This window comes from Ranitomeya imitator, chromosome 1 (genome assembly GCF_032444005.1).
Source record: "Ranitomeya imitator isolate aRanImi1 chromosome 1, aRanImi1.pri, whole genome shotgun sequence".
NCBI classification, from domain to species: domain Eukaryota; kingdom Metazoa; phylum Chordata; class Amphibia; order Anura; family Dendrobatidae; genus Ranitomeya; species Ranitomeya imitator.
In genome coordinates, this window is record NC_091282.1 from 1,193,820,541 (window position 1) to 1,193,892,629 (window position 72,089).

A 72,089-nucleotide genomic window follows, 5' to 3' on the forward strand; every position below is an offset into this window, starting at 1 on the left:
GCTGTAGGCACTTTTAAATTGGTTCCAGGGGTACACGGGCAGCAGTGGTCTGGTCAGTGGAAGTCTAGTGGAAGGAGTGACCGCAGACAGGCATCGAAGGCCTAAAATAATAACACATGGCTGTAGGCAATTTTAAATTGGTTCCAGGGGTACACGGACAGCAGTGGTGTGGTCAGTGGAGGCCTAGTGGAAGGAGTGACCGCAGACAGGCTTCCAAGGCCTAACATAACAAACTTGGGCTGGCTGTAGGCACTTTTAAATTGGTTCCAGGGGTACACGGGCAGCAGTGGTCTGGTCAGTGGAAGTCTAGTGGAAGGAGTGACCGCAGACAGGCTTCCAAGGCCTAACATAACAAAATTGGGCTGGCTGTAGGCACTTTAAATTGGTTCCAGGGGTACATGGGCAGCAGTGTATGGTCAGTGGAAGTCTAGTGGAAGGAGTGACGGCAGACAGTCTTCTAAGGCCTAACATAACAAAATTGGGCTGACTGTAGGCACTTTTAAATTGGTTCCAGGGTAACACGGCCAGCAGTGGCCTGGTCAGTGTAGTAGTTGTAGAAAGAAGGGACCGCAGACAGGCTTCGAAGGCCTAACATAACAAAAATGTCAAAACAATGGTATTGTCAGTGCCAGGCATTGAAGGATGTCAGCGCCTAGACTACACATTGGTGAAGCTGTGAGAGATAATTTTGCTAGTGGTAGAGCACTGTTTGAGCTGGGGGGGGGAACTGTCTTGTGGCCGGCGTTACAGGCACAGGGCCCCTCATATTACAACGGTGTGTCTGACGTTGGGTGCGCACCACCACCGCCAGAGACACTTTATTGTACTATGAGGGACCCAGTGGCAGTGCCGTCGACCAAAAGCGGCCACACCCACCTCTTCAGACAAACAGCACTCTCAAGGGTCCAAGCGCAAAGTGGCGATAGCACGGCCCCGTGTGGGGAGTTTGGCCATTTCGTGAGGTGGAAACATGTCGTATGCTGGACAATCAGGTGAAGAAAATTACGAGATTGGAAAAGTCATTCAGAATAGTCCACAGGCAAGACCTTTTCATAGGAAAGCTAGGTGTCAGCCGGGCAGGGTGGGGCAAAAGATTTTGAAATCCAGTTGTGGTTCATTTTAATGAAGGTTAGATCATCTACATTTTGGGTAGCCAGACGAGTCCTTTTTTCTGTTAGTATTGAACCTGCAGCACTGAATACTCTTTCTGATAGGACACTAGCTGCCGGGCAAGCAAGCTCCTGCAATGCATATTCTGCCAATTCTGGCCAGGTGTCTAATTTGGATGCCCAGTAATCAAATGGGAATGACGGTTGAGGGAGAACGTCGATAAGGGATGAAAAATAGTTTGTAACCATACTGGACAAATGTTGTCTCCTGTCACTTTGAATTGATGCTGCAGTACCTGTCCTGTCTGCGGTCATAGCAAAATCACTCCACAACCTGGTCAGAAAACCCCTCTGGCCAACGCCACTTCTGATTTCTGCCCCTCTAACACCTCTGGTCTGCTGGCCCCTGGAGCTCGTGTGAGAACGATCACGGGCGCTGTGTGCAGGGAATGCCAGAAGCAAACGGTCAACAAGAGTTGATTGTTTTGTTGCTAATATTAGTTCCAAGTTCTCATGTGGCATAATATTTTGCAATTTGCCTTTATAGCGAGGATCAAGGAGGCAGGCCAACCAGTAATCGTCATCGTTCATCATTTTTGTAATGCGTGTGTCCCTTTTGAGGATACGCAAGGCATAATCCGCCATGTGGGCCAAAGTTCCCGTTGTCAAATCTGCGGTTGTGCTTGGTTGAGGGGCAGTTGCAGGCAAATCTACGTCACTTGTGTCCCTCAAAAAACCAGAACCCGGCCTTGCCACGCCACCAATTTCCCGTGCCCCCGGGAAAGCTTCCTCATTAAAAATATACTCATCCCCATCATCCTCCTCATCCTCCACCTCCTCTTCGCCCGGTACCTCGTCATGTACACTGCCCTGACCAGACAATCGCTGACTGTCATCAAGGCTTTCCTCTTCCTCTGGTGCAGACGCCTGATCCTTTATGTGCGTCAAACTTTGCATCAGCAGACGCATTAGGGGGATGCTCATGCTTATTATGGCGTTGTCTGCACTAACCAGCCGTGTGCATTCCTCAAAACACTGAAGGACTTGACACATGTCTTGAATCTTCGACCACTGCACACCTGACAACTCCATGTCTGCCATCCTACTGCCTGCCCGTGTATGTGTATCCTCCCACAAAAACATAACAGCCCGCCTCTGTTCGCACAGTCTCTGAAGCATGTGCAGTGTTGAGTTCCACCTTGTTGCAACGTCTATGATTAGGCGATGCTGGGGAAGGTTCAAAGAACGCCGATAGGTCTGCATACGGCTGGAGTGTACAGGCGAACGGCGGATATGTGCGCAAAGTCCACGCACTTTGAGGAGCAGGTCGGATAACCCCGGATAACTTTTCAGGAAGCACTGCACCACCAGGTTTAAGGTGTGAGCCAGGCAAGGAATGTGTTTCAGTTGGGAAAGGGAGATGGCAGCCATGAAATTCCTTCCGTTATCACTCACTACCTTGCCTGCCTCAAGATCTACAGTGCCCAGCCACGACTGCGTTTCTTGCTGCAAGAACTCGGACAGAACTTCCGCGGTGTGTCTATTGTCGCCCAAACACTTCATAGCCAATACAGCCTGCTGACGTATGCCAGTAGCTGCCCCATAATGGGAGACCTGGTGTGCAACAGTGGCAGGTGCGGATGGAGTGTTTGTGCGACTGCGGTCTGTGGACGAGCTCTTGCTTCTGCAGGAGGACGAGGAGGAGGAGGAGGAGGGGGTGCGAACGGCTACAGACAACTGTTTACTAGACCGTGGGCTAGGCAGAACTGTCCCAAACTTGCTGTCCCCTGTGGACCCTGAATCCACCACATTTACCCAGTGTGCCGTGATGGACACGTAACGTCCCTGGCCATGCCTACTGGTCCATGCATCTGTTGTCAGGTGCACCTTTGTGCTCACAGATTGCCTGAGTGCATGGACGATGCGCTCTTTAACATGCTGGTGGAGGGCTGGGATGGCTTTTCTGGAAAAAAAGTGTCGACTGGGTAGCTCGTAGCGTGGTACAGCGTAGTCCATCAGGTCTTTGAAAGCTTCGCTTTCAACTAACCGGTAGGGCATCATCTCTAACGAGATTAGTCTAGCTATGTGGGCGTTCAAACCCTGTGTACGCGGATGCGAGGCTAAGTATTTCCTTTTTCTAACCATAGTCTCATGTAGGGTGAGCTGGACTGGAGAGCTGGAGATCGTGGAACTAGCGGGGGTGCCGGTGGACATGGCAGACTGAGAGACGGTGGGAGATGGTATTGTTGCCGCCGGTGCCCTAGATGCAGTGTTTCCTACTACGAAACTGGTGATTCCCTGACCCTGACTGCTTTGGCCTGGCAAAGATACCTGCACAGATACAGCAGGTGGTGCGCTAAATGGTGGTCCTACACTGCCGGAAGGGATGTTGCGTTGATGACTAGCTTCATTGGCCGAGGGTGCAACAACCTTAAGGGACGTTTGGTAGTTAGTCCAAGCTTTCAAATGCATGGTGGTTAAATGTCTATGCATGCAACTAGTATTGAGACTTTTCAGATTCTGACCTCTGCTTAAGGAAGTAGAACATTTTTGACAGATGACTTTGCGCTGATCAATTGGATGTTGTTTAAAAAAATGCCAGACTGCACTCTTTCTAGCATCGGATACCTTTTCAGGCATTGCAGACTGAGCTTTAACCGGATGGCCACGCTGTCTTCCACCAGGTTTTGGCTTTGCCACGCGTTTTGGGCAAGATACGGGCCCGGCAGATGGAACCTGTGGCGATGTTGATGCCTGCTGCGGCCCCTCCTCCTCCTCTGCTTCAGAACTGCTGCCGCCTGCACCCTGTTCCCCCAATGGCTGCCAATCGGGGTCAAGAACTGGGTCATCTAATAACTCTTCTTGTACCTCCTGCGCAACTTCGTCTGTGTCACCGTGTCGTTCGGTGGTATAGCGTTCGTGATGGGGCAACATAGTCTCATCAGGGTCTGATTCTTGATCAGCACCCTGCGAGGGCAATGTTGTGGTCTGAGTCAAAGGACCAGCATAGTAGTCTGGCTGTGGCTGTGCGTCAGTGCACTCCATGTCAGATTCAATTTGTAATGGGCATGGACTGTTAACTGCTTCACTTTCTAAGCCAGGGACGGTATGTGTAAAGAGCTCCATGGAGTAACCCGTTGTGTCGCCTGCTGCATTCTTCTCTGTTGTTGTTTTTGCTGAAGAGGACAAGGAAGTGACTTGTCCCTGACCGTGAACATCCACTAACGACGCGCTGCTTTTACTTTTACCAGTTTCACGAGATGAGGCAAAAGAGCTAGAGGCTGAGTCAGCAAGATAAGCCAAAACTTGCTCTTGCTGCTCCGGCTTTAAAAGCGGTTTTCCTAATCCCAGAAAAGGGAGCGTTCGAGGCCTTGTGTAGCCGGACGACGAACCTGGCTCCACAGCTCCAGACTTAGGTGCAATATTTTTTCCCCCACGACCACCTGATGCTCCACCACTACCACTACCCTCATTACCAGCTGACAATGAACGCCCCCGGCCACGACCTCTTCCACTAGACTTCCTCATTGTTTTAAAAACGTAACCAAACTAACGTTATTTGTTGCAGTCACACAACTTACACGGTGAGCTATAACTTCAGTATGATTTAGCTACCCCTTTACAGGTTGGTGAGACCACAGCGAAAATCAGGCCCAATGTTACACACTCTTTTTTTGGTGGCTGCAAATTAGAGAGATGCCCCACACGCAGGACTGTCACTGAAGCACAAATGTTAATATTAATGTCACACTATTATTTTTTTTTTATTTTTATTTTTTTCAGGAACACTTTAGAAACCCCCCCAAAAAAAAAAAAAAGATTTTTGCAGGGAGAATTTAGAAAACAAATGTAACAAACTATATGCTTTCTATGGGCCACTGAGTGAGAGATGACGCACACAGGAATCAGGAGTGGCACACAAGCCCAGAGGCCAATATTTTTCTACCAATGATTGATGGAGTTATTTTCTCTGGTAGATTTTGGAACCCAAATCAAGGAAAAAAAATGTAGGCTTTCTATGGACCACAATTGGAGAGAGAGAGAGAGAGAGAGAGAGAGAGAGAGAGAGAGAGAGAGATGGCACACCCAGGAGTCAAGACTGGCACACAAGCAGAAAGGCCAATATTAATCTCCCACTGTTTTTTTTGGTTGTTTTTTTTTTTTTTTTTTCAGGGAGACTTTAGAAAAAAAAATAATAAAAAAAATATGATTTTATCAGGAAGAATTTAGAAACCAAATAAAATAAAATGATTTTTTCAGGGAGAATTTAGAAAACAAATAAAACCAAAAATAGGCGTTCTATAGCCCACTGACTGAGAGATGACGCACCCAGGAGTCAAGACTGGCACACAAGCAGAAAGGCCAATATTAATCTCCCACTGTTTTTTTTTTTTTTTTTCAGGGAGACTTTAGAAAAAAAAATAATAAAAAAAATGTGATTTTATCAGGAAGAATTTAGAAACCAAATAAAATAAAATGATTTTTTCTGGGAGAATTTATAAAACAAATAAAACCAAAAATAGGCGTTCTATGGCCCACTGACTGAGAGATGACGCACCCAGGAGTCAAGACTGGCACACAAGCAGAAAGGCCAATATTAATCTCCCACTGTTTTTTTTTTTTTTTTTCAGGGAGACTTTAGAAAAAAAAATAATAAAAAAAATGTGATTTTATCAGGAAGAATTTAGAAACCAAATAAAATAAAATGATTTTTTCAGGGAGAATTTAGAAAACAAATAAAACCAAAAATAGGCGTTCTATGGCCCACTGACTGAGAGAGAGAGAGAGAGAGATGGAACGCTTAGTACTGGCACACAAGCCCAAAGGGCAATATTAATCTCCCTTTTTTTTTCCAGGGAGAATTTCTAAAACCCAAAAAAAAAAAAAAATAGGCTTTCTATGGCCCACTATTTGTGAGAGAGATGGGACGCTCAGGACTGGCACAGATGGCACGCTCAGGACTGGCACAGAAGCCCAGAGGCCAATATTAATCTCCCTTTTTTTCTGGTAGAATTTATAAAACCAAAAAAAAATTTAAATAGGCTTTCTATGGCCCACTATTTGTGAGAGAGATGGCACGCTCAGGACTGGCACAGATGGCACGCTCACAACTGGCACACAAGCCCAGAGGCCAATATTAATCTCCCTTTTTTCAGGGAAAATTTATAAAACAAAAAAAATAAATAAATAGGCTTTCTATGGCCCACTATTTGTGAGAGAGATGGCACGCTCAGGGCTGGCACAGATGGCACGCTCAGGACTGGCACACAAGCCCAGAGGCCAATATTAATCTCCCTTTTTTTCAGGGAGAATTTATAAAACCCCCAAAAAAAATAAAATAGGCTTTCTATGGCCCACTATTTGTGAGAGAGATGGGACGCTCAGGACTGGCACAGATGGCACGCTCAGGACTGGCACAGAAGCCCAGAGGCCAATATTAATCTCCCTTTTTTTCTGGGAGAATTTATAAAACCAAAAAAAAATTTAAATAGGCTTTCTATGGCCCACTATTTGTGAGAGAGATGGCACGCTCAGGACTGGCACAGATGGCACGCTCACAACTGGCACACAAGCCCAGAGGCCAATATTAATCTCCCTTTTTTCAGGGAAAATTTATAAAACAAAAAAAAAAAATAAATAGGCTTTCTATGGCCCACTATTTGTGAGAGAGATGGCACGCTCAGGGCTGGCACAGATGGCACGCTCAGGACTGGCACACAAGCCCAGAGGCCAATATTAATCTCCCTTTTTTTCAGGGAGAATTTATAAAACCCCCCAAAAAAATAAAATAGGCTTTCTATGGCCCACTATTTGTGAGAGAGATGGGACGCTCAGGACTGGCACAGATGGCACGCTCAGGACTGGCACAGAAGCCCAGAGGCCAATATTAATCTCCCTTTTTTTCTGGGAGAATTTATAAAACCAAAAAAAAATTTAAATAGGCTTTCTATGGCCCACTATTTGTGAGAGAGATGGCACGCTCAGGACTGGCACAGATGGCACGCTCACAACTGGCACACAAGCCCAGAGGCCAATATTAATCTCCCTTTTTTCAGGGAAAATTTATAAAACAAAAAAAAAAAATAAATAGGCTTTCTATGGCCCACTATTTGTGAGAGAGATGGCACGCTCAGGGCTGGCACAGATGGCACGCTCAGGACTGGCACACAAGCCCAGAGGCCAATATTAATCTCCCTTTTTTTCAGGGAGAATTTATAAAACCCCCAAAAAAAATAAAATAGGCTTTCTATGGCCCACTATTTGTGAGAGAGATGGGACGCTCAGGACTGGCACAGATGGCACGCTCAGGACTGGCACAGAAGCCCAGAGGCCAATATTAATCTCCCTTTTTTTCTGGGAGAATTTATAAAACCAAAAAAAAATTTAAATAGGCTTTCTATGGCCCACTATTTGTGAGAGAGATGGCACGCTCAGGACTGGCACAGATGGCACGCTCACAACTGGCACACAAGCCCAGAGGCCAATATTAATCTCCCTTTTTTCAGGGAAAATTTATAAAACAAAAAAAAAAAATAAATAGGCTTTCTATGGCCCACTATTTGTGAGAGAGATGGCACGCTCAGGACTGGCACAGATGGCACGCTCACAACTGGCACACAAGCCCAGAGGCCAATATTAATCTCCCTTTTTTCAGGGAAAATTTATAAAACAAAAAAAATAAATAAATAGGCTTTCTATGGCCCACTATTTGTGAGAGAGATGGCACGCTCAGGGCTGGCACAGATGGCACGCTCAGGACTGGCACACAAGCCCAGAGGCCAATATTAATCTCCCTTTTTTTCAGGGAGAATTTATAAAACCCCAAAAAAAATAAAATAGGCTTTCTATGGCCCACTATTTGTGAGAGAGATGGCACACTCAGGACTGGCACACAAGCCCAAAGGCCAATATTAATCTCCCACTGTATTTTTATCAGGGAGAATTTATACACCCCACAAAAAAAAATACAGAAAAATGAAAAGGCTTTCTATGGCCCACTATGTGAGAGAGATGGCACACACAGGGATGGCACTCTAGCAGAAATGCCAAATTGCCAATCTTAATCTCCCACCAAAAAAAAAACAAAAAAAAAAACAGGGAATGTCCTACAATTACTATCTCCCTGCCTGCAGTAATCTCAGCCAGGTATGGCAGGCAGCTACTATCTCCCTGCCTGCAGTAATCTCAGCCAGGTATGGCAGGCAGCTACTATCTCCCTGCCTGCAGTAATCTCAGCCAGGTATGGCAGGCAGCAATAAGGAGTGGACTGATGCACAAATGAAATAAAAAGTGTGGACAAACAAAAAAGATAGCTGTGCAGAAAGGAAGGAACAAGAGGATTTGTGCTTTGAAAAAAGCAGTTGGTTTGCACAGCGGCGTACACACAGCAATGCAGCTATCAGGGAGCCTTCTAGGGCAGCCCAATGAGCTACAGCGCTGAGGGGAAAAAAAAAAAAAAAAAAACTTCCACTGTCCCTGCACACCGAGGGTGGTGTTGGACAGTGCAAATCGCTGCAGCACAAGCGGTTTTGTGGTTAATGGACCCTGCCTAACGCTATCCCTGCTTCTGACAAAGCGGCAGCAACCTCTCCCTAAGCTCAGATCAGCAGCAGTAAGATGGCGGTCGGCGGGAACGCCTCTTTATAGCCCCTGTGACGTCGCAGACAGCAAGCCAATCACTGCAATGCCCTTCTCTAAGATGGTGGGGACCAGGACCTATGTCATCACGCTGCCCACACTCTGCGTTTACCTTCATTGGCTGAGAAATGGCGCTTTTCGCGTCATTGAAACGCGACTTTGGCGCGAAAGTCGCGTACCGCATGGCCGACCCCGCACAGGGGTCGGATCGGGTTTCATGAAACCCCGACTTAGCCAAAAGTCGGCGACTTTTGAAAATGTTCGACCCGTTTCGCTCAACCCTATTGATGACAGTCAGCCATTGTCTGGTCAGGGAATTCTACTGGACGAGGTGGCAGGTGAGGAGGAGGATGATGGGGATGCGTATTTTTTGGATGAGGAAGCTTCTCAGGGTGCAATAGAAACTGCTGGCATTGCAAGGCCAGGTTCAGGGTTTTTGAGGGAGACAAGTGACGTTGATTTGCCCGAAAGTGCACCTCAACCCAGCACAAGCAGTGATTTGACAACTGGATCATTGGCCCACATGGCGGATTATGCCTTGCGTATCCTCAAAAGGGACCCACGCATTATAAAAATGATGACCGATGACGATTACTGGTTGGCCTGCCTCCTGGATCCACGCTATAAAGGGAAATTGCAAAATATCATGCCACATGAGTGCAGCGCCCCAGAGACCTGGTCGTTGCAGTATGGCACTCTGCCGCTAAGGGGAGTAGCAGTAAGTCTGATGGCACTAAGGAGTTCTCCTGACCAGGTATCACCAGAACACATTACACTTCAGACTCCGGCCACTAGGGGTAGAATAAGGCTTTATTTATTGGGCCACTCCTCACACTGGTAAAACTAGGGGCTGGGGAGGAAGTTAGAAGCTGACTGGGTTGGAACCAGGCAACATCCTGTGGCAGGAAGTGTTGCGGGGAGAAGACACAGGGGGGCCCCTGTCAGGCGTGGGAACCTGGCAGGTGCCTAGCGAACAGAACAGAACGTAACGGAACCGTGCCTGCACACCCTGTGGTGGTATCCTAAGAAAGAGACACAAAGGGAAGGATATTGTGGTACTGTGCAAACGAGATCAAGCACAAAGGAGAGCCAGTAAGATTTGTGCCGAGAGAGAGAGAGGCAACATCTTACTGAGGCGCGTAGTCGGTGGCCGCAACACCGTAGGAGTAACTGACTTCAGGCCTTACTTCAAACTCCACTGGACAGTTAGTCATAGGTTGGCTGTCTACCTTACTACACCTACGAAGACATAGGGGGCAACATTGGGAGAGGGGCGTCTCTAGGGTCCCAGAAGACCTCCAAGCCTTCCCGTCATACGGGTGGCGTCCTAGCCATAACATACCTGGGGGACGTTAGAAACTAGTAACATCTGGAACCAAAGAACAAGAGAGAAAGCTGTAGAGAACGAACGAATGAGAACAGCAGTTGTGAGGACTATTCCGAATGCTCAGCAGGATAGGACTACAACACACAGGCGCTATTGGTAGGCAACGATTTCCATCTGTGAAGGAAACTCTGGATGTGCCCATCGGACCGGCCGGTCTCTGAGAGCCCTGTTAAACGTACTCTGGATTGAGGATCCTGAAGCCTTCAGTAATGAGGTAAAGAGACTGCAACCTTGTGTCCTCATTATGTACTGCACCTCACACCATCGCCACCTACACCTTACTGGGAAGCCCTGGGGACATACTTCACCTGTGGGAAGTTATACCATCCAGCTGCCATTCCATCACCCCCAGCGGACCCCACAGCAGTGTCGGTCACCCTAACCGAACACCACAGGTGGCGTCACGAACCCCTGACAGACTCTACCACCACCTTCATTGGACGCCCCTTAGCAGGGTCGCGGACCGGGTCTAGCCACCGTGACAGTCTCAGAACCGAACCAGAGAAGCCCGGTGCCGAGAACCCATGGCCCTGTGTTTCTGGGGGCGATCCAACTTGGCGTCACGAACAGGATCGTACTTAAGCCTGAAGAATTGGGTCATGTGTGCCTTGGAACTGTGATTGAAACGTGTTGGACTGTGATTTATTGTAAAGACTGTGTACTGCAATTGCCGCGAGATTCCCGCCAAAACCGCCGCCATTGTAGCGCCACGAGGAGCGCAGGAGAAGAAGAAGGGGGTGGAAGTTGGCGTGAGTAAGCTGGAGAGCGCGAAAGATAATGGCCGCCCAGTCTAAGTATTGCTGTATCCTGAGGGCGGGTCCGTCAGCGGCTGAGGTCCGCCTTCTCATCTTCTATGGCGGGTGGAGACCGAAGAAACGAAACTATGACTCAGACGGAGTGGAGCTGGAAATCCAGGGAGGCTTGCGGAGAAAGATGGCCCAGTCTAGATCCCCATCACCGGAGGATTATACCGGCATGCCGCCGCTGGAGAAAATCGAGGCCTGGGAGCTGTCCGCGGAGCCCCCGCTTCCTGCACCAGATCAGGTGACCGCCCCTGAGGAACGGCGTGAAGCTGCCAGAGCCCCCACCTACAAGCGAGCTCGGTACCCTGGCCGATCAGGGATCGGTGTTCCGCCGACGCATGACCCGACCACCGGCGCGGTTGGTGGAGTTCCGGAGTCCGCATCATTCAACCCGGACACACGTGAGTGGGACATGGGCTCCTTCCCCTGGGGGGATTATCGGAAGCACCTCATAGCCGAGCATGCCAGGGATGTGGAATGAGAGGCCCGCGGTGAGCTGCTGGATGGGTCGTTGCCGAAATGGGGAGTGGTGATCATCTACCAGCCCCAGGGAGGAAGAGGCTTTGTCCAGGAAATCAGATCGACCACAAGGGTTCATATCACCGGGAGGTGGTGGAGGCTGGCCTGCGGGGCGACAGTAAGGGTCCCGTCCTGCTACCGGGAGATGCGGTAAGCTACCGCAGATACCAGAATGGCCACGATTGGTGGGCTCGGGATATCCAGCGCTGTACCTCCGTCCTTGTTGCTGCCAAGTCCTTGGAGGAAGAACTGGCTGAAGCAGCAGCAGCCGCTGCTGCTGTTCCTCGGATCACCCACTGGACTCCTGCACTGCCAGAAATAGGCCGTGATTTGAGGCTTCCCAGACCCCCGAGGTCCGCCTGCCCGGTTAGGCCATGGCAGAAGCCACCGGAGAAGAAATAAACCTCGAAGAACCGAAATGTACATAGTTAACTATTTCCTGCTGTTGCTGCTACTTTAAACCCGTCCAGGGTTAACTCCTAGGGATCCCTTTGTTTACCCGGGATCCCTAATGTTTTCTATCTCTTTTCTCGTTTGCACAAGTTATCACTTTTTAAAAGACTGCCAGATCATGGACGGTGAATGATTCAAAACTGTTTTTGTATATAGTTTGCACCTTCTTAAAGGTGCTCCCTACTGGTTTTACAAGCGAGAGAAGACTTTGCGAAGATGATGCTTCCAGGGTTAGAGAGAGAGTCCTCCTAAGAGATGTAGAAAGATGGTCGGCACAATGGCAGTAGGTTCAGCCAAGGAGCTAGGCGGTCCTGCATTGGTGAAGTTGGAACGGAAGGAGAAGTTGAGTTATTTAGTATTTTATGGTAGGCCTTTAGTGGGTTCAGAGTATACGCCCTTAAAGGAAAAGTTAACTTATTGTTCAGAGTTTGCACTTAGTAGAATACCCGGCTGGGTACTGAGAGTTATTTATAGTCAAAATGTTATTTAAAAATATTTAACCTTGTTTTTGTTTGTAACGTTCAAGTGTCCTGATGAGAGCATTATACTGCCTCTGTACAAATCCCTAGTTAGACCGCACATGGAGTACTGTGTCCAGTTTTGGGCACCGGTGCTCAGGAAGGATATAATGGAACTAGAGAGAGTACAAAGGAGGGCAACAAAATTAATAAAGGGGATGGGAGAACTACAATACCCAGATAGATTAGCGAAATTAGGATTATTTAGTCTAGAAAAAAGACGACTGAGGGGCGATCTAATAACCATGTATAAGTATATAAGGGGACAATACAAATATCTCGCTGAGGATCTGTTTATACCAAGGAAGGTGACGGGCACAAGGGGGCATTCTTTGCGTCTGGAGGAGAGAAGGTTTTTCCACCAACATAGAAGAAGATTCTTTACTGTTAGGGCAGTGAGAATCTGGAATTGCTTGCCTGAGGAGGTGGTGATGGCGAACTCAGTCGAGAGGTTCAAGAGAGGCCTGGATGTCTTCCTGGAGCAGAACAATATTGTATCATACAATTATTAGGTTCTGTAGAAGGACGTAGATCTGGGTATTTATTATAATGGAATATAGGCTGAACTGGATGGACAAATGTCTTTTTTCGGCCTTACTAACTATGTTACTATTTTACTATGTTACTATGTTTCTGTAACTCCACCGCGTGCCTGGTCCGCACATGTTTTCACATATTTGTGGTATTGAGGTTGCTGACATTTTTCCCTCTTTTTACTTTCTGATGACACAGCTTGCATTTGACAAAACAAATGTCATCTGCAACTGTGTCAAAAAAGGACCAGGCACTGCAAGTCTTGGGAGCGCCCTTTTTGGCTTTGGAAAGAGACAGGCTCCTAACGGGTGCCAAAGTGGAGGCTACAGGCTCCGCAGTCTTCCCCCTTCCTCTCCCTCTTTGGCCCGTAAGGGGAATCTCTTCCTCAGAGCTGCTCCCACCACCATCCTGTTCCTCACGCCACGATGGGTCAACGACCTCATCATCTTTATGGCAGAGTGACCTGATGGAAGTTTCTCCTCAGTGTGAGACTTTTGAAAGCCTGCATAGAGTTTGCTAAAAAACACAAGAAGGACTCCCAGACTATGCGAAATAAGATTCTCTGGTCTGATAAGACAAAGATAGATCTTTTTGGTGATAATTCTATGCGGTATGTATGGAGAAAACAGGCACTGCTCAACACCTGCCCAATACAATCCCAACAGTGATACATGGTGGGGGCAGCATCATGCTATGGGGGTGCTTTTCAGCTGCAGAGACAGGATGACTGGTTGTCATTGAAGGAAACATGAATGCGGCCAAGTACAGAGATATCCTGGATGAAAACCTCTTCCAGAGTGCTCTGGTCCTCAGACTAGGCCAAAGGTTCACCTTCCAACAAGACAATGACCCTAAGCACACAGCTAAAATAACAAAGGAGTGGCTTCAAAACAACTTTGTGACCATTGTTGACTGACCCAGCCAGAGCCCTGACCTAAACCCAATCAAGTATCTCTGGAGAGACCTGAATATGGCTGTCCACCAATGTCCAACATCCAACCTGATGGAACTGGAGAGGAAGAAAGAATGGCAAAGGATCCCCTAATCCAGGTGTGAAAAACTTGTTGCATTATTTTGTTATTTTTACATAACTAAGGGGGTGATAAAGGGGGTTTGATTTACTATTTTATTTTTATTTTGATCACTTTGATAGGGTCTATCACAGTGATCCAAATTAACCAATAGGAGAAATCTCCTATTGTTGCCGTGTGTCAGGTTGTAGTTGTAAAAAGGAAAGTTTGATTTGTTAAGGATTTTCCCTCAATTTTAATTCAGTCTGTAGTTTATTATGGTCCTCCATCTTTTTTTTCTTTTATAACGCAGATATTTTCAGTAGAGTCCCTCTAAAAACCACTTTATGCACGTTCCATATTGTGAAGTACTGCCCTGTTAACAGAGCAGAACAGAAAATAATCCACTGCTTAGTTGACATGACATCAGCAGAGGCAGCTGAATCACCGGCAGCAGCAGTCTGTGACCGCTCTGTGTCGGGAAAAAAAGGTGCCGTGTACAGGATGCAGGTAAGTAGCAAATACCTGCCTGTTAGTGCTTAAGCACATTTTTTGTTTTTCAGAAAGTCTAGGATATATCGTAAACTTTAATATATTGTAATCATCATAATATACAGTGCATTGCGAAATAATTCAGCTCCCTGGAACTTTTCAACCATTTCCCACATATCATGCTTCAAACATAAAGATACCAAATGTAAATTTTTGGTGAAGAATCAACAACAAGTGGAACACAATTGTGAAGTTGAACAAAATTCATTGGTTATTTAAAATTTTTGTGGAAATTCAAAAACTGAAAAGCGGGGCGTACAATATAATTTGGCCCGACTGGATCTGGATAAGTTGGAAACTTGGGCTGAAAGGTGGCAGATGAGGTTTAACAATGATAAATGTAAGGTTATACACATGGGAAGAAGGAATCATTATCACCATTACACACTGAACGGGAAACCACTGGGTAAATCTGACAGGGAGAAGGACTTGGGGATCCTAGTTAATGATAAACTTACCTGGAGCAGCCAGTGCCAGGCAGCAGCTGCCAAGGCAAACAGGATCATGGGGTGCATTAAGAGAGGTCTGGATACACATGATGAGAGCATTATACTGCCTCTGTACAAATCCCTAGTTAGACCGCACATGGAGTACTGTGTCCAGTTTTGGGCACCGGTGCTCAGGAAGGATATAATGGAACTAGAGAGAGTACAAAGGAGGGCAACAAAATTAATAAAGGGGATGGGAGAACTACAATACCCAGATAGATCAGCGAAATTAGGATTATTTAGTCTAGAAAAAAGACGACTGAGGGGCGATCTAATAACCATGTATAAGTATATAAGGGGACAATACATATATCTCGCTGAGGATCTGTTTATACCAAGGATGGTGACGGGCACAAGAGGGCATTCTTTGCGTCTGGAGAAGAGAAGGTTTTTCCACCAACATAGAAGAGGATTCTTTACTGTTAGGGCAGTGAGAATCTGGAATTGCTTGCCTGAGGAGGTGGTGATGGCGAACTCAGTCGAGGGGTTCAAGAGAGGCCTGGATGTCTTCCTGGAGCAGAACAATATTGTATCATACAATTATTAGGTTCTGTAGAAGGACGTAGATCTGGGGATTTATTATGATGGAATATAGGCTGAACTGGATGGACAAATGTCTTTTTTCGGCCTTACTAACTATGTTACTATGTTATTATTTCCAAGAAAACTCATGGCTGTACTAGCTCAAAAAGATGCTTCTACTCAATACTGAGCAAAGGGTCTGAAGACTTATGACCATGTGGTATTTCAGATTTTCTTTTTTAATAAATTTGCAAATATTACTACATTTCAGTTTTTTTTCAGTCAAGATGGGGTGCAGAGTGTACATTAATGAGAAAAAGAATGAACTTTTTTGAAAGGACTTAGAGAAAATGTTGTTGGGTGGCTCAACAACGGTTTGTAATGCCCTGGCTTAATTGACAGGTCTTTTCCTATTTGTGCATAAAACCTAGAATCATAATCATTTCATAAATAATCTAATGAGCTTTATGTTGAGGCATCAATAAACAGTTGCTTAGTTCTTGATGTTCTATGTATAGTAATATAGTAAAAGGTAATATAATGGTGTATTTCACCAAAAAGATTTTTGTGACATATTTGTCTTTCAGTGCAGAATAATTGGTCAGTGAAACCAAATTGTATTTTGTTTGTGAAATGTGCAATTGAGATAGTGTGTTCAGGACATACAGTCATGGTTCATTAGTCTTGCCCTTGGTTAAACCTCAAAAAGCATATCATATATCATAGAACTTTTTTGGTTTAGGCTTTTTCACCCTTAGACGAAATCACTATTCCAAAAGGATGATGAGACAACTTGGAATCAATATTTACGGGGCCGTCTCTTATTTATGCATTGTCCTCCAGACAGTCATGAAGAACTTCCACTGAGATCCCAGACCAGGAATACTGACTGTATGTATTTTGTGATCTTGGAAGTGAAAATCATACGTTACGTTATTTTCACTTTTCTATTGATATAAATTGGTTAATATCAAACATTAGGCAGTAAATAAGAAAAAGAATAAAAATCAGAACTAACATTTTGTCTTAAAGGGAACCTGTCACCCCCAAAATCGAAGGTGAGCTAAGCCCACCGTCATCAGGGGCTTATCTACAGCATTCTGTAATGCTGTAGATAAACCCCCGATGTAACCTGAAAGATGAGAAAAAGACGTTAGATTATACTCACCCAGGGGCGGTCCTGCTGCGGTCTGGTCAAATGGGTGTCTCAGGTCCGCTCCGGCGCCTCCCATCTTCATTCCATGACGTCCTCTTCTGGTCTTCATGTCAGGTGCCGGAAAGGTCAGAGAGGCCCGGCACCTGTGCACTGCAGTACTTTGCTCTGCCCTCAACAGGGCAGACAAAGTACGCCTGCGTCGGAGCAGCGGCGTGAAGACCAGAAGAGGACGTCATGGAATGAAGATGGGAGGTGCCGGAGCGGACCTGAGACACCCATTTGACCAGACCGCAGCGGGATCACCCCTGTGTGAGTATAATCTAACCTCTTTTTCTCCTCATTCAGGTAACATCGGCGGCTTATCTACAGCATTGCAGAATGCTATAGATAAACCCCTGATGACGGTGAGCTTAACTCACCATCGATATTGGGGGTGACAGGTTCCCTTTAAGAGTCATTTTGATTGTCTTCACTTCTTCTATCATGTACGAGTTCTATCTGAGTTCACATATCTGCTTTTTTTGTTGGACTGAGTAGTCTGCACAAAATTGAGAAGACATGACCAATATTGATTGATGTGTAGGATCAAAGTCACCAATTCAAGTCTATGAGCTCATGAAAAAAAATCCATGGGTCTGTGATGTCCTCCGGGTGCTGTCCATTTTTCATGGACTGGTTGTTAAGAAAAGCTTGAGAAACTCTGATGGCAAAAACTGACACACTTACCAAACAATAAGAAACTGTTCAGATACTGATGACAATCGAGCCATTTTTCTAATGCGAATAAAATTGCTGATGTCTGAATGAGCCTTAGTTTGTTTTCACCACTAGTTTGTCATCTGTATGATCTTTATAGCTGCAAAAACTTTTACATATCTCAGAAATATATTAATTTATCCAATTCATTTTTTAATAGCTTCATCATTATGAATCAAGGTCCATAAAAATTCAAGTTTTTATCATGAAGACATTACGGTATATATCTATATGCAATTACAGTGTATGGATGTCATGAAGTGGAGAAAGGAGAATTAGAAGAATATAGAACTGTGTAAAATGACCACCGTGTATTGCTACTTTTTCTATTGTATGACTAGCAATGATTTCTCATCAGCTTTTGCTCTGAGCGCCATAGCTCTGAAATCTGAGATGAAGCCTACAAACAGAGCCTAAAATAGAGATAATATCGAATTAAAGTATGTATCTTTTATTCTAAGGAAGGAGGGAGAATTCCAGGGAGACCGTGATAAATGGTAAGTAAAGTCCACGTTTTATTTAGAAAAATGTAAAAGTGAAGTGTTCACATCATCCAGTGACACAGCAAACCAACGTGTTTCAGCTAGAAGTAGCCTTACTCATGGTAATCATGGTAGCATATAGCGGTTTACAGAGCAAAAGGAACAGAGATATTAAATTTTATATATTCAATATGGAAAGGTAGGCAGAGTTTATCAAAAACATACAAAGATTTAAAAAAATGGGAACAGAAAAATATGGTATATACAATCGCATGGAATAAAACGGAAAACAAAAGAAAAAAGCACTAAAACTGTGCCATGAAAATGGCTCAGTTCTTTGCGGAGGAAGGTGCTCCTTAGGAAAATGGACAGAACTACAGCAAGCTGCACCTTCCATGACTGATAAATGATAGAATCCCAAACTCTGATTTTTATTAAATCAAGGTTACACCCAGATACTTTGACTTGGTGAGCTCATATGAGGGTTGGTTGTGGAATGTGCTAGTCCTGTTAAAAGTTTATGAGATCCCCAACTTTTTGGATATCTTTGACCTTGGAGGTCCTAGGCGACACATATCGTTGTCATATCTCCTATCACAATTTTACCTATTTATACAGATGAACATGGCATGGATAGCATCATCCAGCTGACTGATATTAATTTGCAGGCATTTGACCAGCCTTACGGTGATGTGAGTGAATGGATTGTGTTCATCACTTTACTACTATGCCGAAAATATACCTCCCATAAATATTGGATTGATGCAAATCCCAATATTCATCACTTACCACTGGCTTCAGTGTGTCTGAGATGATTCCTTTGAACAGAGGAAAGTAATTCCTATGAACAGAGGAAAGCCCTATACTTCTCCACCTCTGAGTATACGATTCCTAGGCTTGTTGGCCGGTTCTCATGAAATCCCCTGTTGTAATTACCTGTTTACGGCAGGATGTCCTACTTCATTAGAGATTGAATTAATCTTATGTATGTAATGTGAGGGTGATATTTCCCTCTCCAGAGATAACTTTATGGATTTTACAATTTTTCTCTGTGACATGGAATAAAAAAACACAGTGGGCATGAGATTTTAATAAATCCCATCCTCTTTGTTGGAACTATAAGATGCTGCGATTTTGCGACTATATGCAGCATCAAACACTCACCAAAAACTCATCATGGTCACAAAGCCTTAGGCCACATTCACATTCATGCGTTCAGTATTTGGTCAGCATTTTATATCAGCGTCTTAAAACCAAAATCAGGAGGGATAATAGAAACACTACATTTTTCACCCACTCCTGGTTTTGGTTTACAGATGCTCATGTAAAATATGGACCAAATCATGAACGTGTGAACGTGGCCTTAGAGTGCTGCTTGGTGGAGGTAAGAGTCCTGTAAGTAGAATTTGTACATCGGACATTTTTGGTACAGATTTTCGATATGTCATAAATGTCACAGAAGGTAATACCTCTTTAATTTTAAGTGCGGCCAAAAGATTTTTTCAGTATGACCATTTGGCCCATGGACCAAAAAAGATTGTGCAACCTTGCACTAGCGAATCATTTTATCCTTTTCCAGAAAAAGCTTCAGACATTTTATCGGGGCTTTAACAGCCTCAGTGCTAGATGGACAACAAAAGGAAATATAAATACTTAAATCAGACAAAAGGTCACCTATAAGTCACTGGATTAATTGTGGAGCTCTCAACACTTTCCACATTTTAGTAAATGAACAAGTGTATATTGACAGTCTGTGTAGCACCCCAGGTAACCGGTTGTTACAGTGGCATTGCTTTCCTCATGGGGAGAGTGATGTCATGCTTGGAAGCGAGGAAGGATCCCTTTAACAGGTATTCAGCACATACGAAATCGTTCTGACTCCAGGCCAGAAGGGGGAGCTCTACACCTGACTTCAGGGGAGCTGCTCTCTCTGGTCAGGAGGAGGAGTCAGTTGCTAAGCAGTTGGAGAGAGTTAGACAGTTGCTGAGAGGAGAGCAAGAAGTGAGGAAGGAAAGCTGGGGCCGTGCAGATGAGTGATTCTGCAGCTCCTGGGAAGGAAATAGAGAGCAGAGCAAATTGTAAATAGACTGAAAGGAGAAGAAGCAAACGGCGATGTAAAGAGCTAGAGAGAGAAGCTGCTAGTGAGCTTCCTCCACACTGAGTGCAGATTCCGGTAGCTGGAAGATCGAGGTTGTGGGGGTAACTTCATGCCCCATGGCAGAAACTGACGGACAGCTAGATAACAAGTAACCTGTCCACCATAGACACCTGAGGACCCAGTAATGAATAGAGCCCGGGTCGTGATAGAGATCCTGTAAAAAGGCTCAAGTTACCTGTCATACTGGTTAGTGTCCTACCTAAAGGGGGAAAGAGAGAACGTGAGGACCTTGTGTGAGGCCTAAGGCACCAAGGAACTACACCACAATGCTACCCTGGACTGTGGCTGCCTGAATCACACAGAAAAGAGGTAAAGAGACTGCAACCCTGTTTCCTCTGTTTCTTACCACACCACCTACCATCTGCCTCTACTACACCGGGAGCCCTGGGGAGCCAGCTTCACCTGTGGGAAGCCATACTATCCCAGCTGCCATAACATCACCCCAGCGGACCCCTTTATACAGCGTCGGTCATCCCTGACCGAATACCACAGGTGGCATCACAAACTTTTATTATTTCTTACAAACCCCTTTAAAGACCGTCCCTTTAACATTGGAGCTCAGGGCCACGGACCGGGTCACCCCTGTCATGACACATCCCTTTAAGTACCGATATCGAGTACCCCACGGCCCCGGTGGGCGTTACATCTTTATGTAGTCCAGACCTATTTGACAACTTAGTGCTACCATTCTCCTTTCATCAGGAGCAGGGGTAGACAAAGACAGAAGAGGGCAAGAACAATACAGGGTCCTTTTGCAGTCCAACAGCTCATCATTAATCACCTCGTTATGAGCTTGCTGCTCTGGACATGATTTTGGGCTCTCTTACCTCTTGGGGCACAGGATGCACCAATGGTGTCTCCGTCCCTGAAGAGGGGACATGCTTTTATAGTGCATAAGGTGAACTCTGCAAAATATCCATAAAAAATCCAAGCAAAATCAGCGTGTAATATTTTTGGATTTTGTTACCAAACTGAGTCAGTAATCGATTTTCTGTCTCCAGTACACAGTCCCTAGGACTAATTAATCAACAATGTCCATTTTTAGGAAACTGCTATAAACTGTGGTTGCTTGTTCAAAAAAAAAATTGTACGTTCCCATTTTTTGTAGAAAAAATATCACATTACTATTTCTTAGTCCCCCCCATAACGCAGCACATTCTGAATGACGTAAAAGGCATTGGAACAAAGTCTTCGCTTCTAATGTTTAGTAAAGGAATTACAAACCATTTATATTGCCCAAATGTCAAATTCATATACAATTCAAAACTTAAAATAGTCTTCTTGAATAAAGAAAAATGCTTTGAACTTCAGTTAATAGTTTCAGCAAATGCACAAATGACATTACAAATGAAAGCTGGATGTCATTGTTGGAGGCCTGACTGCTAGTTGTGAGAGCTACAATTTTAGCATTCCGAGAATAATACCAAAATGTTGGTGTAAGGTCTCGAGTTCCCGCTTCTGCACAGGGGGAATCTCGATCCGTCTCCGCTGCGGTCTCCCATTCTCATCCAGCCGCAGTGGAGTCTGCTCAGCAGGGACGTCGGTCCCAGCATCTTGCTTACTCTCACTCTGTACAGAGAGTTACTGCTGCTTCTTCAGCTTCTGCCATTAAAGCCAGTGCTGGTCAGCAGCGAGCGGACTTCTCTGGGACTAAGTCCTTGTCTGCACACACTGAGCATGCCCAGGGCAAGATCTCCCGTTGGAGATCGAGGGTCATGTGCTCAGGCTCTGCAGCACATTCCATTGGTCCTCTTGGCAGGTCTTGGAAGGGCAAAGTTTCTGTGGCCACTTCCTGTGCTGCAACTATATAAACTGCGCATGACCGCACGGCCATGCGCTAGTGTACAATTGTTAATGTGTGTATGTTGTGAGTGCAAGTCGTCCTTGGATACCCCTACCCTATTGAATGTCTGTTTGCGGAAGGTGTATGGTTGCTATCTAGCGCCCGACTTAGCCTACAGCACTAATCACACATTGCAGCGTCCAGTTGCTGTGACCGCCAGTACGGCGCCGTGCACTTCCTCTGTGCTTTCCTTACCCAAGCCTGGGTGGTTAGTGGCATTCGTCAGTGCGGCACCGCATGCACTCTTGTGCCTTAAAATTGTTATTGAGTTTCCTTACACACCCAGTTGCGGTGTTGTGCCAGCAAGGGTCTAATCGGACTTCAATCCTAGTTGGGGTTGAGTTCGCTGACTACTTGCTTGCGCTCTATTTGCGGTACCGCGGTCCTGTGACGCAACAGGATCGCTTCTTTCACGCTGGGTGAAGTTTAACCCACGTGTGTATACTTATGAGTACCGCCATATAGTCCGTCATTACTTGGCAGCAGGTTCCATCTCTGCACGGTGGACCCCGGGCTGCGAACGCACCATACTCTATCTGTCTTATTATTTGGTGCGTTCCGCTAGCCCTAACAGTTGGTCTGTGAATAATTTGAGATTTTTTGTTAGCTTATTTTAATTAAGAAGTGATCTATTATCTGGTAAAGAGCTGGTGTTGACTCAGGATTTGTAAGAAATTTATATAAGCCTATAAGACATAAAATAAAAAATTGCCTAATTTTGAATTGGTCTCCTTCATGCCACCATAAAAGCTTTCAAAAGGACTTTTATTGAAATCAGTGAAAATAGGGTCTTATCTAGTAGACAAAATGAGGTTATACTCAAATTAAACTATCCATTGAAAAAGCTTGGAATGTGAACATCAGCGGCAGCAGATCCATGGGTCAGTCAGTGACCTTTAGGCATCAAGGAAAGGGATTTTTGTGGATGGTTTCCAGGGTGCTGGATGAACTGAGACGTATATTCTGGTAGATGAGTTGAAAAGGTAGTGGTTTATTCGACGTATTTCGAAGCACAAAATTACTTCTTTCTCAGAATTGACCACATGTATACAGAGAATGCAGGGGTACTGTTAAAAGCTTCGACTCTTCCAGATATGAGTCTAAAAGACCTCGAAAGTTGTCCACATTTTTTAAGTTTGTAAGTTGTGTGCAGCCTTCATGGATTGGACTTGATTTTATTTCTTACACATCCTAAGAATATTCAAGACAATTGAGTTTCGGAGAATTTTGAAGCCAAGTCCACACCTTGAAGGCTTGGCCATGTTCCTCAAACTATTAGTGAATTATTTTTGCAGTGTTACATGTGTGATATCCTTGTAAAAGAGAATTCTCATGTTATGCCATGAATACCATGAAAGAGGAGACTTTACTTGTTTATGTAGATTGCTTCACGTCAAAGTAACATGAATGCCAAAACCCAAGGTTTCCCGGCAGAGCATTGCCCAGAACATATTGTTAGGGCTAGCGGAACTCACCAAATAATAAGACAGATAGTGAAAGGTGCGTTCGCAGCCCAGGGTCCACTGTGCAGAGATGGAACCTGCTGCCAAGTAATGACGGACTATATGGCGGTACAATGTGAATACACACACGGGTTAACTTCAGCCTGTGTGAAGGAAGCGAACCTTGTTGAGTCACAGGGCCGCAGTACCGCACATAACAAAACTAATAATTGAATAGCATGAGAGTGCGAACTGTGCCGTACTGGCGGACGCCACTAACCACCCTGACTAGGGTTAAAGAAGCGCCCTAATGGCACCGTACTGGCGGTCACAGCAGTAGGCGCTGTTTCGTGTGTGACACGTTGAGTGGTTAGTCGGGCGCTAGGCAGCAGCCATACTCCTTACGTGAACAGTCATACAATAGGATAGGGGTATTTAATGAACGACTAGCACTCACAACAAACACATATACAAATGTACACTAGCGCATGGCCGTGCGGCCATGCGAGCCTTATATAGCTGCAGCAAGTAAAAGACCTTCCTAGAAGGACCAATGAGAGACTGCCATACCTGAGCATGTGACCCTAAATCTCCACTGAGAGATCTTGCCCTGGGCATGCTCAGTGTGTGCAAAGCAGGACTTAGTCCTAGCACTTAAAGGACCTTCCTGAAAGGACCAATGGACTTAGCTGCAGTATCTGACCATGTGACCCTCGATCTCCACTGAGAGATCTTACTCAGGGCATGCTCTGAACGAGAAAAGCAGGACTTAGTCCCAGATGTGTCTGCACGCCGCTGCCCAGCACTGGCTTCAATGGCAGAAGCCGGAAAAGCAGCAGTAACCCTTTGTACAGAGTGGGACTGAGCAAGACGCTGGGACCGACGTCTCCGCTGAGCAGGCTCCACTGCAGCTGGAGAAGAATGGGAGACCGCAGGAGAGATGGTTCGAGATTCCCCCTGTGCAGAGGCGGGAACTCGACACCTAACACATATCTTCAAATTATATATCAGCAGTGAGGTTTGTTGATACAAGTCCTTTTTTTTTAAAAGGATCGTAGACTGATTTTTAACCCACTTATGTTACATTCAGACAATGTGTTTTCAGTCTGTTTGCTGTCCATGTTCTAAATACAGATGCACCTTTTAGCAAGAAAAAAATCTAGTTGACAAGGCAACCATCTGCACATGTCTATTTGCAAATTTCATTCAGATAGTGCCTTAAGTCCATGTTCACACGATGCATAAGGTTTTGTTATACAGGGTAAATAGGAAGCAAATATACCATGTACTGTCTTCTTGACTAAAGTGTTGTAAAAGTGGATGTTAACATTATTTTTCCCAATCTTGCCTTTTTTAAACTGAAGAAATCTTCTTTTACTGATAAAATATAGGTAGTTTGGTCTACTGAATAAGGCCAGACTCTCAAGTACATGTAAATAATTCATAGGCAATGCAAAACAAGTGCTTGGAAATCTTACAGACTATAGTAATGTCTCTCAGAGCTACATGACAAGTTGTATCGTTGATAGAGTCAAGCCAGATTTGGTTTTCAGCCAGATTTGTAACATCAAAGACATTATCACTAAGAACGATGCCTCATTTTCTTTTGGGTGTTTGCCAAAAGGTACATTGAGTAGAGGCTTACCACATCGACAGAGATAACGAAAAGGAGAGTGAGCAAAAAGAGGTCACAGTAAAGTAATTGCTAGTTCAATTTTGACAGTAGGAATCCTTCTGGCTGCCGAATTATATGTTATAATATCCTACAATCCTGACGCCTGACATACTTGTGGATTTAAGTGGATCATTCAACATCAGATTAGAGGAGCTATACATTATTTTGAAAAACTACAGGATATAAAAGTGAATGTTTTACGATAATATTGTGTATATCATCTGTTTTTCATTTTTGGTAAAGTTATTTCTCCATATCAATGGTAAATTGAAGGACCACTAGTTATCCATCATACAAGGTTCAGAAACAATTCTCTTTAGCTTTAAGGGGAATCTGTCTCCAAAAAAAATGCTATTAACTTGCAGATATGAGGTTAATCTGCAAGTTAATTAACCTACACGGCATCAGCAACGTTACGGGGAGAAAATGACATTTTTACTCCCCCGGCAGAGTTTCGGTTTCAGTCACGGGAGCACAGTGGGGGGGGGTACATTTTCTTACAGGGAATTTTCAGGTCGCAATCCACAGAGTGGACTCTGATGGCGATAACTTAGATCTTAGAAAGACTGAAGGCACCAGGTTAGTGTAACAAGATAGGCGGTGCGAATTGTAAGAATTGTATTAACCTCTTAACGACCTTTGACATATGTATATGTCAATGGTCATGTCCCCGCAATCCATGAGGGCTCTGGCCCTGAGCCCGCATGTTTTCCGGCATGTCAGCTGATAAAAATATAACCCATAAACATGCTAAATGCCGCTGTCAGTCTCTCAATCTCTGACAGCGGCATTTAACATGCTTGTGCCGGAAGCGCATCACAAACCCTGCCCATCGGTGCCCATATCACATGACCACGGGTCGCCGATGGGTTATCATGACAACCCGGGGTCTGCAAGAGACCCCTGTGGTTGTCATTACCGCCCAGCGGCCAGCATTTATAGCAGATAAGTATTTTAGCATCACACAGCAGAGATAAATCCCTGCTATGTGTAGCACAGGAGATTGGATGATCGCACCTTCTAGTTTCCCATTTAAACTATTGAAGCACGTGTAAAGTAAAAAGAAAGTTTTTTAAAAATGTAATTTTTTTTAAATATAAAAGTTTATATCACCCACGATTCAAAGCTAAAAAATATTAAAAAAAATACACATATTTGGTTTTTGCCACTTTCAGAATAGCCTGATCTACCAATATATAAATTAATATGATCAGTAAACAGCGCAACAAGGAAAAAATAACAATGCCAGAATTACGATTTTTTGGTTGCCAGAAACTGCAATAAAATGCAATAACAGGCGATCAAAACAACATATCTACCCCAAAATGGTATCAATAAAAATAAGCCCTCATCTGCCCCAGATCCTCAAAAATGGAGACGCTACAGGTCTCAGAAAATATATATAAAGAAATCTCCAGATCAACATTTTTGTAAATTATGCATATGTATGCAAAAAAGAGCCCTTAAATTGAGTATAATAGTAACTCCGTTAGGTAATTAAACAAGTAGAAGATAAAGTACATGCTAGTCGATAAAACATATATTTTATTGAAATAATTCATTGTAAATACAAACACACAAACACTTAAATTGTGGGCAAGATAAGGGGTGAAGCAGTGACAATACCAGAGTAACAGGAACCAGAGATATTGTTTGTATTGTAATGACCAAGGGTTAGTGCATGCATAGCGATCAGTAAGAAACATATGTGGTAAAAATCATATTAACAGTCAAGGTAGTAACACACATGGTAAATAAGTGCACATGTATCTGCAAATGTTGAATGCAGCGCTATGTGGATATGTTATATGTAGTTATGTTATCCATTTTAGCCCCTGCACTGAAAACAAACATAGTATCATCTATAATACCACCTATGACATGTGAGTGCATATAATGAAAAATAGGTAAAGGATGGTAGTAAAAAGAGAGCATACATCAAATGCAGCAGCAATTACCCATTGGTGTAGTTAGGGTAGCACGCTGGCTCACTGTCCCCAATGTATGTTTTGCTTTTGGTTGCTTCCCCTGGGTGTGTACCTTAATGTCTCAAGTGTTCCTCTATACTTGTCCGTTTCCTCCGATCATGTGATCGGCAGGAACCATTCACAATACAGGGCATAGCCCATGGCACCAGCGCCATGAAGGTCCGGTAGCCTTGCATCAACCCATCAGTCTGGCGCGATCACGTGGGGTGGCCGGCACCTGACCACAGCCACGTAGCCACAGCAAATGAGAGACAGAAGGACGCTGTTAGGGTTGGCGGATTGCAATGAATAAAAATCTACAATAAAGTGCAATCGCATCCAATAAAATATGTAAAAAGGGGAATAGAGTTTATGGGAGAAGTGTTCGTGATGCCACCTGTGGTACTCGGCCAGGAATGGCTGACACTGCTTTAAGAGGTCCACTGGGGCTGATGGTATTGCACCAGGGTTGGTATAGCTCTCGACAGATAAAGCTTTGTCCCCAGGGCTCCCGATGCAGTTGGTAAGGGATGATAGATGATGGAGAGCAAGAAATTATTCGAGGACACAGGATTTGCAGTCTCTTTACCTTTTACTGATGAAATTGCAGTCCAGGGCACAGGTTACATGTGATCTTTGAAATCTGGGCTGCCTGGAAGCGGTTCAGAATCCCCCTAGCCAGGTGGGTTTGGAAGCCTTCCTTTCTGCGCTGAATTCTGGGTTCTTGATTCATTAGCTTTCCTCAAGTCCCTCTCTTAATTTGTCCCTTAGGTGGAACTCTGCCAGCATCGCAGGCAGCTTGAGCCTTTTCATAGGTGTCCCTCTCTCGTGGTGACTCCGGGCTCTAATCTGCTGTTGTGCTTTTGGGTGTCAGTTGTGGCCAGGAGACCTGCAATCTCTTGCCCTCCAGTTTCTGCTGTGGGGCATACAGTTCCCACACAACCACGGACTCCGGTGTCCAGTTTCTTGTGCTTTATCCTGGGAGTGAGCACAATCACAGCTTCATTCCCAGTTTCTCTCTCCTTTGCTTCCTCTCCCTTCACTGACTCACAAAGACTGACCTCTAACTCCTCCTCCAGACCAGAACTTATAGGGAAGCTACCCTGAAACTGGGCCTAGAGCTGGCCTTCTGGCCTGGAGTCAGGAAAGTGTTGTATGCTAGTGTTACCTGCTAAGGGGATTCCAGGCATGCCATTACCCTCCTCGGGAGGCAGGCAATACCACTGTGGCATCCGAATTCCTGGGGTGACACAGAGGCGCTGAACAACTGAGCTGTGTCAATCGCACACATAAACAAAAGATGCTGAGCATAAAACCCTGACTAGGGTTGAGCTTGCTCAGAAACTCTACTGTGCTAATCGCACACATGTAGGTAACAGATGCTGAGCCAAATGGCTAATTGCCCCCACTGATGCTAATTGCTTGCCAGCATGTACAGTCCCAAAGCTAGACAGACACATGTTATGGAAATTTGGTTGGGATAAATCTATCCCTGTGTGTGCTGCGGCCGTTCCCAATAAGACTGAGTATTTTGAGCGCTCATCAAGAATGAGACTGTCCACTATGGTGACAGAATAACATTGCATCAATACTAATGGTTTATTGTACATACATGGTTTTATAATTGCATATAGAAAGGGGGTGGTTAGTTAATTACCATATTGTCAAGCTCCTTTGTTATTGGTTATCTAAATATATATGGAATATTGTGATTAATGCACATATGAATGCTGATTAAGCAACTAAAGTGTAGCTGTCTCCGTTTTCTGCATCTAGGACAAAGTTGAGACATCTGATCATCACTTATTATTAGATCTGGTGCTGTTCCGCTTTTGCCTGGAAAGCCCCAAACAGCCTGTCTGGCTTATATCAGTTTATGTCAGCCATTTTAAGCAATTGATTATAGTGTATATATTAGCTGTCAGTATATATGAGTTTATATGCAAGTGAGATCTATATGAAATATATATATATATTTCCATCACAATCCCCCCTTAGATATCACTTGCCCCAATCCTAACCTCCTGTCCCAAAGTGCTGGAACTCTTTTGTGCTGCCGGTCAGCTGATGCATGCCTAGCGCATACACCCCCCCACCCCGTACAGACTTTCGCAAATGGGCGGTCAGGAGATCTGTCCCTAACGGGGGGGGGGGGGGGGTTCATGGCTTTGTAATCATAGTCTCTTAGTCAACAGCATGTGTAGTCAGTGGTGTGTATTCTTTATCAGGTAGCTCATCTATCCTGTCAGGCAGGGCATCCACAACATCATTCTGGCTTGGGTGTATCTTCTGGTATGGGAGCTTTCTTGCAGTGTGATTCGTGGATCCAAGTGGGTCTTCCCTCCTTATTTCACAGAGGTTGGTGTCATCAGCAGCACTTTGGAAAGGACTATCAAATCTGGGATCGAGTGGTGTTCTCCTTCCAAACTTTTTCACCAACACCCAGTCTCCTGGCTTCAAGGAGTGCGTACCGGATACTGAACCTGGATCTGGCAATAAAGAAAAAACTCGAGAATGGATATTAGCAAGTTTTTGGTGAGTTCAATTACATTAGCAGACAAAGTATCATATTGCATAGTCAGCTGCTGAGGGAAGAATACCCCTAACCTGGATCTAGACCCAAACAAAATTTCATACGGTGACAGCATTTCTGGGCCTCTTTGAGTGTCTCATGCCATGGTTTATTTGTCTCTTGGGTAGCTTTCAACATCCTATTCTTAACTGCACCATTTAGTCTTTCCACTTTCCCGCTACTCTGGGGTGGTAGGGAGTGTGTAGGCCTAAATCTGACCCTACTGTTGACCAGATCTCCCATGTGAGGTTTGCTGTGAATGCAGGTCCCTAATCACTCTCTATCACTTCTGGAACCCCATATCTGCACACTATCTCTGAGAGTAGCTTCTCTGCAGTAGTCTTTGCGGGCTGGTTTCTTGCTGGGAAAGCTTCTGGCCATCCTGAGAACACGTCCATGACCACAAGGGCATATTTATAACCTCCTCTTGGCGGCATCTGGATGTGGTCGATCTGGTTTCTCTTGAAGGGGTACAGTGGTCTGGCAAGATGATGTGTGGGCACTTTCTCCATTCTTCCAGGGTTGCATTTGCCGCAGGTAGAACAGTTGCTAGTGAATTTGGCTTGTTAGGGTGGAAATCCCTGGAGCAAACCAGTAAGCACCTATCAGATCATTCAACTGTGTCTTTGATCTCTGTGTGTGCCCATGTGCCCATTGAACCACAATAGGATGCATGCTTCTCAGTAAACAGGGTTTGTAGTCCATTGAGTATACCCTTCCTTCTTGATGTGTTGCCCCCTTCCGTATCCAGCTTTCCTTCTCCTCTTTTGGAGCTTGCTCCTGCAACTTCTTAAACAGGTCCCAGGATGCCATCTTGTCTGATGTTTTGTCCTCATTTGCCATGTAGTAGCCGTCCGGCTCTACGACCTCTCCCACTTCTCCATATTGTCTTCCTTTTGCTGCTTCCTTAGCTGCCATATCTGTCATGTTATTGCCCCGTGCCTCTACTGTGTTCAGTTTTCCATGCGCTTTGACTTTTAGTACTGCCAGGTCCCTGATGGCTCCATGATGCTTTACAGCTGTTCCGCTAGCTGTGATGAAGTCTCTTGCAGCCCAGATGGGTCCAAAGTCATGTGCTATGCCATGCGAGTACCTTGAATCAGTATATATGTTCACAGTTTTGCCTTCTGCAATCTGGCAGGCCTTTGTCAGCGCTATCAGTTCTGCTTCCTGGGCTGACAGGCTAGGCGGTAGACTTCTGGACCACAGGATTTCTTTATTGCTGGTCACTGCACAACCCATGTGGAATTTTCCTTCATCATCTGCAAATCTGGTGCCATCTACGTAGTGGATCAACTCTGGGTTGGTCAGTGGCTCTACTGCCACATTGGGTAGTCCTGCTGTTTCCTCTTGCATGATGCTGAAGGAATCATGGTCATCAGTCCAAAGCAAATCCAGAACCTTGTGAAAGGTATCATGCAGATTTTGATCTGAAGGGTCCGTATCCCCCCTTGGGAGTGGGAGTAGAGTGGTCGGGTTGAGGACTGTGCATCTGGAGACGGTGACATTGTCAGGCAAGAGTAGCGAGCACTGGAGGCGAAGATGTCTGGTGGTGGAGAGATGTCTCGGCTGGGTTTGGTCGAGGATTGCTGAGATGTCATGTGGAGCCAGGATTTCCACTGGATGTTCAAGAATGATGTCAGCAGTCTTATCCAGGAGGGCGTGTGCTGCAAATACTGCTCTCATACAGGAGGGGGCTTTCCTTGCAACTGGATCCAGGCGAGCTGAAATGTAGCCTAGAGGTCTCTGCTTTCCCCGTGAATCTGCGTCAGGACTCCCGTAGCATGACCTTCTTTTTCCATCAGGTAGAGACAGAATGGCTTCTTGTAGTCAGGTAGGCCTAGAGCTGGCGCTGAGACTACTGAATATTTCAACTTCTTGAAAGAGCTGAAGGCTGCATCTGACAGGAGGAATAGGGTTGCATTGACGCAATCGTTCAGAGGCTGCATTAGGACTGAGGCATCAGGGATCCAGGTCTTGCAATACGAAACTAGACCAAGGAAGGCCTGCAGCGCCTTTGGAATTGTTGGGGGAGCCATCTTCTCCACTGTGGTCTTCCGGTTATCTGTCAAGTGTTTCATCTGGTGAGCAATACAGTGTCCCAGGAACGTAACTCTCTTCAGACACCACTGGACCTTGTTCTTTGAGACCTTGCAGTGCTGCTTCGCCAGGTAGAGCAGGAGAGACACGGAATGGGCTTTACACGTGTCAAAGTCAACTGCACAAAGGAGTAGATCGTGCATGTATTGTAGCAGGGTCACTTCTGCATGTTCTGTGATCCAGTTGGTGAGGACTGTGGACATTGCTTTGGTGAATTGTGAGGGGCTGTTCTGTGCCCCCTGGTGCGTGAAGGCAAATAGGAATTGGTCATCCGGGTGAAGGGGGACACTGAAGAAAGCATTAGCCAGGTCGATCACTGTGAACACTGTTGTTGTGGAAGGCACATTTAAGAGCAGAGTGTGTGGATTTGGCACAACTGGGGTTTCAAATACCGTAGCCTCGTTCACAGCCCTCAGGTCATGCACCATTTTGAACTTGGCTGGCTCTCTTTTTACAGTCTTTTTTTGAGCCAGCAGTAACCAAGTGTATACCATGAGCCTGAGCACGACACTGGGACCAACGTCTGTGCTGAGCCGCACCCACCTCGGCCGGAGCTAAATGGGAGACCACAGTACCAGGCAAATCTTGGGATCTATGCCGTGCAGCGAGAGAATCCTGACACCTAACAGATGCACGGGACAGGACACCAGGAGGAAATGGGCACGCGCATACATCATGAAGGTCACAAATACCAATAAATGCATGGGAAAAAGTGCGTTACCCAGTCATGACATCTAGGAGAAGTAGAAATTTGGGTGACATACTGGTACATAGCCACTATGTCTCCACTATCAAAAATCCAGTTAATTTACACGGACCTCCATATAGATGTTTTCCCTGCGGCAATTATATTGCCTACAAAAACATCCAATGGGCATCCTCTTTGACTCAGCGGATGGCACTAAAACTTATTTCATCAGACAACATATCACATGTACAACTACACAGGTAATCTATTATGCTGTGTCCAGCTGCCCAAAAATTTATATTGGCCTAATATTGCACCAATTAAAAAAAACGTACATGAGAACATGTACGTGATATAATGGCAGCTAATACTGCAACTGACTTGGCTCATCTAAAAACAATACTTCGCCATTATAAGATACTACTGTATCCTCACCCATCCCTTGTAGACTGTGATCCCTCGGGGGCAGGGTCCTCTCTCCTCCTGTACCAGTCGTGACTTGTATTGTTCAAGATTATTGTACCTGTTTTTATTATGTATACCCCTCCTCACATGTAAAGCACCATGGAATAAATGGCGCTATAATAATAAATAATAATAATAATAAGATGTTCCACCAATGCAATCCGACAATCATATAAAGTGAGAGGTTTTCAGCATATTCAGTGCAGGATTAGAGAGGGGAGCTATCAAGCCCCTGCTTGCACAAAAATAATGCAGATGGATTACAATCCTGGGATCAATGACAACCCATGGCCTGAATGAGTCCCAAGGTTTTGCCTATTTCTTATAATATAATTTTAAATAAAAATGTCATCTAGACCTTTGTCTCTGCCTCCACCTTTATCTGATATTTTATGGCTTTTAACTTTGCTTCTCTTTCTTTTATATTTGTCCTTTCTATAGTGACTCGGGCTAACCTCTTATATTGTACCAACTCTTGGACATCTAACTCATTACCATGTACCTTTGAATTGTATGCATGTATGGATCAGTGCATTTTACCTTTGGAGGAAACTTCCAAACTCTAAGGGACTTCAAATTATTGTATATTTACATCATTTATAAATGTATGTATTATAATCTCTGCTGCTCTACTGTATAATATCTGTTCACTATTATACACAAATATTATGTATGAGTAACATGAGACATATATAACAGTGTGCTGCAAAATAAAAGGCCTCAGTTCTGGCTTTACTGAAGAACCCTTGCCTCCTCCTGTCGTCTCAAACTCAAAAATATTTCCCGGATCCGTGCTTTCCTTGACCGCAACACTGCAAAAACGCTAGTGCATGCCCTTATCATCTCCCGCCTCGACTACTGCAACCTCCTACTCTCTGGACTCCCCTCTAGCACTCTGGCACCACTCCAATCCATCCTACACTCTGCTGCCCGACTAATCCACCTGTCCCCCCGCTATTCCCCAGCCTCTCCCCTGTGCCAAGCCCTTCACTGGCTTCCTATCGCCCAGAGACTCCAGTTCAAAACCCTCACACTGACATACAAAGCCATCCACAACCTGTCTCCTCCATACATCTGTGGCATGGTCTCCCGGTACCTACCTACACGCAACCTCCGATCCTCCCAAGACCTCCTTCTCTACTCCCCTCTCATCTCTTCTTCCCATAACCGCATCCAAGACTTCTCCCGTGCTTCCCCCATACTCTGGAACTCTCTACCCCAACACATCAGACTTGCGCCTACCATAGAAACCTTCAAAAAGAACCTGAAGACTCATCTCTTCCGACAAGCCTACAGCCTGCAGTGATCCTCAACCTACTGAACAGCCGCACAGCCAGCTCTTCCCTCTCCTAGTGTATCCTCACCCACCCCCTGCAGACTGTGAGCCCTCGCGGGCAGGCTCCTCCCTCCTTATGTACTCGTGTGCCTTGTTATCTGCTCATGTTTAATGTATTTGTCTATATTTGCCCCGTATTCACATGTAAAGCGCCATGGAATAAATGGCGCTATAAAAATGTATAATAATAATAATAATAATAACCATGTGATGTAGAAAACCAGGGAAGCTGCTGTGAAAGTGGCATAAGGGGTCAGGTGAGCATCTAGAGTATTATTTTTTATTTTATTTTTAACCCTTTCTTTCAAAAAGAATCTAGTAAAATATTTGCAGGTTTGATTCATGCAAATCAAATATCCAAACTTATACATTTACCACAATCTGACGTTTTAAGGGGATTTGTAACAAGCGTAGTTCTTCATGCAACAATTCGTTCATTTCTACATACGAGTCGAGGCCACAGTTATACAACTTGAAAGGAATAAGTCCAGCTCTGTAAGTCCATAAAATCCATTTTCTTTTATTCCATGGCTTCAAATAAAATTAAAACAATTAAGTCATAGTCCACACAAACTAGTCCAGTTTAAAATGTTCAATTTACCATTAGATCCTTGCCAATGATTAAGACGCACGTTTTTGCGTTTTAATGTCTGGACTACGACTTAATTGTTTTAATGTTATTTGAAACTATGGAATAAAAGAATGGAATAAAAGAAAATGGATTTTATGGACTTACAGATCTGGACTTATTCCTTTCAAGTTCTGAAAAACTTGCCACACAGCAGGATCCGTGCGCTCTGGGAGGTGGTGAGCAGACCCTAAACTTTTTTATATTTTTACAATTAAACAAGTTACAGTCTCTAATCCCATCCTGTTGTTGGTAATGTAACCTAGAATAAAATGTTATTCTGACTCCCAAAGCCTCTTTTGTTAAAATAGTAATCAAGGGCTTCAATTTGATGCGGCAACAAAGCACATCACATTTCCGTAAGTGACAAAAAAAAGGACATCAAGCAAAAACAACATTATTGTGACTCTAAGCAAACGTGTTTCCAGAATTTGCTATGTGGACACCTTAGTGAAGAACTCCAATCATCTTCTAAGAATGGGCTTATTGAAAAACAAATTGCATCGCGGAATTGTTTTTCTTTCGATAAATCTCTACTCTTCATTTTTCAAAGTTTGATTTGCTCAGAAGCGAAGCGTCGTTTGTGTCACTGTGCTTTTCGTTTTGTATCTGTCATGTAATGAAGAAGATTAGAAAGACATTGCAGCACCCGATCTACAAGAAAGCAGGACTGACGATAGATGGTTGGAATCTTTAAATTGCACTAGACTGCAATCACAAGTCCTTTAGGAGTTTCTTATTTCACCCCATGTCTCCTCCTCTTACTGAATACTCAATTCATCTGTTATGACTGTTAGGATTTATTGACACGGATCACATTTCTATAAATGAACCGCTGTCTCCCATTAAAATGCTGACTGTTTTTACTTTTGTCTAATCGGTAGAATTAAGTGCGCGAAAGAGAGAGGAAGAACTAAGCAGAAGGAGTAAGATAATGAAGAAGAAATGGAGTGTTCTTAATTATAGATCTACTGAATGGCAAAGTAACACATGATGACCACCAATGTCATTAGCTTTGCCCCCTGTGATGTTTTCATTTGCAATATCGGGACGTTAAGTTAATTAAATTACGGTCCCTTAAAGATAATTTCCTACTAATTAAAAAGAAAATACCGGTAAATACAGGTATATATTCTCAAGTCTTCCTTTTTTTTTGACAAGTTGTTAGAATTCTTTTAGCATCATTTTTTTTATATATATATTTTTACTTGAAATTATTTACTTGCTCTCGTTTTAATAGTCGATGTTCCGCTTTTGAGATTTTAGAATGGAAAACATGTGCCGGATATAAAAGCTATTGCCAATAATGCATCATTCCACCCTTATAGTACTGTAAGAATTGACATATTTATTAAAGCACAATCCCGGAGAGTTGAGTGATAACCCCATTAGGAAACGTAATAGAAGAGATTACAAGTTGTCAATTGTAACGGGAGGCATAAGTATAGCTAGTAAGGAAGAACTATAAATACATAATTGATCAATTTGATTTCTTAAAACATAGCAGAAGCATCTCTCACAGTGGCCCTGGGTTTCATAACTTTTACTGTTAAGGGCTTGCAATTATTTGGGGGATTTATTATGAAAATTAGCTCGGGCGATTACTGTTTTTTTTTTAAAAAAAAAAGCTCAAAAATATTAGCTCAATTCTTCTCGTAATGTGAATGTAATGTTCTTCTTTTTTTTTATTCTATGTGTGGTCATATTGTAAATATCCTCCTACAAGAAATATTCACGATATGTTCAAGGAAATCCGCCATATCCACCTGCTAAAGCTACATAGACACATTCGAGTGACGCATTCATAGATTTTCATTGATCCTTATGCACGTCAGTTGTAAAAATGTAAACCAAAAGCAATGAACTGGAATATAAGTTGGGGCGCATGCAGCGTTAAGGCGCATGTTCACACCAGCCAATAGACAGACAAAACCCAAGACAAAAACAAAGTGATCAAATACAATTCTGTAAATAAATAAATGGCAATAGTGCATGAAAATAATAAGGGCTACTTGGTTAGCATAATTTTCACTGGAGGGTATTTGATCATTTTCTTTTTGTCTTGGGTTTTGTCTGTTTAGTGGTTGGTGCGAACATGCGCCTACAAGCTCCATGCACATCAACTTACATTCCAGTTCATTGCTTTTGGTTTCTGATTCTGTTTTTGCACTCTGAGCTGAGATCTAAGTATGTGGCCTACGGTGGTCATTTTCCTGAAGCCCACCTTCAGGAAATCAATGGACAGAGTGGAGACTCTGCTCCTGCCTCACCGGCGACACCATGTTGAAGCCAAGGGCCCGTAGTCTCACAACATCGGGACACCCCCCTACTCCCAGCATTCCGCAACAGCAACCCTGCCTCCTGTGACCCTGCTCCACTGCCGACAAACCCCTCTCTCTACCCTGGTAAGCTTCAAAGTATAAGATGCATCCCCATTTTCCTCCCAAATTTTGGGTGAAATTGTGTGTCTTATAGCGCGAAAAATAAGTAAATATCCTATGTTATTTGAATGTACTGTTACTATTTACTTACTTACTAAAGGGTAATTGCTCATTTTGATTTTATCTCAGGATAAGCATCCAAGATCCAGACACAGTTGAACGTGTGACCTCAGTTGGAGAGGGTCCCGGTGCCAAAAACAGGATTTTCTGTCTCACGGGCCACATAGCGGTATGCCACCGACAGGGAGCATCTCCAATACAGCCAATAGCTGAGATTAGCAGCCTGTTCCAACTACCTTGGACATCACGCCCCTAGTGTTAGGGACATGGAAGGAGAAACCCGACAACAGAGTCGTGGCAGTGCCTCTTTATCTATTTAAAAGCATTTTGGGTTCTTGAAAGAGGAAAACCCCTTTAATTCTCAATAAATCTGTTGGTTTTCTTACATTATTACTCAATTTATAGCTGAAGGTTTATTGAATAGGAACAAATTTGATTGCATTTGAATATATGAACCCAGCTGGAAAAGTGGCGCTCAGGCTCTGACTTACGACATTTTGTCTACAAGTGCAGTTTTCGAGCACTCAACTAATGCAATCGGCATAGAAATCACTTAGCTAATATTGTGCCATTAAAACAGATTTGTGCTGCTTGATGAATAAGTTTGAAATTATATAATTGCTCAATAAACACAGAAGTACTTTAATGAAATGGAAGATAAATGTGCTATTGAAAAGAGTTAAGATTGTGCGTGGGAAATGAACTCTTGGTATAATGTTTGCTAAAGGTAAGTCCATTGTTTGTTGTTCCAAACTTATAATAATATTTGCCTGGATAAAAGATGACCTTAAGAACAAACCATTGAAAGAAATGAGATTTTTTTATTTTTTATTTTTTCAATTCCTTTTTTTTAATATATAATAAAAAACTATTGATCTAAGTAACCTGCTAAACAAGATGAACACAGTGATACAGTGAAGTAGCTATAGGGATCACAGTATTTACAGTTGTATTGAAACCATCGCCGTCGCCATGAACTCTATAAGTCTGTGCTTAAAACGTCTGAAGGGAATCTCTCAGTAAGATCATCGTCCTCCAAATCTCAGATATTAGAAAATGAAAATTCATTGACACCTTTATATCCTCTATCTGTTGCTACATGTTGGAAGCCATAATGATGTCAAATGACTTGTCACCTCCAGGGTCACTGATTGGCTGCAGCAGTTAGGTGCCAGTTGATTGTTCACAAAGAGGAACATGGAAGCATCAGTGCAGGAGAAAGAAAACATGAGTATAATTTATTTTCAGGCTTTCATTTGCAGCGGGTTTAAATAAGTTTGATTAAAGGGAACCTGTGTCATGGTATAGGACATTGTTCATGTCCTGCTCTCTCAGGGTTAATTTTGCTGGCCTCTCTTTGGATTTGGGAGGGGTATTTATACTCACTCCAGACTAGGATTCCCTGTCAGCTATACTTTTGTTTAGTCTGTGTGTCAGACCCCTTGAGTTTGTGCTCGGTTTGCAGTTGCTTGTTTGTTCTGCTGGCTTTCTGACCTTTGGCTTCCTTTTCTGACTACCCCTCCGTCTCACCCCTTGGTTACCTCATTATCTCTTGGTTTTGATCTTGGCACGTTTCACTACTCTCCAGTTTATATCATCTCCACTGCACCCCGGCATCTGGCACCTCCCTCGACCACCTCCTTCCCTGTCACCTGGTTTAGGTCCTGTTTGCTACCCGGTGAATTCCTCACCGTTCTGCTCTCAGCTCTTTTGCTGCAGCGTGCAGCCCTCCCCGCAGCAGTAATACCCAGGAGTTGTGAAAACCTGTTAGTAAGATTAATCTGTAAATGTAAATCTATTGACACTTTTATATCTTCTATCTGTTGCTGCATTCCAGAAAAAGTACTTTGAACCCAATGTATTGTTACCCCTTTATGGATCACTGGTGAGGCAACATCTAGAATATTGGATCCAATTTTGAGCTCCATGTTTTAAAAAGGATTTTCAGGAGTTAGAGTCAGTTCAAAGACGGCAACTAGATTATTACAAGGGATGGAAGGCCTCCCATATGGTGAGAGGTTGGAAAATTTGGGCTTGTTGAGCTTAGAAAAAAGACCCCTCAGAGGAGATCTCATTTATATGTGTGGTCAGTACAAAGGACTGGCACATAACACTTATTCCTTCCAAAGACCATACAAAGGACCAGGGGACACCATTACGGCTGGAATAAAGGCGATTCCGACAGCTGAATAGGAAAGGGTTCTTTACAGTTAGAGCAGCCATACTGTGGAATGCCCGACCACAAGCAGTAGTAATGGCAGACACTATAATACTTTAAAAAAAAAGGGCTGGACGATTTCCCCAGTACATAACATTTTGGGTTATAGTTAAATTAGGGACAAAATGTATAATTGGCGGAGAAAGGTTGAACTTGATAGATCTAGGTCTTTTTTCAACCTATGTAGTTCATGTGCAAATTAGGCATTTAGTGTTAGGGGCGTGGTAGAGCAATTCCAAAGCCTCTGACTCCAAAGGTTGTTTCCTCATGCAGCATCAGTTTCTTTAGCTTAATTAATGGCGCACTGTCTGATTTTAATTGCCTGGCTCCTGACGTCACTCAGGCAGGGAACTATCACTCCATCTAAAGAGGCTGATGCTGGGTGGGAAAACCAGCTAGGGAGCCAAAGGCTTGGGAAGCACTCTGCTGCACCCCGAGCAGTTAACAATTCATTTCCATATGAATTCAACTCATAATTTCTCTGGAATTCAGTAACAATAGATATTAAAGTGTCTATTGATTAACATTTTACAGGTTGCTATTACCAACAGATTAGCTTTCTTTAATCAATACTTTTAAACTAGCTGCAAATGAAACCAAGAAAGGAAACTCTAATCACCTCCTACAGATTCATCACTGATGCTTCCATGGACCTCCTGGTCTTTGTTTACGAGCAACAAGTGCCTAACTGCTGCCGCCAATTAGTGGCCTTAGTGGTGACCTGCCGCTTTACAGGTTTTATGTCTCCTAAAGGTACCGTCACACTTAGCGACGCTGCAGCGATACCGACAACGATCCGGATCGCTGCAGCGTCGCTGTTTGGTCGCTGGAGAGCTGTCACACAGACCGCTCTCCAGCGACCAACGATGCCGGTAACCAGGGTAAACATCGGGTAACTAAGCGCAGGGCCGCGCTTAGTAACCCGATGTTTACCCTGGTTACCATCCTAAAAGTAAAAAAAACAAACAGTACATACTTACCTACAGCCGTCTGTCCTCCAGCGCTGTGCTCTGCACTCCTACTGTACTGTCTGTGTGAGCACAGCGGCCGGAAAGCAGAGCGGTGACGTCACCGCTCTGCTTTCCGGCTGAACGACGCTCACAGCCAGTGCAGGAGGAGTGCAGAGCACAGCGCCGGGGACAGACGGCTGTAGGTAAGTATGTAGTGTTTGTTTTTTTTACTTTTAGGAAGGTAACCAGGGTAAACATCGGGTTACTAAGCGCGGCCCTGCGCTTAGTTACCCGATGTTTACCCTGGTTACCAGTGAAGACATCGCTGAATCGGTGTCACACATGCCGATTCAGCGATGTCTGCGGGGAGTCCAGCGACCAAATAAAGTTCTGGACTTTCTTCCCCGACCAGCTACAGCACAGCAGGGGCCTGATCGCTGCTGCCTGTCACACTGGACGATATCGCTAGCGAGGACACTGCAACGTCACGGATCGCTAGCGATATCGTCTAGTGTGACGGTACCTTAACACATAGTGGTGATGCCAGTAATATGGCATATAATTAATATGTCCTCAGTGCCATAGGCAATAAAAGACTTGGTAGATCACCAGAGCATTACTGTGTAATGGTGGATGTGAGGTGAAAAAAGAGGTGAGTATACATTTTTTTAGTAACATTTGCAGTTAATTTTTATTAGATAACACCGGCCCACTATATTGGGTCACTTAAAAGGGGAACACGGTATCGTCTATCAACATTAGGGCATCATTCTTAATTTGGTGAGGGCAGCGCTCTTATTTTCGTTAGCAGAGGAGCAGAGTGAATGCGCTGTAAGAGAATGATCAGTCCTAATATTCTGAACAGCCATGTTGGACCGAGCAGCCATTTTGGACAAATTTTAGTCAACTAACTTTGTAGCTGATGAGATGCAGTTCTGGGAGCTTTACGGAAAATGTAAGAATCGAATGACATCAGTGCCATTAGCGGGTATGGATGGCGTCCATATAGATTAATTGGAGCAAATGCAGGGCACTGTGAGCATACATAAGTGGTGTTATATGGTAATAAGTAATGTATTTCTGATTGCGATATATAAATAAGGACAATACAGTTCTCAGCATGTGAAGAGTTATGTGAGTGATGACTTTTGCTAAAGGGTCATGGGGATTTATGGGTTGTAATAGAGTTTGGTGTAATACTCATAAATATAGTCATGTTGCCTTATATTATTCTTTGTTTTTTAAAATACTTGTTTTTATAGTATGAGGTTATTACATATACATGCCCTTTTCCGCAATGAGTAGTCCCCTTTGTCTAACAATTGTGGTAGATAGGCTCACTCGGCTGCACACGAAGCTTGACAGCAGAACGATGTCTCTTTATATCTCTGACTGAATTATTAAGGGTGCTGCATAAGTCAGTAAGTTAGCAAAAATAAACATGGTCTTTCCAGTCTAAAGAAAAACAAAACGTAACACACGGCAATTGCTTTGTTTCTCATTTGTTCTGGAATTTCTTTGGATTGCAGCATGATGTCTAGCTTTTGAAGATATTTTGGTTTACTTCACTTTGTCAAGGAGGTCCTACTTACCGTATATACTCGAGTATAAGCCGAGACCCCTAATTTTGCCACAAAAAACTGGGAAAACTTAATGACTCGAGTATAAGCCTAGGGTGGGAAATGCAGCAGCTACCGGTAAATGTCAAAAATACAAATAGATACCAATAAAAGTAAAATTCATTGAGACATTAGTAGGTTAAGTGTTTTTGAATATCCATATTGAATCAGGAGCCCCATATAATGCTCCATAAAGGTTAAGATGGCCCCATAAGATGCTCCATATTAAAATATACCCCATATAATGCTGCACAAATGCGGATTATGGTCCCATAAGATGCTCTATGTAGACATTTGCCCCGTATAAAGCTGAAAAAAAAACACCTATGTATATATCCTAGATAATAGCCATTGAATCAATATACACACCTATAGAAGAAGGCTCCACGCAAGAATAACCACTAATAAAACCAATATTTTATTATCACAAAAAAACAAATAAAAATGGACCAAAAATTGGTAATAAAAATCAGTAGAAATAACAGGTGAGGAGGTGGATACACCTGGAAACAATATATTGACAATCAAAGTAAAAAAGACTATGCCAGATAATGAATATTAACTAAGTACTCGCAAATAAACATAATATAAATCAGCATAATGCTGTGTATAATACAAAGAGACTATAAATTCAATAAAGCAGGAGACACCGATCCAGTAAGCCTGTGTGTGCAAAAATGATTTAAGCATACAAATACATATAAGGGCCGACGGGGGTCCTGCAAAGTCTATCAGATCAATGTGAGATACATGCATAAAATAAAGGACTTTAAACATTCATTACCAATTCATGTGAAGAGAATCCAGGCGTTCACCACACCCGACGCGCGTTGCGCAATGAACGAAGCATGGACGAAGCATTTCATTGCATAAGATGCTCCATGTAGACATTTGCCCCATATAAAGCTGCACAGACATTGATTATGGCCCCATAAGATGCTCCATGTAGACATTTGCCCTATATGCTCACTCACCTCTTGTCGGTCAGACTCCTGGCACTTGCTATATTCACCTGCTCCCCGTTCCACCGCCGCCGGCCACCGCTGCGTCTTCCCCATCCTCTGCACTGACACTAATCATGTCATCGCGCCCTCTGACGTGAGCGTCAGTGCAGAGGACGGGGAAGATGGAGTGGCGGCCGGAATATCGTGCACTGTGTAATATTCACCTGCTCCTGGCGCTGTCCCTGGTTCCCCGGCGCCGGCAGCTTCTTCCTGTATTGAGCGGTCACATGGTACCGCTCATTACAGTAATGAATATGCAGCTCCACCCCTATGGGAGTTGAATGGGGTCCATATTCATTACTGTAATGAGCGGTACCATGTGACCGCTCACTACAGGAAGAAGCTGTCGGCGTCGGGGAACCAGGGACTGCGCCAGGAGCAGGTGAGTATTATTACACAGCTGCTGTTCCACCTCCCCTGCCGAACCCTGGGTATGACTCGAGTATAAGCCGAGAGGGGCAATTTTAGCCTTTAAAAATGGGCTGAAATTCTCGGCTTATACTCGAGTATATATGGTAAGTGATTTCTTGATTGAGAACAGGTGTGGCAATAATTAGGCTTGTGTGTAGCTATGAAATTTGAACTCAGCTTTCCAAAGATGTGATAAACCACAGTTAATCCATGTTTTACCGGGTGGGCAATCACTTTTTCACACAGGGCCTGTAGGTTTGGATTTCTTTTTTCCCTTTTAAAGACCTTCATTTAAAAACTGCATTTTGTGTTTAATTGTGTTATCTTTATCTGATATTAAAATTTGTTTGGTGATCTGAATCATTTAAGTGTGATGAACATGCAACAGGATTGGAAATCAGGAAGGGAGCAAACGCTTTTTCACACAACTGTATTCTCTATAAGACTGCTGAATCTGTGTATAGGTGATGCCGTCTTCCATCCAGATAAGTGCATTAAAGGTGAATTCTGGATTAAGCAAATTATCAGCTATTCAATTGACCCGCACCAATTGCAAGAATGAGTGCCCAAACTTGTTTTCATTGATTCTCTTGTATCCTGCTACATCATTCAACTCAAGTGTACCGTACTGGTGAATGGTGTACTCACTGGCATAATACTGTAGGGGAGGTATGTTTCACTAAGGGTAAAAGCTTCAGTGATAGCAACCTAGGAAAAGCTCCAGCACACCAAGTGCTAAAATGGTTAATCAGCCAAGTTTAGTGCTAGGTTCATTGAATAGTGAAGAGTTGGAGGAGTCCAGAGGATAAATTCCCAGCCTTCTAGAGCATTCAGTATGGGAATGGCCTGGGGGTGCAAGCTCTGGAGTTTTCATGGTAAGACAAGCTGAACATTTTGTTGCTTGTTCCTGAAGCAAGTGGTATTCCACAGCATCAAGGACTGTGCCTTAGGTTATGTTTTTGTTATCCCGTTAGACCAGGAAGGCTGGATTACTTTTGATAACGTTGCACTAGTTTGTACAGTACTTTTAACAACCCAGTGGAGTACATCCTCTTCCAAATGTTTAAAAGGCCGCACTGAGCTTTTCTCCACCTTTATCACTGTCTGGGTCCTAGAGGTGGTCGTCCTGCCCTCCCTTTCCCCTTTTATGTGTAGGTGGTCGTCCTGCCCTCCCTTTCCCCTTTTATGTGTATGTTAGTGTTGTTATTTCGTGGTAGAAAGTTAAGTCGCAGTGGCAGTCAGAGTTTAAAAAAAAGAAGCACGAAGAAACTGGAGCCAATTTTGATTACCTGGAAATACAGTTTATCTGTGTGTTTCGTGGTAAGATTAGAGACACATTAAAGGCCTAAGGAACTCTATAGGCCCTATTTTAAGGATTAATGTTCGTGAATCATAACTATTAGTTTTTATTCTGCACATGGTTAGTCTATATCAATGCTTAGGTGAGATATTGTTGCAGAGGTTTCTAGCACCTCGATTGTTAGTCATATGAGTCAATACAACATATAGTTTAACACAATTTCCTTAAAAAGTTTATGCAATCAAAAGAAATTAGGAAAATGAATCACAGATTAAATTGACACATTGACAGTGACTTGGGTGTAGTTTGACAATGTACGTGCTATGTGTAAATTTCTTTTGCACTAACTGGTGATAAGTCATGATGATTTATTCTATTTCATTTCACTTAATGATGAAATCAGAGCATACCAAACAATGATTCTTACTTTATAAATCATTACATATTTTACATTAACCAAGCCTATGCAAATGTGTGTATATGCTAGAATGACTTATGCATAATATATATTGTGGTTATTCCATGCCCCTAGATAATCTGAGAACTTCATGGGCTAACTTACAGTGGACTGATAGGCCGTCGTAGATACTGATGGCATCATGGCCTAATTAGTTTGGTAGCAGGATGAAAATGTAAATAGGAGGGCCCAGTAAGTAAGATGTTGTAGGTGTGACCGATGCTCTGCAATGCTGGTAGGATGGTCAAAAAGGAGGCTATTTGTGACGCGAGTCACTATAGTAAGTATTAGTACTGGACGTGGAGAGAAAGAATACAATATCAGATAGTAAAAATATATACTACTTACAGAATAAGTAACGGTATGTCAAACAATCCAAGGTCTGCTCCAGGAAATGGTGCAGTACAACAAGGGGTAGTCAGAGACGAAATCCAATACACTTGCTGAGGTCAGGAAAACCAGAAAGACAAATCTGTTTACAGGGAGCAAAAGTCAGGTCACAAGCAAAGGGTCAAAGTCCAGGTTAGAAAATAAAGTCAAGCTGGGTCAGGCACAGAGCACAGAGACATTAGTCTTACACAGGCAGCAGCAAGTATACGATTGACACTGGATGAAGGAGATAGAATGCTTAAATAGAAGACTAATCAAGGGAAGTGAACACAGATGATTGCAGCACAGACCCAGCACAACCAAAACAGACTGACAGCCCATACACAAGGAAACAAGTCAGACAGGAACAGAGCGGAGACCATGAGACTATTAGAAAGCATTATTTGTGATAAGGTAGGGCGTGTCGGTTGGAGCCACATGGGGTGCCTGAGAGACGTGATGTTAATTTTGGTCAGTTTGGGCTGGTCTGAGGCAGAGCTATTAGTTATCTGGAAGCTTAAAGCATTGATGGTGTGCCTAAATAACATGCATGGTGGGTCAGCAGAAATGCTGTCTGAAACCCTATCTTGGAGGAGTGCCAAAGCAGTGAGGTGAAGCAAGGGACTGTCAGTCATGAGAAAGGTCATCTCAGTGAGATTGTGTGGATTATGTGGCTATTTTAGCCCTAAGAAGAAATTCAGCCAATAGAACTCTGTTGACTTAGCAAGGTCCAGTCCTGTAAGCAGATGGGCTGGCTGAGAACATCAGCACAGAACCGAAGACCCTTATAAATTAAAATGGGTCAGAGAAGAAACATCTTCCTAAATACAGTGAAGATGACCCCGGTAGAATTTAAGTTACAATGAGATTCTAAACTATAACAATTTAAAAGTAATGTGTTAACGTTGACCTGAGAGAAGTTAAAACCTGTCCCGTATGAAGCAATAACATTTTTGGGTCCAGGAAGTGAATATGTGTTTTTTTTATATTTTAGAACCACATTGGGCCCATGGTAGTTAACAAACCACTTTAATCCTTTCACCACCTTAGGTTTTTCCATTTTTGAGTTTCCATTTTTTGCTTCTCTTCTTCTTAGAACCATAACTTTTTTTATTATTCCATAAATATGGCCATGTGAGGGCTTGTTTTTAGCAGGATGAGTTGTACTTTTGAAAGACTTCATTAGTTTTGCTACACAGTGTACTGGAAAATGGGAAAGTGCAATTCCACAATAGTTTTTTGTTTTGCTATTTTACAATGTCCACTAAATGCTAAAACTGACCGCCATTATGATTCTCCAGGTCAGTACGAGTTCACAGATACCAAACATGTATAGGTTCTTTTTTATTTAAGTGGTGAAAAAGTTTCTTTAAAAAAAACCCATAGCGTCTCCAATTTTCGCGATCTGGGTCTGAGTGAGGGCTTATTTTCTGAGCGCTGAGCTAATATGTTCATTGATACCATTTTGGTGTACATACAATCTTTTTATCGCCTGTTATTGTATTTTAATGCAATGTTGCCGTGACTTAAATAATGTAATTCTGGCGTTTTTACTTTTTTTCTCGTTATCCTGTTTACCGATTGGGTTAACTATTTTTATATATTGATAGATCGGGCGATTCTGAATGTGGTGATAGCAAATATGTGTATTTTTTTATTTTTATATTGTTTTATTTTGAATGGGGTGAATGGTGGGTGATTTGAACTATTAGATTTTTTTATTTTTTTATATTTTTAAAAACATTTTTTTTTACTTCTTACTTGCTTCAATAGTCTCCATGGGAGACTAGAAGCTGCTAACATCTAATCGCTTGTACTACACAGAGCGGGGCTAAAATGCTCACTTGCTATGATCGCCAACTGCTGGGTGGCACTCATAGCATTACGGTTGTGACAACCACAGTCGTCTGCTGCAGACCCTGGGTTGTTATGACAACCTATCGGCTACCTGCAGTCATGTGACATGGGAACCGATGGACGGGTTTAGGGACGCGCTTCCGGCATGAGCATGTTAAATGCTGCTGTCAGAGTTTTAGAGCGGCATTTAGCATGTTAACAGCAGTGGGTGGAATTGCGATTCCACACGCGACTGTTAGAGGCACATGTCAGCTTTTCAAATCAGCTGACATGTGCTGGGAAAGTTGCAGACTCACAGCCGGAGCCCACAGCAAACAGGGGGTGCCCACCTTAGACGTAACTATACATCTAAGGTGGGAAAGGAGTTAAGCAGTCTCTTTAGGAAAGTGGATTCTGCAAGCAAAAACGTTGACTGTTTATAATCTCATGCTGGTCTGACCGTTGGCAACATAGTAGATAGTGACTTTATGGTCACTACTATGAAGGTGCTGGTTAGAACAATGTGGAGCATTCACACCTTCTAGGTGGGGCAGACTGATGGTAGGAAAAGCTTTCCCAAAGAATCACTGTGGCACTTAAGGGTGGTCAAAAGCTGGTAGTCATTCTAGGCTTGATCAAGGTGAATGGTGTCAAATACCTGCGCTGCTGATGAAGATTCCAGGATATTAAGAAGTTCCATAAAAGGTTTTATTTCAAAAGGTTTTTAAACGTCAATGTGTTTCAAAATTACACAGGACCTCTTCTTTAGTACAAAACGTAATGTCCTACTGGTAGTAATTTTAGGCAGAGATCTTATGGACCAGTTGAGGGTTACAAAATCTCTGGCCCTGGTGAACAATTGCTTAAATAGACAAGAGAAAAATTAAGTTTAGCAACGGTCACTTGCTCACTTGCTGTGCCTTTAAAGGAAATGTCACTAGGTTTTTAGCACCTAATATGAGAGCTACTGTCCATAATGTAGTTACAAATGTGCAATTTAAACGTTAATTGAGCAAACACAATTCCATAATTTTTTGTGGATTTTGCTTTTACGTATTTATTTATTATTATTTAGTTCCCTTAGTAGATATGAACTTGTGATCATCTGATCATTTATAATATATACTGCAATACTCCAGTATTGCATTACATAGAACATATCACTGTTTTCTATGAAGGAATATAGAACCAAAACCACCATCAGCACAGGTATACAGCACCTGAGCCATCATCAGCACAGGTATACAGCACCTGAGCCACCATCAGCACAGGTATACAGTACCTGAGCCACCATCACCATAGGAATACATAATCAAAACTACCATCAGTACAGAAATACATCACCAGAACCACTATCAATACATTAATAGATCACCAGAATTGCAATCAGTACACAAAAACATCCCCAGAACTACCAACAGTACATAAAAATAGCAGCAGAATGACAATCAACACATGAAACCATTACCAAAAGCATTAACAGTTCATGAGTACTGTCTCCACAGGTCCCTATCTGCATTATGATAGACCCTACTGCTCCATATATACAGTATGGTTTCCCCATCGCTCCCATTATACAGTATAATGGCCCCCATTAACAACCCCCAATCTGCATTATGATGACCCCTAGTCTCCATTGTGCAATATTTATGACCTCACAGCCTCCTAAATGCATTATGATAACCACCTCAGTCTCACAAATGCAGTACGACCTCCACAGCCCCATAAATTCAGTATGATGACTTCCACAGTATCTTAAATACATTATGATGGCCCGCCAAATTTACTCGTATGCAGAATGATTTCATCACAGCCCATCCCTTCCCTCCAATTCCTGGGGCATATTGCATAATGGAAAAACTAAACAACTCATACTCACCTAATCCTGTTCCCAGTCCATTGCAGCCACTTTCTCCTCTTCTATCCTGTCTCGCAGTGCACGCGGGTGGCGTCCCTCCACCTTACGTTCCTTGCATGACACCGCCCTCCAAAAAGGTGCGAGCCAAAAGTAGCAGGAGTAGCAGTGGCAGAGAAGTTAGCCAAGAGCTATTTGCTTCATGACAGCTCCAAACGGTATAGGCATCCTAAGGACTATGATACTGTTAAAATTCTGACAGCCTTGCCCCCAGGGGGCAGCATGATGCCGACCCCTAAGAATCACTTCAGACCTCCGTTTCCTACGTCTTTCTGTGAAAAAAAGAAAATCCACTGATGATCGCTGTATTCTGCCACCATATTTTATGGTGAACTTTAATAGCATTTCTTTAACAGTATTTAATCTCCATTACAAAACATGGCACTGATTATATTTGCATTATGGCACAGGGTCCAAATCTTCTCCGGTTAGTCATTATTTGGCATTCATTTGAATAGATGAAAGAACTGCAATAACAATTAGAGCTGGTTAATATATGAACATAGCAGTGCCGACTATTACAAGTTGAATGAATAAAACCCTTGTGACGGGCTCGCACCTGACTATTCCTCATTCTTTACCTATATGTGACAGATGTTGTGACTCATTGGCAATGAATTCTTCGTCATAAACTTCAGGTGATGAAAATTCTCACAGTATGTTTACATAGATGAGTAATATGAGTAAAATGATAAGTTTAGAATATCTGAACAGAAAAAGAAAAGGAATAATTAATTACATTGCATTTTATTTGCTTCAAAATATGAAGTGCATATATATATTTTAACAAGGTTTATATATAGCAAGGTAAATACTATATATATAATTTTTAATTATGAAATTCTCATTTAATACGGAAATATAATATATATTATATAGTACAATTACAATATATATATATATGTATATATATATCTGTATATATATATATATATATACTGTATATACATTTATATATGTATATATATGATTTTAACTTAATATGAATTTATATATATATATATATATATATGTATATATACACAGTGTATATTTGTTTATGCTCTCCAGAATGCATGAGGGAGTGCAGCAGACACAGGTGTAGCTGTAATTAGAATGGTGAGGCAGTGACTGATTAAAAGCCCTGTAGTAGAGGGGGAGGTGTGTCAGTGTTGTTCTTGGAAGCAGACAGAGCAGTTGTCTGCAGAGTATTACCTGTGTGAAACAGCACAGGGTTAAGAGGAACCAAAGAGCCTGACACCCTGTGTCTCTGGCTGTCTTATGTTTACCAGGCTGCAACCCGAGGATAGCGTGTGGTGCAGGGTGTGAGTAAAGAGACTTGGTACTGGTGTGCGGTCACCCAGGGAAACTGGACAAAGGGAAACTAAAGCCATGTACTGTGTATTTCTAATGCTTGGAAAGCATCACCAAACCAGGGATTCAAGCTTGAAGAGGCTAATTTGCATATTCCAGGTGCCTTCTGGGAAGAGCGAAGAGTCTCCCTAAGCTAGAAGATCGTTGGGTACAGCCGGGACCAGCTGCTTGGAAAGCATCACCAAACCAGGGATTCAAGCTTGAAGAGGCTAATTTGCATATTCCAGGTGCCTTCTGGGAAGAGCGAAGAGTCTCCCTAAGCTAGAAGATCGTTGGGTACAGCCGGGACCAGCTGCTTGGAAAGCATCACCAAATTTTTGCCTGTAGGACATTATTGCAAGAGAGCTTGGCTGAGTAGATTACACAAGAAGGATAACACACAGCAAGTCAGCAGGATCTAGGAGCAACATGGCAGATGTGACAACCTACATGGTCAGCTGCAGCATGTGCTACATGTTCACAGATCGACCAGAAGAAGAATCCAATTTCACCTGTCTGAAGTGTAGACTAGTGGCCCTTTTAGAAGAAAAGGTGCGGGGTCTGGAAGAAAGAATAGCAACTTTGAAACTCATCAAAGAGAATGAAGACTTTCTAGACAGAACAGAAGCATCTCTACTGGTCCCTGTGGGAGACCAGGGTCAACCCTCTCATGGAAAAGGTTGTACCGGGTGCAGAACCCAAAGATATTGAGATATCTGCCATAGGGGTCGCCAACCTAGGGAAAGAGTGTAATCTCAATAGGCTCCCCCTAGAGGTAGTGACAGGAGAAATTGAAGATGTTGTTTCGGGCTTAGGACCCGAAGATCCTAAGAGGTCTGCCACAGGGGTCGCCAATTTAGGGTTAGAATGTAACTCCGATAGGCTCCCTCTAGGGGTTTTGGCAGTAGAGGTCATGGGGACCCCATTGAACCCTGAGCTGGAGGTGTTCCCTGGTAAAGTCGGGCCAGCTCAGATCCAGGGTCCCACACGGAGATGCAGGTATAAAAAAATGAAGGTATGAGAAGAGCCAGGAGTGTATGGTCGTGGAGGCAACTGGGGACGTGCGCACAAGGAACCCTCTGGCACCAGTCAAGGATGGAGCTGGGGGTCAGGGTAAACTAGATAGAGCACTCGCTAGACAGCAGTATCAGGAGGCTCAGGTTCGGGTGCGATGAAATACAGACATATGCTCGGAGTTGCCGGTGAAGTCCGCGGTGTTTCATCATAATATAGTCGCTGGGGCATGGGTAAGAGTATGGAGTAAACGGTACCAAGGGCCCGAAGGCAAGCACTTAGGTGATGGTATAACCTGCGGGGTGAGTGAACCCAAAATAAACAAGGTCGAGTCCACCCAAAACTAGCCCAAGTCTATGGTTTATCAGATAAGAGGGCCTGCCTTCTGCAATGAAGAATGTGGTGGGTAGTCCCGTAATGAAGTATGGAGGAGAAATGCAAAAGGGAGGGATGCATGTACCGATCAATGGTTCCAGTCTCTACTTTGGTTTCTTAGTGTAGTGTCGAGCGGTGACGTCACAGGGGCATGCAGATGCCCTGTCTCGCACCCATACAGGGTAACAAATGTTCAAACCCACAGGTATGAACAGGGGGGAGGATATGTGAGGTAGTGAACCCCCTGTTACAGCTAGGGGGCGCTGTTTGTGCTCTCCAGAATGCGCACGGAGGCGTAGTGAGGCCATGAGGACGTACTGCAGACACAGGTGTAGCTGTAATTAGAATGGTGAAGCAGTGACTGATTAAAAGCCCTGTAGTAGAGGGGGAGGTGTGTCAGTGTTGTTATTGGAAGCAGACAGAGCAGTTGTCTGCAGAGCACTCCCTGTGTGAAACAACACAGGGGCAAGAGGAACCAAGGAGACTGACACCCTGCGTCTCTGGCTGCCTTATGTTTACCAGGCTGCAACCCGGAGGATAGCGTGTGGTGCACGGTGTGAGTAAAGAGACTTGGTACTGGTGTGCGGTCACCCAGGGACACTGGACAAAGGGAAGTCTGGCCTGTTTAGGGACTGCAAACTGAAGCCATGGACTGTGTATTCCAATGGTCTGGGTGAAGAAGCCGTGTATTTTGTATTTCTAATGGACTGTGTGAAGTAACAAATTAAAGGAATGTTTTGTTTGACCTTGCCTGGGTCACTGCCGTTTTCACTGCATATTGTGCTACTGCTGCATCACTATATATATATATATATATATATATATATATATATATATATGGGTTATATTAAATTAAAATTATAACATATGTTTCTAATACTATCTGAATGCAAGACTTTTTAAGATTAAAACATTAAATAATTTTTGATATATAATAACTAAAATAAAGATGATAGATTACCAATAACTTTTAACAACTAGGGTCTGTACCACAGGCATGGCGCGTCGCAATTGTGGTGCCCTTGTATGAGAAGTGACTAAAATCTGAGCAGGAAATAATAGGATGATAAATTTAGTCTGAACTGTGATTAAAATTTTTAAGGATTTTCTAACAGATGCCATTCTGGAGCATCTCAATAAAAATAACCTTTTGAAGAATTTGTCCTGCGAAGCTAATTTGATCAGTTTCTAAGAGGAGTTAAGTGGTTGTTGTCTACAAATGAGACTTGTAGAAATTATCTGTAAGGACTATTTCACACTTCCGTCTTTCTTTTTCCGTCACAATATGTCGTTTTTTTCTCATGGACTTGTATTAGCAACAGATTGTGACAGATGGCCTTCCGTTTCATCCATCGTGCACTGGATCCATCGTAAAATTGCTGTCCGTCAGACGGAGACAACACACAGAGGAACGTTTTTTCTGTACGTCAGAAAATCGCTCAGCAACGGATCCTGCACTGTCCGTCATGGGCTTCAATAGTAAAAAGATATAATGTTAAAAATAATAAAAAAATAAAAAAAATCGTGATATTCTTACCTTCAGGCATCACCTGCAGCCTTCCGGTGGCCATCCCGATGCTCGCGATGCTGCCGGCAGCTCTCGTTCCCATTAATGCCTTGCAAGGTCATCACAGGTCATTACTGGGAACGGGAGCTGCCGGCAGCATCGCGAGCATCGGGAAGATAGCGGGTGACACGGGAAGGTAAGAATATCACGATTTTTTAATTTTTTTTATTATTGGTAACCTGGGTTGTGTTGTGTATGCGTTTTCGCAGCGGAAAAATGCAGCAAAGACACATACACAACGTGTGCACATAGCCTCAACGGATCTGTCAAAAAACGGACCCAGTGCACCCGTTTTTTACAATCTGCACAGGAATCATCTTTTCAACATTTTGACGGATTGTGACTGATTGTAAAAAATGGAAGTGTGAAAGAAGCCTAACTGGCTTAACAGCTGGCTCATGGATAGGAAACAGAGGTTGGTTATATAGGGAACACACATGGATTGGGTCACGGTTAACAGTGGGGTACAATAAGGGTCAGAATTGGGTCATCTTCATGCAGAGTTGAATTTCAATATTTGCAGATGATGCTAAAGTCTGCAAGGTAATCAACACAGGTGAGGATAATTTAATATTGCCTGGGGCTTTATAAAAGCTGGAGGCTTGATTGAGAAATGGCAATTAAAGTTTAACCCCATCATGTGATAGCCATATTCCATATTTTTTTGTTTTTTCCTCCCCTTCTTCCAAGTGTTCTAACTTTTTTATATTTTTGTCAATATAGCCATATCAGGGCTTGTTTTTTACGGGACGAGTTGTAGGTTTGAATGGCACTATTGGTTTATCAATATAGTATTCTACAAAACAGGAAATAAAATTGCTGTGAAATTGCACAAAAACAGCAATTACACCATTTTTTTAATTACCATGATTACTGTATGGTAAAACTGACCTGACAATATGATACACAGGTCAGTATGAGTACAAATATGCTCACCATGTATAGTTTGTTTTTTATTTCAGTGGTGAAAAAAATTCTTATATTGGTAGTAAGAAATGTTTTTGCATTTGTCGCCATTTTTCCAAGACCCTGAGGCAATTATTTATTTCAATAATTTAAAAAAACAGCGCGAGAACCCCTCTATTCTTGATAACCAGCCTTGCTAATGCTGACAGCTGAGGGTTTCAGCCCACAGCTGTCAGTTTTGCCTGGCTGGTTATCAAAAATACAAGGGAGCCCACGCCATTTTTTAAATGTATTTATTTATAGCGCAGAGACTGACAGCAGGATTTAACTGGTTATCAGTGGTGATGAGAGAGTATACTTGTCCCTCGGGTTTTCCCGAGCATGCTCGGTTGGTCTCCGAGTATTTATGACTGCTCGGAGATTTAGTTTTCCTTGCCGCAGCTGCATGATTTGCGGCTACTAGACAGCTTGATTACATGTGGGGATTCCCTAGCAACCAGGCAACCCCCACATGTACTCAGGCTGGCTAGCAGCCATAAATCATGCAGCTGAGTCAACAAATAATAAATCTCTGAGCATTCACAAATACTTGGAGACCACCCGAGCGTGCTTGGGAAAATCCGAGCAACAAGTATACTTGCCCATCAATAGTTTTCAGCCATGGGTGGAGCTCCAGCTATTAGAGGCACATCACAGCTGATTAAATCATCATGGGTTAATGTAGATAAATGTAAGGTCAAGCACTTGAAAATCAAATGTATAATTTTGAATAAAATTGTAGAAAACTGGGTAAAACTGTCACTGAAAAAGACTTGGGAGTATAGGCGTACAGCAAACTCAACTTTAGTGACCAGTGTCAGGCAGCTGCTGACAAGCCAAATAAAATAATGGGATGCATTAAAAGAGACATAGATGCTCTTGACAAGAACATAATTTTACCTTTATTTAAGTCACTAGTGTGGCCACACTTAGAATATTGTGTACAATTTTTGGACTCGCGTGTATAAGAAAAACATAGCTGAACTAGAGCGGGTTCAGAGAAAAGTAACCAAAGTTATTAAGGTAATCAGTAAACTAAAATACCAAGAGAGATTATCAAACTTAAGTATATTCAGTATGGAGAAGGGACGATACAGAGATCTTTCTAATGATGTTTTATATCTAGGCCTGTGACACAATGACCTAGGAAAGAAGGTTTAATCATAATCACATATAGTGATTCTTTACTGTAAGAGCAATGAGACTATGGCACATGATGCTGTAATGGTTGATTCACTGCAAAAAATAATTCAAAATTCAAGGAGGGCCTTGAAAATGTAATACTACAGTTTATGGGCAGTAGATTATGTGATGGGGTGTTAATCCACTTTTTTTGTCTTTCTCTGGATTAACATGTTAGGTTATAGGCTGAACTCAATGGATTTACAGTATGCCTAGCATCATCCTTTAAAACTATGAATAGCTGTAATAACAGCTTGATGGGGCGGTTTGCTCTTGGAAAGAGTCTGCAGAGGAAATGCTACATAAATGTATTAACTTTACAACAGATTCTTTACTGTCCCCAGAGCCGAAAGCTGACTACAGATTAGTATCTTCTAATGTTATGGCACATTGCTAGGAGATACAATAATATTATAACTAGAGAGGTGTGACCTCAGTGAACCTGGATGATCCAGAGAACAAAGGGACACTTGAAAGTACACCCACTGCTGCTTGTATATATTTTTAAAATAAAATAAAAAATAAATATAAATGTATATTTATATAGTGGTAGATAGGCTAACTCTGCTGCACACAGAGGTAGTCACGGAAACACTGTAGCTTTAAGGATACACTTTGCTTATTGGATACAGCCTAAACCAAGGTTTAAGCATAAAATAAACACGGCCCTCTGGGCAAAACAGCAAAACATAACAGTATCACTATGGGCAGTCCTTGCATCAGTTTTGGGTCAACCCACTCAGAGTCAGCCATGTCCTTTAACAGTCACCACATGCACAAACACCGTCCTGGATTGTTCCTCTCCAGGCACTCACCAACCCAAGCCTTTTAAGCCCAGACCATATGTTGATGTCAATCGTGACATTTATGAGGTTTTACCTTTTATTTTTCAGACTTGAGCAAAGAATTGATATGAACTAAATATAATAAAATTTTGTTAAGTTATTCAACAAAATCATGAAACAGCACCTGCTCTGCTGCTACTGAACAGAAGCCCGTTTCTGAGGCTGTCAGGTGTTTAGGAACAGTTTGTTTCCTTCTATTTATAAGAGAAAATATGCTGAAAAAAAGAATAGTGTTTGGGAGAATGATCCAGAATTATTGATCAAAAAGAGAATACATAGTGTGAAAGGCAAAACATCATCGTTCTATTGCTATGCTGTCTCATTGTTATATCTATGGATGTTACGGGGCAGCACGGTGGCTCAGTGGTTAGCCTTGCAGCGCTGGGGTCCTGGGTACAAATCTTACCAATGACAATATCTGAGGGGAGTTTGTATGTTCTCCCCGTGTTTGCATGGGTTACCTCCAAGTATTCTGGCTTTCCTCCCACATTCCCAAAAAACATACTGAGAGGAAATTTAGAATGTGAGCCCCATTGGGGACTACAATAATTATGTATGTAGAACGCTTTGGTATATGATAGCTAGATCATAATAATAAGATAGGAATAAGATAGGCTATCTTGCCCATGTAGGCCATTATAATTGCAGATTGATTTCAACATCTGGTAGTATCTACGCCATGATGACCTGAAATGTTTCCAAAGGACGTACAACACACTACTACATGGGTTTCTGTAATGAAGTTGCCTTTCAGTGTATATAAAAAGCACAAATGGAAAATTGCAAGGTGATGAATGGGGTTAAAAGATTAACCTTTTATTTTGCTTATTTATTTTTTGTTAAAGGGTGTAAAATTATTTCATCCACTACTCAGATTACCCTTTTTCATTTTTTTCCCCCTTGTAAAAAAAAACAAAAAAAACCTTACCTTGACCGTTGTTGCTGTTCCAGTTGTGTCAGCATTGGTTCTCCTGGGCATCGCGTGACATCGCTGCTCTCTATCTTCCCCCAGATGTATATGATTTGGGAGTGTGAAACCAGAGCTAATTGGCTGCAGGGATTGCGTGACATAACAATGTCATGCGATCCCCGAGAGAGTCAGTGCTGACACAGATGGAATTGCACCGGCATCAGATTTGAGTTTAAGTGTTATTATCTTAATTATTTTACAATGTAGAAACATAGAGAGTGAGAAGGGGTTGTCCATGCAGTGCACAGCTTCTGTAAGGTCTCATATTATTACTTATATAGGCCACAAATTACGAAAATTCACTGCACACTATGGTTTGGTGTAGAGTGGAATATTGTGCACCATATGGCTCACAGATAAGTGTAACAGGCCGCACAATGTAATTTTTGCATTCCAGCTCTTCCCTGTGAATGAATGAAACGTACAGACTTGCTCTTTAAATCTCTTTTTTTTTTAAACTACGGTAGATATAAAACAATAGTTATTTATAACCATATTAATGAGGATAAAATGATCTTAATCCCATTTCATTTCCTTTCGACACGGTCCCACAATGCATTTATTTCCATTTTTGATAGCAGATAGAGCTGTGAAATTACAAGTAATTAATGTTTAACATTGAAGACTGACATTAATGTTTCCATTATCGTCATACTCACCAGTTGGTTATTCATTTATAGCTAAAACTCAGGTATCTAAATTGATGTCAATGGTAATGAATCATCTTGATTTTCTCTTTTTTTGTTTGCCAAGATTACTCACCGCATGTCTGTTATCTTTTTTCTTCACTTACGCTTGATCGTCGGAATATTAACTGTCATCTATTTTTTTTTCGCCTCGTTTTAAAAGTGCCCTATCGAACGGTGACTATATTAATGGGATATAATGAGACTATATATATTTCTTTAACAACAAAAAATTACAACTTGACGATGGTCCTATGCTACGGCAACACAAGAGCATTTAATTGACCCCTTCACCCAAGCCTGTTTACACCTTCCTGACCAGGCCAAATTTTACAACTCGGACCAGCGTCACTTTATGTGGCAATAACGCTGGAATGGTTCGACATATCCCATTGATTTCGAAACGGTTTTTTTTTTGTGACACATTGCACTTCAAGTTAGTGGTAAATTTAGGCAGATATTTTTTGTGTTCATTTGTGAAGATATCTGAACTTTTGCAAAAATGTTGACAACTGCGCAATTTTCAAATTTTTAATTTCCATGCCCTAAAATCAGATTGTTACGTCACATAAAATAGTTAATAAATAATGCCCCCTCCCTCTCCCAGCCTCGTTAATGTTGTGACTGATATTGATCACGCCATTTAGGGAGATAAATAGCCGGGGCTGAGTCCCGGCTATCATGTAAGCCCGGCACGATAGGCACAACATACCTATATGTCATCATTCGGGAAAACCTATCCTACTATCTTCTATATATATAATTGTCAAAGGGTTTTTCCGTCTGTCTGTCTGTCTGTCTGTTCTGGAAATCCCGCGTCTCTGATTGGTCGAGGCCGCCAGGCCTCGACCAATCAGCGACGGGCACAGCATGGCGACGATGATGTCATAAAGGTTGCCTCGACCAATCAGCGATGGGCACGGTCTGCTGCGAATTCACCTCAACCAATCAGCGAAGGGCACAGTATCGATGTAGATGTCATAATGGTTGCCATGGCAACGATGATGGCATAAAGGTTGCCTCGACCAATCAGTGACGGGCACAGTCTGCCGCGAATTCTGGAATCATCATTGTCCATATACTACGGGGACATGCATATTCTAGAATACCCGATGCGTTAGAATCGGGCCACAATCTAGTGACATATAAATACATCAAAAGACATGAAGGGGTTAATGGATGGTGAATTTGAACATTTGCCATGTTTTGGCTCTATAGGTTAGGCCACATATCTTATGATTGAACCTTGTAAGAAAAATGACCATTGTAAGGCATCCCCCACAATCGTCTCTTTTATTTAGGTTTTGTCCCTCGCAAAATGTACAAATTTCCAAGGTGGCCATTTCTCCGGTGTTTATCAGTTGTTACCATCAGATTGAGAGTGGTACTAAAAGGTGCCCCACGATTGGGAGGTGCGGAGTGGCTGACCATGTAATACATTGGACAGGCTGTATGCTGGGGTAAGGTGAGCATTTAGCTGGCCACTTCTGAAATAGACCCCACCTCTCCCAATAGAATGGCCTTCATCTCATTTACAGAACTGTCCGGAAAAGTGCATTTTAATAAATACATTCTTCGTGAAATAATAAAATTCTTGAGCATTTCTTCTCAGATCTATGTGCTGCTCTATTGTTATTTCTCGTAGAAATATACACCCCTCAACATTGCGATTGCAATACTATGAAGAAAAAGTCCAGGAGCGATGAAAATCACAGGATGGAAAGACAAGTTATTAATATATAAATTATGATAAAATGAAAAATACAGTTTTAAAACAAATCGATTTATTCAGAGGTTGTGTGAGATTCACCTGTAAAGGCCTCTTCATGTTGTTGGCCACATGGTCTCCAGACCAATCTCTGGCTATCATTATGTTCAAGATAAAAGTGAAATTTATCACTATAGAAGACAGATCTCTTTTCCAGCCTCCTTTTCTCCAGTGTAGCATCTGGCCTTCATCTGGAGACCACATGGGCAACGCCATTGTGAAGATAGTGGGTGTGGCTGGGCTTATCATGAAGGTGCGTGACTAAGTAACTACCTGGTCTTTACTAGAGCCTTTGATGGTGAGGATAGACTGGGGCCGTAGATGGGCCACCAATTGCCAATCCAGGGCAGTCCCTTGACCTACAGCAGCTGACCTATGGGTCAAGGCAGGAACGCGGAGCACAGGGGGAAAATACAGTAGAGTAGTCAGATAGCCTGAAGTCAGTGCAGGCAGTGCAGGTTCAGTATACGTAGCCATGGTCAGGAGCAGAGAGATTATTATTATTATTTATTATAGCGCAAATTATTCCATGGCACTACATGTGAGGATCAGACAAGACGAGAAAACAAGCCGGGTCGGTAACAGGATAAATGGAGCAAAACAACACATCCAAGCTAGTGTGAACAGGTGCATGCTTGGAGCAGCCATCTCCACATACAATAAACAAAAAAAGTTGCACTCTGTAGTGCTAAAGCATGTCAATGTGAAATATATGAAATATGAATAGCAATACTGCTTCTGGATATTAGAAAAAAACTGAGACACAGCAAATTAATTGGCCAATTCACGCATGCCCAGCAGCCAACAAGGTGTTCCCAAATCTGCTGGGTCCTATTGCGTCTAGTGTGAATACTACCAACAACCATATCCTGACTATACAGGTCAGCGTAGGGTAATATAATAATTCACAGATTGCCAAAGGCAAATAAATCCCTAACTAAAAATAACTTTTATTAAAATGGAAGTAACGCTTAAAATTTTGCGCTATCAGTGTGCTTATGCTGGGCCAGGAGCGTACTAGTAACAGGATTCATGTCTCATAAATTTGCACATAACCCTAATCATGTCCTCTGGCAGTATTCAGGGGAAAGGGATCAAGTGCGGCCTCTACCTAACCCATCTAATCCCCCTACACATACACTGATAATGCTATTAAAATTGCTCCTAAAGCCTCCCCTAACACTGAAGTCTGAATTCCTGGGTAGATGTAAATGCTAGTGATAAGTGAATGCATTTGGCACTATTCGTTACTCGCATGATTAGAATTTTATTTGGGCTATTCGTTACTTGGCGAGTAACTTAGTATGCTCCTTGTTATATTCGAGTGACCCACCCAGCATGTTTAGTGCTTTATTTGCAGCCAATGAACATGCTGGTCTAGCTTGCCAATGACAGTAATGCCGGCGCCATCTTTGGTGTGGCATCCCTTACAACGTCATAGGGGATATTTAATCCCTGCCGGCGCCATCTTGCACAAATTGCAGCCTGAAACAGCGTAGGGAGAGCATAGTGTGAGCATAGGGAGAGTGAAAGGAGCATATAGGGAGATGTTTTTATTGCCAAAAAGCTCTTTTAAGAGCTAATGAGCATGAAGATTAGTTCTTTGTTAGGTGGAGATAGCGTAGGGAGAGATTTAATACATAGGGAGAGTGAAAGGCAGGCACCTGGGTGTTATCAGTTCACATCATCATTGTAAGTACATGTTGGAGAGCTCGGCTATTTTGCATTGTGTGTTGTATAGTTTAGGATTAGGTCAGACTGTAGGATTTGGGAGAGATAGGAAGGCTTTAATCCTCTACCATAATATACAAACCAGCTCTTTTTAGAGGCAAATAATATTAGGTAGCACCAGCATATACAAAACCAATTTTTTTGGAGCTACATAGTATTCTTGTGTAGCAGCATATACAAAAAAAATTTTTTCACAGTTAAATAATATTCCTCAGTGCCAGCATATAGTAAAACTCCTTTTTAAAAGCTAATTGCTAAATAATATTCCTCACCTACTGCTTAAATAGCTTATACTAATATTTATTTAGCAGTTGTGCGACCGGCACAAAACCTGCCAAGATATGCAAACGTCACTATTTACCAATAATTTCCCTGAGTCTGCTGTTGGTGTGTCTCATAAAGGTGATCTAAAAAATCCAAAATAATTTCTATTTATTAAATGAATAGCATATTTTTATACACCGATTGTGCGACTAGCGCAATCCATGCAGAGATAAGTAAACATCACAATTTAACAGTAGAAATAATTTTCATTAGTCTGCTGTTGCAGTCTGTCAGCAAGGTGATATAAAAAATACTAATTTTCTATTAGTTTAATAAATAGCATATATCTTTATCTAACAGTTGTGCAGAGATAAGCAAAAGTCACAATTTATCAGTGGCAATCATTTTAATTAGTCCGCTGTTGCAGTGTGTCAGCAAGAAGATGAAAAAAATTTACTGATGTTCTACTGGTTTAATAAATAGCGTATCTTTATCTAACAGTTGTGCGACTGGTGCAATCCAGGCAGAGATAAGCAAACATCACAATTTACCAGTAGTAGTAATTTTCATTAAGGTACCATCACATTAAGTGATGCTGCAGTGATGAAGACAACGATGTCGATCACTGCAGCATCGCTGTTTGGTCGCTGGAGAGCTGTCACACAGACAGCTCTCCTGCGACCAACGATCCCGAAGTCCCCGGGTAACCAGGGTAAACATCGGGTTACTAAGCGCAGGGCCGCGCTTAGTAACCCGATGTTTACCCTGGTTACCATTGTAAAAGTAGAAAAAAAAAAACAACAACATACTTACATTCCGGTGTCTGGTCACGTCCCTCGCCTTCAGCTTCCTGCACTGACTGAGCACCAGCCGTAAAGCAGAGCGATGACGTCACCGCTGTGCTTTGCTTTACGGCCGTCCGTCGCTCACAGTGAGTGTGGGAAGCTGAAGGCGAGGGACGTGACCAGACACCGGAATGTAAGTATGTAGTGTTTTTTTTTTTTAACTTTTACAATGGTAACCAGGGTAAACATCGGGTTACTGAGCGCGGCCCTGCGCTTAGTAACCCGATGTTTACCCTGGTTACCAGTGAAGACATCGCTGAATCGGCGTCACACACGCCGATTCAGCGATGTCAGCGGGAGATCCAGCGACGAAATAAAGTCCTGGACTTTCCCCAGCGACCAACGATCTCCCAGCAGGGGCCTGATCGTTGGTCACTGTCACACAGAACGATTTAGTTAACGATATCGTTGCTACGTCACAAAAAGCAACGATATCGTTAACGATATCGTTATGTGTGATGGTACCTTTAGTCCACTGTTGCAATGTGTCAGCAAGGCGATCTAAAAAAATACAAATGCTCTATTGGTTTAATAAATAGCGTATCTTTATCTAGCAGTTGTGTGACTGGTGCAAAGCCTACTGACATACGCAAACGTGAATATTTACCTGTAATTTTCATGAGTCTGCTGTTGCCATGTGTAATAAAGCTGATATCTGAAAATAATAGTCACACATTGCTAGATACAGTGAATTTATACATAATACCTCTGTGAGGGTACTTGTGAAAAATAAAGTCAGGACATTTTTTATTCATAAGCATAGCGCATTCAATATGAGAAAGGGTGACGTTAAGGGATGTGGATGTGATGGTGCGTGAAAAGATGGTGTGACAGATCAGAAGGTGACTCTATCTCGTTCTAGCTTCCTGTCAAAATGTGGTCAGTGTGGTACACCACTGACGAACCCAGACAAATGCGATCATGTTGTAGGTTGTATGGCAGACAAAGGCTCCAGTGTGTTGACAAGCAGCATTTTTTTCCTAGTATCCAGAAGCAGTATTGCTATTCATATTTTGTATATTTCACATTGACATGCTTTAACACTACGGAGTGCAACTTTTTTGTTTATTGCAACAGAAGTTAAGCTCAGGCAAGGTGTGGAGGGATGATCTGTCTAATATATTACCTGTTGACAAAGGATAGACTAAGGAAGCTCATCACTGCAGGACCCAGAGGCTGCAAAGTTTGGCCATACAGGCTTCAGGGGGGTATGTTTTTCCTGAGATTGTGGTATAGTATATGGCAGCTGTAGCTTCATTCCAGGTACACTAATAGTTTGGCATACTTGGTGAAATCAATGGCATTGGCATTTCTATAAAGTTTCCCAGGAGTTGTTTTTAGACATTACAACATCACCTGTTTCTCATGCTACTGTAAGAAGTTTAGTGACTTAAATGTGCCATCATGGCCTGCAGGGTCTCCAGACTCATCTCCCATTTGTGGTGGCAATTGCAAAGTGAGCAGCCAGCACCGGATCTTGATGATTTGTTTGGCCAAGTGCATTTAGCATGACAGAATAACAAATGCGTGTAAGTGTGGGGATTTCTGCACATGTCGCGCTTACTCAATGCTAAATAAATCGAGATATTTTTAAAACATTTTTTCTATTTATTTCTCATTTGCAAATCATCATTAACATGCCTATTGATGCTGTGATTTCCATAACTCCAGCTTTTCTTCTTGGTGTTGCAAGTTCAATGTTGAGGAGTACATAAATAAACTGACATTTGACCTTTCCTAGAGACTCGGAGATGACTCCCTACACACTCGGATACATTCCATTCAGTGCTGACAATATCAGTAAGAACACAACCCTAATGTATGGTAACTGGGCAATGGTGACACCCACTTGTGAAATTAAAGTAGAATCCAATTCTAAGCAAAGACTCAATAATTGCTATTTCATGTGAAATTCAAGGCTTGACTAAAGAGTGGACTAATCTCCTGCAAAATAGGAATTCATCCATTAGATTCAAAGCCAAAACATTTATGTAACTTCCATAGCTTCATTAGGAGCTATCATGGGGTAAGATCCTTTCTTTCCAAAAACTGCAGTTTGGGGCTGAATCATTGGTGAATTACACTTTAGAAGTGAAAATGGTCAGTAAAAAGGCACCCGGCCCCTTTACTGTAAAGAATTACCATCATGAACATTTAACCCTCTTTCCTCTATAGTCTAGGTGTAGAGCATGTCCCCTTGTCATCATTGTAGGCCTAGCTATAAAAAGATCAATAGGAAGATTTCTTTACAGTCCCCTCATATATATACAGTATGAACATCATAATAACATCGCCCCCAAGCCTTTGTTTTTCCAATCGGAATTTACGCCAAATTTAAAAACCCATCTCCTACAGGTCACCCATTTTCTTAATAACCTTATTTGCCCTTCTATGCACCTGCGCTAGTGCATCTACTCATGAGAAGTTTTCCAGTCAGTTAAAATAATTTTTAAAAAGACTCAGGCAAGTTTAAAAAATAAAACATAATGCTTGCCCACACAAATCTTCTGAAACTTCTTTTCTGATGCTTACCTCATCCCCTAAATATTCACTCTGTGTGAGTATTGGCTGGCTATATGTTCAATCAATTGCCATTTATTTTGAGGTTTGCCACCATCCTGTTCCTTCGTTTGCAATCCTCTCTGCAAATTCCTGTGATTTCCACAGCTTGTACCTACTTTTCCTCAGACTTGCTAATTAACACATCATCTGCTGTAAGCATTACAAACTGTTTTCTAGAGCAGGGTTCCCCAAGCTGTGACTTGGGTGCACATGTGTCTCGAAGCCCAGTGATGTGTGGCTTGCGACTGTCTGCCAGCTTGGCGAATTATTACCAGGTCTAACAAACAGTTATATTACAAAAAACCTGATCTGCACATCCAAACATAGACACAGTGTGAACAGGTGCTGAACCCAGAGTCGCCAACTCGTATATATTTAAGTAAATAGGGCAGCACACTGCAGCGCCAAAACATGCAAACTTGAAAACACAAAAATTTGAACTGCATTACTGCACTGAAAATATGAAAAATGAGAGCTTTTAGCGCATAAAAATGGCCAATTTTATGTGTACCTCGTAGCCACGATAAGGCATCTCTCTTATACGAGGCCCTACGCTTGACCTACCTCTCTGAGAATAAACGTCTCCATCTGAATGGGTACATGCGAAACCTCTCCCTGGACTCAAATTCTCTCTCACTGTGGAGGGGTATTGGACCTATTATAATTAAAACACCTGAAGCTAGGAGGCGGGGAGTGCACGATCAGAAGGCTAGAGAATACATTACAAAAAACCTGATCTGCACATCCAAACATAGACACAGTGTGAACAGGTGCTGAACCCAGAGTCGCCAACTCGTATATATTTAAGTAAATAGGGCAGCACACTGCAGCGCCAAAACATGCAAACTTGAAAACACAAAAATTTGAACTGCATTACTGCACTGAAAATATGAAAAATGAGAGCTTTTAGCGCATAAAAATGGCCAATTTTATGTGTACCTCGTAGCCACGATAAGGCATCTCTCTTATACGAGGCCCTACGCTTGACCTACCTCTCTGAGAATAAACGTCTCCATCTGAATGGGTACATGCGAAACCTCTCCCTGGACTCAAATTCTCTCTCACTGTGGAGGGGTATTGGACCTATTATAATTAAAACACCTGAAGCTAGGAGGCGGGGAGTGCACGATCAGAAGGCTAGAGAATACATTACAAAAAACCTGATCTGCACATCCAAACATAGACACAGTGTGAACAGGTGCTGAACCCAGAGTCGCCAACTCGTATATATTTAAGTAAATAGGGCAGCACACTGCAGCGCCAAAACATGCAAACTTGAAAACACAAAAATTTGAACTGCATTACTGCACTGAAAATATGAAAAATGAGAGCTTTTAGCGCATAAAAATGGCCAATTTTATGTGTACCTCGTAGCCACGATAAGGCATCTCTCTTATACGAGGCCCTACGCTTGACCTACCTCTCTGAGAATAAACGTCTCCATCTGAATGGGTACATGCGAAACCTCTCCCTGGACTCAAATTCTCTCTCACTGTGGAGGGGTATTGGACCTATTATAATTAAAACACCTGAAGCTAGGAGGCGGGGAGTGCACGATCAGAAGGCTAGAGAATACATTACAAAAAACCTGATCTGCACATCCAAACATAGACACAGTGTGAACAGGTGCTGAACCCAGAGTCGCCAACTCGTATATATTTAAGTAAATAGGGCAGCACACTGCAGCGCCAAAACATGCAAACTTGAAAACACAAAAATTTGAACTGCATTACTGCACTGAAAATATGAAAAATGAGAGCTTTTAGCGCATAAAAATGGCCAATTTTATGTGTACCTCGTAGCCACGATAAGGCATCTCTCTTATACGAGGCCCTACGCTTGACCTACCTCTCTGAGAATAAACGTCTCCATCTGAATGGGTACATGCGAAACCTCTCCCTGGACTCAAATTCTCTCTCACTGTGGAGGGGTATTGGACCTATTATAATTAAAACACCTGAAGCTAGGAGGCGGGGAGTGCACGATCAGAAGGCTAGAGAATACATTACAAAAAACCTGATCTGCACATCCAAACATAGACACAGTGTGAACAGGTGCTGAACCCAGAGTCGCCAACTCGTATATATTTAAGTAAATAGGGCAGCACACTGCAGCGCCAAAACATGCAAACTTGAAAACACAAAAATTTGAACTGCATTACTGCACTGAAAATATGAAAAATGAGAGCTTTTAGCGCATAAAAATGGCCAATTTTATGTGTACCTCGTAGCCACGATAAGGCATCTCTCTTATACGAGGCCCTACGCTTGACCTACCTCTCTGAGAATAAACGTCTCCATCTGAATGGGTACATGCGAAACCTCTCCCTGGACTCAAATTCTCTCTCACTGTGGAGGGGTATTGGACCTATTATAATTAAAACACCTGAAGCTAGGAGGCGGGGAGTGCACGATCAGAAGGCTAGAGAATACATTACAAAAAACCTGATCTGCACATCCAAACATAGACACAGTGTGAACAGGTGCTGAACCCAGAGTCGCCAACTCGTATATATTTAAGTAAATAGGGCAGCACACTGCAGCGCCAAAACATGCAAACTTGAAAACACAAAAATTTGAACTGCATTACTGCACTGAAAATATGAAAAATGAGAGCTTTTAGCGCATAAAAATGGCCAATTTTATGTGTACCTCGTAGCCACGATAAGGCATCTCTCTTATACGAGGCCCTACGCTTGACCTACCTCTCTGAGAATAAACGTCTCCATCTGAATGGGTACATGCGAAACCTCTCCCTGGACTCAAATTCTCTCTCAAAGTTTGCATGTTTTGGCGCTGCAGTGTGCTGCCCTATTTACTTAAATATAACAAACAGTTATGACGCGCAAATCTCCAGATGGTGACTTTTTTGAGTAGTCCTGCATAGAAGGACAGAATTGGACGCACATATACTGGCCTTGGGGGTGTCGAGATAAATTAAGTCTGTTAAACTGGAGATAGGATGACACTGACAGATAGAGGGGGTGCTTGAAGCTGGATGGAATAATGTGGTGAGAATGCTTGATGCTAGATTGCTAGAATACCAAATGTGGGTTAAAGTGGGAACATATGAATGTAAGTATACTCCCTCAGTGTGATTTCAGATGGGAAGTTTTGACTGTCATTTTATCAGTAATGGGGGCTCTTGGTGTCCCTACCATGGGGGGTCTTCAGGAGTTGGATGTCAATATTCAAGGTGAAGGCCTCTGAATTTGGCACTTGACTCTCAGATCTGAATATGGAGATTTGGAGAGCACTGATCTAGAGGCCATTCACACTGCAATCATCTCTACAAATTCCTGTGTTTCTACTGCTTGCATCTACATCTTGGTTCTGACCTGCCAACCCTTCATCTCACCGGTGGACACCTACAGAAGAGGGCCTTGTGTGAGAACAATATATGGGCATCTTGCAACCAAATAGCTCATCATAATGCACAATATCTTCTGCTTTAGGGGTGGTAATGGGCCCCCTAACCCCTTGGGCCCCTCTGCGGATGCACAGGTTGCACCAATGGTATGTCTGACCTTGCTTCATCTACTCTCCTGTAGGTCTTCATTCTTGGTTTATGATGTCTGATGTGTCCTATTCCACTTGTTTGCTTGATACCTAGCATAGCCCGTTGTCCTGATTCCCGGGGTTCAAGGTACCATATGGAAAATTCAGCCTACTGTGCCATCGCCTTTGCTCCTTGTGTTGACCCTGACCTGTGACTTAATGTTCTGTTGAGGAGAATTCTGTAACATCTGCTGTATGTGTGGCACCCCTAGGGGTATTTGCCACAAAAATAGTTACTGACAATAAATACAAATACTAAGATAGCAATACTGCACTACCACCTCCGGCCAGAAGGGGGAGCTCCAGAGACTTACCTTGATCCATTCTGGTCTGAGAGAAGAAATGGCAGTTGGGCTAAGGAGCTGAAAGTGAGAGGTCATACAGTTGAATCTCTAACAGCCCTGTGACTGTTTCCAGGCCTAAATCACCGGCCTGAGGAGAAAAGGGACAGAAAAAAAGGACATTCTGAGAACCGGGTAGCATTAATCACTACCCAGAACAGGCGCAAAGACGGATACCGGATCCGTGGCTGTATTCATTATATATAATACAGCAACCGGAAAAACGTGAGGCGATATCAGCTTCACTAGGGCCGGACGCAGCAACAGACACAGAGTTCAGCGGTACTCCTGGAGGGGGTAAGCCGATAAAAGGACTCGGGTTGCCCGTCGAACCAGGACCCGGAAGGGACAGATTGGGCTGGCAGCCAGTTCACATACAGCAGCAGGGCCACACAGAAACTGCGTACAATAAGAGGCGAAGACCCCGGCAGGGTCAAAGTAACTCAGAGTTCCCATACAGACTCCGGTGACAGGACTGGTTGTAAATCCCTTTATGTTGAAGTAAACTGGTTAAACGTTTCAGTGCCTCAGACTTTCATTTGGACAATAGCTATCTATCCAGGATCAGGATCATCACCGCTGAGAGAACCTGCTGCTGATCAAGTAAGTGCCTGTTCCCTCATGATACCCCTTACACTGTGCATTGCCTGAGGCCACAGCACCGGGTCAAGCCACCCGTGACATCTCCCTCAAGAGACAGACCCCATTGGTCCGGTGCTGGGTACCCCGGTCTCCTGGGCGTCACAATTGGCGTCACAAACAGGATTCAGCCAGCCCGTACACCGGGTATTGTGTGCCGTGATTGGAGCCCAAAACTGTGAAAACTTGGATGAAAAATCTTGAAAATTGACTTTATTAAAGAAAATTCCGTTTCCCATTAATAATAATAATAATAATAATAATAATAATTTTATTTATATAGCGCCAACATATTCCGCAGCGCTTTACAAATTATAGAGGGGACTTGTACAGACAATAGACATTACAGCATAACAGAAATACAGTTCAAAACAGATACCAGGAGGAGTGAGGGCCCTGCTCGCAAGCTTACAAACTATGGGGAAAAGGGGAGACACGAGAGGTGGATGGTAACAATTGCTTTAGTTATTCGGACCAGCTATAGTGTAAGGCTCAGGTGTTCATGTAAAGCTGCATGAACCAGTTACCTGCCTAAGTATGTAGCAGTACAGACACAGAGGGCTAATACTGCATAAAGTGTATGAGAACATGATGCGAGGAACCTTTTTTTTTTTTTTTTTTTTTATTATAAATAGGCCACACAGGGATCGTTAGGTTAATGCATTGAGGCGGTAGGCCAGTCTGAACAAATGAGTTTTTAGGGCACGCTTAAAACTGTGGGGATTGGGGATTAATCGTATTAACCTAGGTAGTGCATTCCAAAGAATCGGCGCAGCACGTGTAAAGTCTTGGAGACGGGAGTGGGAGGTTCTGATTATTGAGGATGCTAACCTGAGGTCATTAGCGGAGCGGAGGGCACGGGTAGGGTGGTAGACTGATACCAGGGAGGAGATGTAGGGTGGTGCTGAGCCATGGAGTGCTTTGTGGATGAGGGTAGTAGTTTTGTACTGGATTCTGGAGAGGATGGGTAGCCAGTGTAATGACTGGCACAGGGTAGAGGCATCGGTGTAACGGTTGGTGAGGAATATGATCCTGGCTGCAGCATTCAGGACAGATTGGAGCGGGGAGAGTTTTGCAAGAGGGAGACCGATTAGTAGAGAGTTACAATAGTCCAGACGAGAATGAATAAGTGAAACAGTCAGAGTTTTTGCAGAGTCGAAATTAAGAAAAGGGCGAATTCTAGAAATGTTTTTGAGATGCAGGTAAGAAGAGCGAGCCAGTGATCGGATGTAGGGGGTGAATGAAAGGTCAGAATCAAGGATGACCCCAAGGCAGCGGGCATGTTGCTTTGGAGTAATGGTGGAACCGCACACGGAGATGGCAATGTCAGGCAAAGGTAGGTTAGTAGAGGGAGAGAACACGAGGAGTTCAGTTTTTGACAGGTTTAGTTTCAGATAGAGGGAGGACATGATGTTAGAGACAGCGGTAAGACAATCACTGGTGTTTTCTAAAAAGGTCGGTGTGATATCGGGAGCAGAAGTGTATAATTGGGTGTCGTCAGCATAGAGATGGTACTGGAAACCAAATCTACTGATTGTTTGTCCAATAGGGGCAGTATACAACGAGAAGAGTAGGGGGCCTAGGACTGATCCTTGAGGAACCCCAACAGTAAGGGGAAGGTGAGAGGAGGAGGAACCAGCAAAACATACAGTGAAGGATCGGTCAGAGAGATAGGAGGAGAACCAGGAGAGAACGGTGTCCTTGAGGCCGATGGAGCGGAGCATAGTGAGGAGGAGCTGATGATCCACAGTGTCGAATGCTGCAGAGAGATCCAAGAGAATTAGCATGGAGTAGTGACCATTAGATTTAGCTGTTAGTAGGTCATTAGAGACTTTAATGAGGGCAGTTTCAGTAGAGTGTAAAGAGCGGAAGCCAGATTGAAGAGGGTCGAGAAGAGAGTTATCTGAGAGATAGCGGGTAAGACGGGAGTGGACCAGGCGTTCGAGGAGTTTAGAGATGAAGGGAAGATTAGAGACAGGTCTATAATTAGCGGCACAGTTTTGATCGAGGGATGGTTTTTTAAGTAATGGATGTATGATGGCATGCTTAAATGAGGAGGGAAAAATACCGGAAGTGAGGGAAAGG